General features: G+C 38.3%; 3 protein-coding genes and 1 non-coding gene across 5 annotated transcripts; 2 read left to right on the plus strand and 2 right to left on the minus strand.

Moving 5' to 3' along the window:
* The first annotated feature begins 5,124 nt into the window (after positions 1–5,124).
* LOC110885469 lies at positions 5,125–7,886 on the plus strand. Its single transcript, XM_022133173.2, has 2 exons — positions 5,125–5,354; positions 6,191–7,886. Exon 2 carries the CDS (start codon positions 6,485–6,487, stop codon positions 7,664–7,666), a length of 1,182 nt encoding a protein of 393 aa, XP_021988865.1. The 5' UTR covers positions 5,125–5,354; positions 6,191–6,484; the 3' UTR covers positions 7,667–7,886.
* A 7,546-nt stretch (positions 7,887–15,432) lies between these two features.
* LOC110885470 (cytochrome c) lies at positions 15,433–18,278 on the minus strand. The gene is made up of 3 exons (XM_022133174.2): positions 18,008–18,278; positions 15,900–16,033; positions 15,433–15,712 (listed from the first exon to the last, which is right to left on the minus strand). Exons 1-3 carry the CDS (start codon positions 18,117–18,119, stop codon positions 15,620–15,622), a joined length of 339 nt encoding a protein of 112 aa, XP_021988866.1. The 5' UTR covers positions 18,120–18,278; the 3' UTR covers positions 15,433–15,619.
* A 1,007-nt stretch (positions 18,279–19,285) lies between these two features.
* Positions 19,286–19,392, plus strand: LOC118483644. Its single transcript, XR_004870930.1, has one exon. It is a non-coding gene; the product is annotated as a U6 spliceosomal RNA (small nuclear RNA).
* Positions 19,393–26,759: 7,367 nt separating this feature from the next.
* On the minus strand, positions 26,760–31,572 carry LOC110885472. Of its 2 annotated transcripts, none has more exons than XM_035978487.1 (11): positions 31,423–31,572; positions 30,392–30,654; positions 30,110–30,199; positions 29,824–29,955; positions 29,567–29,746; positions 29,334–29,433; positions 29,216–29,269; positions 28,809–28,874; positions 27,464–27,529; positions 27,253–27,306; positions 26,760–27,154 (listed from the first exon to the last, which is right to left on the minus strand). In XM_035978487.1, exons 2-11 carry the CDS (start codon positions 30,595–30,597, stop codon positions 27,080–27,082), a joined length of 1,023 nt encoding a protein of 340 aa, XP_035834380.1. In that variant the 5' UTR covers positions 30,598–30,654; positions 31,423–31,572; the 3' UTR covers positions 26,760–27,079. The 2 variants fall into 2 exon arrangements, with proteins under 2 accessions (XP_035834380.1, XP_021988870.1); XM_022133178.2 differs by having other exon boundaries at positions 29,216–29,272.
* Between the last annotated feature and the right edge of the window lie 40,517 nt (positions 31,573–72,089).

The following is a 72,089-nucleotide window of genomic DNA, read 5'->3' on the forward strand; positions in this document are numbered from 1 at the left end:
TGACGTATAAAAAGTGAAAAATTTGCGTGTTAACTCATAGATTGTTAATATGGAAACTTTGATACACTAGGCGTGTAGGATTGATGAAATGGACATGCATGATAATGTAAAGTGTTCTATATATGTTAATTAGTTTATGATAACATGTTTAGAAGTGTTGAATGCGTAGAATTCATGTGAATTAGAATTCCATACGTTACTTGCCTAAAAGGAAAACTTTCTTGGTAATAAAGTTTAAATGTGGTTCCTATGTGCTAAGTGATGCATACTATTGTTGATTTTGACTAGTATGAGCCTGAATAAACCCTAACTCACTTAATTAGTCACCAACGGGTTGTTGGGTCAACTAGGTCTATCCGTGAGTCCTTATTTGAAAACTTGAACAATGGGATTGTTTGGAAACAACGGTTTTATGACCCAACACATGAACACACACTAATAGAAAATCACAATGCAATAGGTTACTGTTAGCGAATCGTCTATTCTATATTCTTTGGTTGGATTTTTCGTAAGCACCCTAAGGCGGGTTCACTATCTCTTTTATATACGCTTTCCTGGTAGGAAACATAAACGCAGCGCTTTCCTGGAGGGAAACACTTATACGACTCTTGAACTTTTTGTTATTCATTTATATCGCATGCTTACTGAACGTAACACATAACATGAAAGTCCTTACACACCTGAACCGTTAATATAGCCACTTAGCGAGCTAATCTTGAGTAATACTAGTAGGTTTGACAAACCCCACTTGGGTTAGTCGCGCTAGCACGTCTGGAGGTTGAAGGGGTATAATATTGACCTAACATTTGCACCGTCGTTTGATATGACGTGATGGAAGGCACAAACTCTTTCAGTCAGTTTTGGTTCAAAACGTTTTGTAACTTGTAACAGACTAGCTACCTAAGATGTAAGTGGAATTTACATTATTTGACAACGTTATTTATTTACTAATATATTCTGTGAACTCACCAACCATGTGTTGACACTTGTTAGCATACTTTCGTAGGTCGCTAGGTAAAACATGTGATTAAGGCATTTCCATGGAGTTACATCATTTCAAACATTTGAATTTATTTTCGAGTAAATTACAAAAATCGTTCTTTATGTATGTCACTTATTGCAAATTGTGTCCTATGTCTTTAATAATTACAGAAAACGTACTCGATGTTTGCAAACCCTTGCAAGTTATGTCATTTAGACCCAACTCAGTTAAATTTTTAATGTTAAATCTGACTAAATCGACCCCACGTGAGGGTATTTTGGTCATTTTACTCTCATGTGAGGTCCATTTGGTCAGATTTAACCACAAAAATACCCTCATGTGAGGTCCATTTGGTCAGATTTAACCACAAAAATGAACTGAGTTAGGGCTAAAGGACATAACTTGCAAGGGTTTGCAAACATCAAATACGTTTTCTATAATTATTGAAGACAAAAGACACAGTTTGCAATAAGTGACATACATAAATGACGATTTTTGTAATTTACTCTTTATTTTCATACATTTTTGTAGAGTTTCTTGGGTGCTTTTGTTTTGCGCATAACTATTAAACTTTTACTTTTGTTTTACGCTTTCGCACTTTATTTAAACATTCAAAACAAGTGTTTTCTCATTAAGTTGAGCAACAACGTTTTCTAAATATCATTTAGAGGTCGTTCAAAGTAACTGATGGCAATAATTCTGGTTTATCACGCACCTCACGGTAAAACCTTACATGTGAAAATTGAGGTTGTGACAAGCTCAACCTGAAAACTAAACAACTTGACTTAAACTAACCCGAGTTTTAATCACTTGAACCTGAGTTGTAGATCGGTCGATTATCAAATCATTTTTTTCTTACCAAAATTCAAATAACCCGACTCAAAAAACTCAAAACCAGAAAAAACCCTGAAAAACACTCCTATCGAAATATGCCATTTAGGACAAATTTAAAGTAAGTTATTATTAACTAAAAAAAGTAATATTAATTTCAATTTTTTGCATGTGAGTAAAATAAGAAATATCAACTATTACTACCTCCTGAAAGAATATTATAAGTCAACTAATAAAATAAAAGACATATAAACACTTACTTTTATAAAAATATTGACTAGTTTTCTTCTTCTTCGGAAAACAATTCAAAACTTTTTCTTCTTTAGAAAATAATTCAAAATTTATTGTCTCACTTTGGAAAATATTAGGCCGTGGGTATGGGGCTTAGGTTGGGGCGTGGGTTGGGGTAAAACGTCCAAGCCACCACCCCGGGTGGGCTTGGGTTGTGGCGTGGCCCCTTGGGGCTTGGCTTTCAAGCCGGGCGTGGGGCGGTATGGCCAAGCGAGGTGGCTGAATCTCATTGGCTCACCCGTCACGTCAAGCGGTTGTTTAAATTTTGAAATTTAAAATTCAAACGGTCCCCCCATCCCCCCATCTTCTCTAACCGCCACCCGGGTCCCCCAAAGGCCTATATATTGTAACCCCAACCCCAGTGGTCCCCCCATCCCACGAACCAAAACCCCACCCCACGAACCCACTGTCTTGAACCCGCTACCCCGCTGGTCCCCCCCATCTCACGAACCCAACATCACTATGGCATCCTGGACCCGTGAAGAAGAAACGACACTCGTCACTAGCGTCGTCGACGCTATGAAGGGGCGGCCACCGGGCCAAACAAAATATTGGGCGGAAGCATTCGTGGCCTACCGACATAACGTCGGTAACGACCGCCACAACCTCAACGCGTGCCAACATAAATGGCGCGAGCTACGGCCCAAGCTCGAACGTTTCAAGGCTTACTACGAAGCCGTTCCCGGTGGCGAGTTAAGCCACGAGGACCGGGTGGCGGTGGCGAACATAGAGTTTCGAGGCAAGGAAAACAAGGCGTTCGACAAGATCGACCTTTTTGAAATTTTTTAACGCTCTAGGTTTTTTTATTTCGTAATTTTTAGAAATTATGTAATTTTTAGGATTATGTAATTTTTAAAATTTTAATGAAGTTGTAGGTTTTTTTATAAATGTTGTGTGATTTTTTATAAATTTTTTGTATTTTTTTTAAACTTTTCTGCCACGCGGTGCACCCAACCCAAGCGCAACCTACGCCACACCATACCCCGCGGACACGTAACCTGGCAGTGGGCTGGCTCCCTTTACACGTGTCACCAAATGCCCAACCCAAGCCCCACCATACCCTACGGTCTTAACTCCACCTGTGGTAAATTAACCTTTTTCCTTATTTCACTTTGTTTTACTTCAAGGAAATAGTTTAATTCCATTAACCTCATCTAACCCTATCTTTTAGTGGTTTTTGGTCTAAAAATAAAAAAAATAATCAATTCAATCTCTTAACAATGGATTAACATGTTATCGCATAACCCATTTAGTGACATTTAACACAAGAAAGGAGTTGTTTGCAATGTCAGTTAACATGTCATATCACTGTTAACACTCTAAATGTTAGAGTACACCCAATAGCCTTACTTGTTACTTTACTTATTTAGTGTAGAACACTGGTTTAATTACCTATAGATCTTGTTTAAATCAACTTTTTACTACCCTTTAAAATAGTCATAATTAACAAAATACTCAAAACCATTACAAATTTTAGTAAAAAAATAAGCATTAATTTTTTTTAATGGCAAATTTCTTTTAATTTATGTCGTATATAGGACTTAAACTCAAAACTTCTCTTCTCAAACCCAGCTATTTAAAGGTTTTCCATTACCAATAGGAATAAACATTACTTAACACATCATATTTTTTTGGAATAATATATTTTAATAATCCCAACTATTGCTCGTTGGCCGGTAACGACCCCAGCTTCAAAAATTCCCAGCGGCGGTCCTAACTTTTCACATATTGGCTTTCAATGGACCCTGACTAACAAAACTCTAACACCGTTAATCTCCGGTCACCGGAAAAACGTTTTTGGCCGGAAAACTCAACTTTTTCATCTCAAACCTCTTTGTAACCTTATTACGCACCTTTAGGAACATTTTACATTAAAAGGCCCCAGTTATTAAGGTCGCCAGAAAAACTCATTTTTCACCGGAAAACTTCTTTTTGGTCGGAAAAGTCAACTTTTTAGCCGGAAAACTCAAAGTCTTCGTCCTAAACCTGTTTGTAACCATAGATTAGACCTTTAGAAACTTTTTTCCGACCAAAAAAATTTTTCGGTGACTGAAGACTAACGTTGTTAGAGTTCTGTTAGTCAGGGTCCATTAAAGGCCAATATGTGAAAATATGGGACCGCCAGTTGGAATTTTTGAAGTTGGGACCGTTGCCGACCAACGGGCAATAGTTGGGATTATTAAAATCTATTATTCCTACTTTTTTAATGTTATATCTTAAATACTTCTAGAATACACTAAATAAATCCTAAGCTACTCCTACTAAGAGGCAAGAATCTTTACCAAGTGAGCTAGCTAAATCTACCGTGTATCATATTTAGTATTTAAAATTCTTTTAATCACAAACATGTCATATAAATAAGGCTTTGGGACCAATAGGTCCTGGGTTCGATTCCCACAAAAGAATTTTTCTATATTTATTTGGTTTCCTCTTGAGTATGCCTAGTGGAGATGAATATGATCGGGTGGTTCCGCTGATGACACGATAATACTCTTGTAGTCCGTCAGTAATCCAAATTTGCCGTTAAAAAAAGAGTAAATTACAAAAATCGTCATTTATGTATGTCACTTATTGCAAACCATGTCCTTTGTCTTCAATAATTACGGAAAACGTACTCGATGTTTGCAAACCCTTGCAAGTTATGTCCTTTAGCCTTAACTCTGTTAATTTTTGTGATTAAATCTGACCAAATGGACCCCACATGAGGGTATTTTTGTGGTTAAATCTGAACAAATGGAACCCACATGAGAGTAAAATGACCAAAATACCCTCAGGTGGGGTTCATTTGGTCAAATTTAACCAAAAAAAATTAATTGAGTTATGGCTAAAGTACATAACTTGCAATGGTTTGCAAACATCAAGTACGTTTTCTGTAATTATTAAAGATAAAAGACACAGTTTGCAATAAATGATATAAATGACGATTTTTGTAATTTACACTAAAAAATAACTTCCAAAAACACAAATCCAATAATTGAAAACAATAAAAAAAGAAAAGAAAATAATAGAAATATAGTAAAATTTGATTTTGGTTGGTTGGTCTAATGCTGGCGACAGGCTGTCAGCAACAAAGTTCCACTCTCTCTCCCCCCTTACCTTCCGTTGGTTCCCCTTTTTCTCTCTCTTGTTCCTCCTCCAACTCCTCCTCCTCCTCCTCCTAGGTTTTTCAATTTCCCCTTTCCATTTTTTCAATCTGATTTCGTTTCTTCCCAACGAACGAACGAGATCCACAACTATTTCACGCCCTCCTGTAAGTCCTTCTCTTTCAATTTCCCCATTCATTTTCCTTTCTTCTTTTCCATTTATTCTCTATAATACTCTGCAAATTCATGGAAAACAGGTGTCATAGTCTCATGTACTGATTGTATTCCGTTTAATTTCTCATTTAATTTCGATTTGTTTTCATTTTGACGTTTTTTCTCATGAATTTTGACTTGTAATCATGATGGTAGTGAATTAGGGCATTGTTTTTGTGTGTTTGATCTTGCATGCACAACATAATTATGTTCAAATTTTTGTTTAATTATGTTTTGGATTTGGAGATTTGTGGTTACATTGTATAATGAAGTAATTTGATTACTGTGGATGGATCTATGGCATAGAAGTTAGAATTTCCGTATATTATGTTCTTTACTTTGTAGTGTAAGTTTTATTGGCTAGGATTACACATAGTTAGAGTTATAATTTGAAGATTCCTTGTGGTCAATGTCTTTTCACAATGTTACATTTTGCTTCAAATAGGATGAATTGCAGGATTATTATTATGCAAATGCAAGGGAATGTGAATTGCATCATTAATTGGGCTAGAATTCAAATAGAATTACTATACACACATTTTAACATGTTGCATTCGAGGCAATGTTGGCTCAGGTTTTTAAATCCTATACATGACGCAATCCGTTCTTATGAAAAAGTACACTCGGATGCAATTCCACTTTGTTTTTGGTACACTGAAAGTGATTAACGTAGGAACTCAGATCAGTCGATAGTATTAGCATCACTTTTGTACATTCTTTTCTGTATGAAACATGTTTTCGGGGATAATGGTTGCATGTTTATGTACCTGATGTGTTTTTTTTAATGTAGGTGGTTTAGTTGGCTAGCAACTTGGACTTTGGAGACGTAATAACCTAGTCCTTTGCATTGGTATGTGGTAATTTCGCACAAGAATTCATTTACACGCAGAGTCCTTGATTGGTTTACGATGGGCCATTGCAGTTTCACCAATTGCTAGGTGTTTGCTCTTTTTTTCCGGAAAGGGTTATCTTTGAAACTGATTCCAGATTTCGTTATAAATGTGACTGGAAGTATAAGTTAGCAGGGGCTTTGGTGTAACATCCATGCTGGCAGAGAGCATGCGTGGAATCTATTTTTTGGGTAATGCCCCTGACAAGTGTACTTGCTGATGCACTCGGTGTGGTTACAATTTGTCTCGTTGCTGTTTTAGGTCTCATTGGTTTGCTTTGCATCTTGTACTCGTTCTATTTCCGAGACCACATTCGTAGTCAAAGTCAAACCCAACTCAGATACTTCAGTGGCCCGTGGGTTGTTAGAATAATCTTCATCTTATTCGCAATCTGGTGGGGTTTTGGAGAGATTTTACGACTAGAATTTCTGAGGCGTGACGGTCGGGTGTTAAATACTCTTGATTTAAAATGGCAGGAAACCGTTTGCAAATGCTACATCGTCTCAAACCTAGGATTTTCAGAACCGTGTCTATTCCTAACCCTCATTTTTCTTCTTCGTGCTTCGTTACAGAAAACAGAGTCTGGCCCGTTAAGCCTGAAATGGAACTTCAGAACAGTGATGTACATTCTTCTATGTGCGTTACCGCTCTTTGCTCTTCAAATGACAGTTGTCTTAGTCGGACCGAACTTCGAGACGGATTTACACATGAACAAAAAAGGCTACTTTTTCAAGACCACAGAGGACTTAAATAATGTCGCTCGATGCTACTACCCTTTATTAAGCACCATGTTTCTTGGTCTTTTTGCTACCATCCTGACACTTTATTTGTTCTGGCTCGGTAGTCGAATACTATTTCTGGTCATCAATAAGGGTTTGAAAAAGAGGGTGTACACATTGATATTTTTTGTTTCTGGTTTTTATCCGTTACGGGTCTTGTTACTCGGTTTATCCGTTCTATTCACTCCGGGAGATGCTGTGTTTGAAGTTGTTGCATTCTTGGCTTTTCTTTCTCTTTTATGTTGTGTTGGGGTCGGGATTTGCGTACTTGTTTACTTCCCGATTGCAGACTCTTTAGCTTTGAAGAATCTGCAAGATATGGAGGCAACAAGAAGGATTATCGGGGAACATAATGACACTTTGTCACTAATCGCTAACCATGTCCCGCTTGATGATTTTACCGCGAGCAGTGGGAGAAACTCGTCGACAAAATGTGGGTCAATTTCTTTTCGAGCAATGGAACCAGACGAGCAACACGTGGACCAACATCGGTTTGTCGAGTTGAGTCTTTTTTCTCCTAGTCAACACTCGACCCCAGCTGGTTCGCCTCAGCTTCATGGGTGGCCTACTACAGTCCCTTCGAGGTCAGAGCAATGAAGCATATGATGGTGAATCAACAACACATGTCAACTCATTTTTGTGGTAAACATCAGTTTGTAAAGGTCTTAGGTTTAATAAGAATTGTTGCTATTTTTGGTTTTGTATTTTTTAATGTTTATTTTTGGTAGAACTGATCTGTATCTCATCATGTTATACTTTTATAACCTGTACAATTTCGTTTGCTTCACGTACTTGATTGAATGGTTGTTTTTAAACATCACTCAATGAATCATTCTTTGGATCTGGTAAACACCATAAAGTTGCTATTTAAACCATTAATAATAATTGATATCAAAATATGTCACTATTGTAGGTGAGGCAAGTAGTAATTTTAGTGGTGTATATATTATTATTTTCTTTATTTAGGGTCTTGGTTATAAAAGGTGTGCCTAGACATGAGAAGCCAGAAAAATGCCTTCTATGTGGGTCAAACATAGGGCTTGTAGAGACTAGGGGTGTTCACGATCCGATCCGATCGAGGGTCTGCTCATGCTCGGATTGAATTACAACCGATCCGATCCGAGCGGATCAAATTTGTAAAACCGATCGCAAAAGTGATGCTCATGCTCGGATTGAATTATAACCGATCCGATCCGAGCGGATCAAATTTGTAAAACCGATCGTAAAGTGATGCTTATGCTCTGATTAGGGAGAATAGAGAGCGGCGATTGAATATACGACTGATTAGGTAATTATCTTTTAGGAATAGATTTAGGGTTAGATACTAGATTTATATATTAAATATTAAGTTGGGTTGGGTTAAATGTTATTTGGGCTTTTAGTTTTTTTGGGCTATTTATTTTTTTTGGGTGTTTAATCTATAAAATCTATAATATAAAAATATATATTAATTACTAATAAAAATAATTCGAGCGAAACCGAGCGATCGACGAGCGAGCGGAGGTATGCTCATGCTCGGCTTGAATTTGAATCGAACCGATCCGATCGGCTCATTTACAAACTGAGCGGGAATCGAACGAGCATTTTTCGAGCATTTTTCGAGCGATCGTCGAGCGATCTTCGATCGTCGAGCAGTTTGGACAGCCCTAGTAGAGACCCATATGTAAAAATGGTTTACTCCTATACCTACAGTTTTACAGGATTTGAACCCTTTACCTCTTAGACAGAGTAGCCATCACCACATGTCCCTTTAGGACAAAGGCGCAACTTTTAATTAAAACACCATGTGTAGAGGTGGAAATCGTGACCTTTCAAAGAATGGGTTGATTTAGTAACTTTCTTTGCGTTCATCTTGTTCAACTCGAGTCATATAACATGTCAGTCTGGATCCATTGAGATGTGTTAAACTATTTTTATAATATTTATGTTTACTACCCAAAATGGGTCCAATAGAGTTAGTACCACCTATGACCATTGTTTACTTGAGAACCTACCCATCTAATTACACTTCACCATTTAATCTAGCATTTGAAGAAGGCACCAGATCTCCATCATGTGCACTGACCCCATCCATGTATACTTAGTGCATGTTTGGCTTAGCTTATTTTCAACTTATTGAAAAGGACTTTTGGGAAAAAAAAGTCAGGATTTCCTGACTTTTGGAAACTTCAAAGGACTTTTGCCTTTAAAAGGCCTTCAAAAGGAAAGCCAAATACTTTGGAAAAGTCCTTTTTCCTTTCAAAAGTCCTTTTTTTCTCAAAAAAAGGAACCCCAAACATGCCCTTAGAGGATAATAACATCTAATATCACTAAATACTCCACAACCCCTTTCCAAATTCAGTGATATAAATAATATAGCAGTTAGTGTTGATTATTAACCGCTGATTTGACGGGTGCACCAAGTGGGAGCTGAACCTGCATCTCTCAAGAGAAATGCAAGCCTTTCACCACTTGATCTAGAGATCATTGGCACCCATCCAACTATTAATAGGAGAAATTGGACTATTGCTGTTTGACACGAACCCAGTTGACTCCATTCTGTTTTGATCCGTTATACAACTTGACTTGACTTGACCCATCCTTTTTGCAAGCTTACTCGCGTACATTAAGCTTGCGCCTCCTCAACTTTCGACACCGCGCCATGTAAGGGAATTTTTTAGGGTTAACTACTAAGATGAGTTTTGTCATTACAAATAAATTATTAAGTAGACAAAAAGAAGTTGTTTATTATATCTATCTACAATAAATAAAAGTCTTAGTTTTACAACTATTATTGCATAGAATAATTTGTAAAGCTGTATGTATAGACATGATGATTGAAATCCTAACGTATATGAGTTGGAGCGCAAGCTGTTCTTAGGAAAGAAAAGCTCAAATCCAATCACTAGAGCCGACATACAAGATTCCACAATATATAAACGACCAATTCATTCAACTTAAATTATATTTATATTTTGATCGTATCAAATTGTAATAAGCACAACTATATAATGCTGGGAAACACATTTTTTTAGATGCTAAAAATTTTACTAATTTACATAAGCCTATTTCTTTATATAATTATATTAAGTTAATAAAAAGTCAAAACTGTTATGTTCAAGTTTCCTTTTTTTCTTTCCACATATATCTTATTATTAATTGTGGTGGTCGGTATAAAAAGAATCACTATCCACAACGAGTCTTGGTCTTTGAGAATGGCAAAAAATTTCGCTGGAAAAATAAATTTTCACCTCCTAGGAGATTCCTCGGCCCGTGAAAAGTTTCCAACTTAAACTTGTTTTTAAAATTAACAATGGGCTTTTATTTAAATTAGTTTATATAATATTTTAAAAACCTTCGGCCCCTAGGAGTGTAGGTCTTGGGCAGTCACCCACCCCGCTCCTTCTTGGGGTCAGCGCTATTAGTACCCATAATTTCTTACAACATGTCGTTTTTTGATTGGTTATGCATACAAAGATTTCCAACAAACAATTTGTGTACATATATGTTTGAATATTAAGGAATACACCTTGCTAGGTGCTTGGAATGTGCCCCTCCAGCCAGGCGGCGTAGGTTCGAATCTCAGCATCCCATGTTGGTTTATTGGATATTTATGTTTTTTTTTCCTTTTCTTATTCAACTCAATTCTTAGGCACCCCATGCTGGTTTATTGGATATTTATGTTTTTTCTTTTCTTATTTAACTCAATTTTAATATATAAAATTTATTAATATTAATGGGATTTATTGGATTTTATGATTTTCTCTTTTATTATCTAAACTAATGTGCTTCTATTATGTAACTTATATTTTTCAGTTTCCTATTTTAATTTTCCTTTTTTTATTATTTAACTGATTAATTTATTAACTGTAACAATTTAATTAAAATTAAAAAATAAAATATAAAATATAAAAGAAATTAAAATAAAAGTGAAACCTAGAATTACTTTAGTTTAGAAAATTTATTTACATGTCTAAAATTACGATGTAACTAGTTCGTGATTTCTGAATATATTATCAGATATGTATTTTTTTTATATTTTTGTTTCAAAATCCCTCAGCGAAGCTTGAGGTAATCCCACTAGTTTATTCTAATATTGATTGCGATTTCTTCTTCAAATCAATAATCACAAGAAAATTAGATCCATACATATACACATGCTCATATACCATCTCCATAATCCGTCCTTGCTGATTCGACATCGAAGAAAATAAGTTATTTGCAACGTTTACAGGTCAATTGCTAGCTCGTAATGACACCGTCGTCAAGATCACTTAACCAAGGAGAGCATTCATTCAAGCACTTGTTGACATCTATCTAATGTGTAAAGTAGAAGCTTACATTATTTTTAACATCAATATAATCTACTTCTAATTTTAAACCATCGTCCACCACTAAAAGCAGGGGCGGACATATAGGTAAGGGGTGGCGTCCGCTACCCCTTGGTCGGAAAAAATTTGGAAAAATTAGTGTAAATTTTGGAAAAATTTGACGTTTTTTCGATTTCGTTACCGCTTATTTATAAAACGTTACCGCTTTGTCGGAATCCTAGACCCGCCACTGACTAAAAGGTAAGATGAAATGATATGAAACCCTAGAGAAAAGGAGTGACTCATTGTTCAGTTGCGTACTTGCGCGTTAAAAATATTTATCTAATCCCGAGTTGGCGAGTTCCAAAAATCCCGTTATTCTCAGTTCACAAAAAATGGTACATTACACTTCACTTGGTCAAAAAATTATATATATGGTCATTTAAAAAAAAAAAAAAAGTGCAGTGCTCCCCACGTGGGGAGTATTCCCCACTTAGCCACAACCAATCAGGTTATTCCATGTCAACTCCGCACTTAAGTCCCCATTTTGCACTCAAACGTTGGCATCACTCCACTCACACAATTATTTTTTTATAAAAAAAGAAGAAAAAAATATGATTGCTGGAAAAAAGGGTGGACCCACATTAACAACCAATCACCCTCTCTCTCTCTCCTCTCTCTCAATCGGTGAGCACACACCGAGCTAAACACACCCCGCGCGGTAAAATTTTGTTGGTGGCGGTGTACCCGCACAGCAAAGGAACTCCCCGCATGGGGTCACCGAAGGTGCCCCGTGCACCCTTAAATTGGACGGTGAGCTGGGACTTCACTAGGCCACTTGGGCCGGCTGATTTTGTTTAGCATTGAGAATTTCAGAAAACTTAATGCACATGGACTACTTTAAATACGCCACTGTCTTTTAGGGATGACCTTTGGCAAATAGAAGAAGCATACATAACTTCTTGGGCCCAACTAACGGTCCGCTCCAAACAATCATAATTCAGAAAGCATACAGTAGGGTAGTAGGGCGCTAGGGGGGGCCTGACCGATTAACATTTTAGCCAAAGTTATAGGGCCTTAAAAATAGGGCCCCTAATTTATTTCCACATATTACATCTGTAGGGGAAGGTTCAAATGAAAACCACTAGTTATTGTGAAAACTTGAAAACTAATTAAAAAAAGCCAAAAAAACATACAAAAAAATTTTTTTTTAATTTTTTTTTTTTGCAATCAAAATTTCGCAGGTTTTTTAATATAAAAAAAAATTTCAAAAAAAAAAAAAAAATTTTTTTGTGTAGTGCACATGTGTAATACTGCACATATGTATGTGTACTACACATGTGTATTATTACACATGTGCACTACACAATTTTTTTTTTTTTTGAAAAAAAGTTTTTTTTTATATATAAAAACTAGCGATTTTTATAAAAAAAAATTGAAAAAAAAAAATTTTGTGTGTTTTTTAGGCTTTTTTTAGTTAGTTTTCGAGTTTTCACAATAAAAGTGGTTTTCATTTGAACCATCCCCTATACATCTGTATTTAGATCAAATGAATAAACACATAGGTAAAGATATAATAATTAGGGTTGTAAACGAACCGAACGAACACAAATAAGGCCTTGTTTGTGTTCGTTCGTTAAGTACATAAATATGTTCACGAACGGTTCATGAAAATTTACCGAACGAGATATTATGTTCGTGTTCGTTCGTTAAGGAAATGAACGTGTTCACGAACGGTTCACGAACATACACACACACAAATAAATTTGGCGAACACGGTGAAGCCTAAACGTGGATGGAGGAGACAACAACACTAGAACTTGAAGCCCTAACATTATTTTTTTTGATGTGAATGATACAAAAAGAAAGAGGAACGGTGCATAAACAAGATGGAAATAAAGTTTCATACTTTAATTGCTAAGGTAATAAAATAAATCAAAATTAAAGAATATAAAAAATTAGATAAAAATTTATAAAAGTACAAAAATCTTTAATTAACAACACAAACAAACGAACATGAACAAACATAAATGAAGAAATGTTCACGAACACGTTCTCGAACACAATTGAACAAACGAGACCTCTGTTCATGTTCGTTCATTTAACTAACCGAATGAAATTTCTTGTTCATGTTCGTTCGTTTATTAAATGAACGAACGTAAACAAACTTCCCGCCAAACGGTTCACGAACTATTCGCTGAACGTTCGGTTCGTTTACAGCCCTAACCAAACAAGTAACATGTCTACACTCAAAACTTGAAAAGATTATTGGTCAAATCTCTCTTTTCTTGAATCCATAAAGTTACCAGGTCCCTTTTTTCTTGAACACAGTTATGCACCCTCCGCTACGATCCTGATTACTTGCGACCTCGCAACCGACGTGAGTTGCGATTGAGGAAGAAATTAGGGGTAATCGATTGCCACCGATGGTGCGATTTGCGATTAAGTAACCATAAAAAAAAACAATTTTGCGATTTAACATGCGCGATTTCACGCCTTTATTTTGCAATTTGTTATTGTCAGTTGATATGTTGTTAGGTTCAAGTCTCACAAGGGCCCTAACTTTGTAGTTCGCTTAGGTTTTCCAAAAACGTTAGGCCGGCCCTGAGTCCCTATATTATTCTTCATCAACTTTTAGTCACGTTTTACCATTTTAGATAAGGGGGACGGGGCACTCCTCACGTAGAAGCCAGCGTGTTCAAACCCGAGCCAGCACACCGCCGTCACCCCGCGGGATCGGCTGGCCGCTTGAGAATTGTTTGCTTCGAGATGTTTTGACCGTTGGACCCTTTTGACCGTTTGTAACTTTAAGAAAAAATCAAATTCAAATACTTTTACCATTTTCTATTTAACTAACCCATTCTATCTACCACATCCACAAAACTTTCTCAATTTTATTTTCTTATACCAAAGCTTATTCCCTCTACCCATCCACAAAACTCTCAGTATTCAAATATCTCATCTTCAAATATGAGATTAATCCCGTGAACCGAAGAGGAACACATCGCGTTAGCGTTCTCTTATGTCGCAATCCATCACAAACGTTCATCCCCTAGTGGAAGGGATAAGTTTTGGAACCCCGGTTGTTCCACCAATTTTGTATCCACGTTGGTGAGACAATCCGAACCCCACGCAAGTTTCGCGTTCGTCTACGACGCGCATTGCGGCGGTACCAGTACAATAAGAATACACGATGTAGTTGTCAAAAGAGATAAAAAAGCAACTTTATTGAAGTTTAGAGACTTTAAGATAACTTGAGTATTTTACCACACGTGTTGTGACGATATCAGTAGTACTTACTAAAGTACTAAGTACTACTGGCAGAAAGTACTACTGGCATGCGGTGTAGTCATAAAAAAAGGAAAAAGTAATTTTATTGAAGTTAGGAAATGTATGAGAGCATTCACATCCACTCCACCATATTTTCACCCTAAATTACACTAAAAAACACTATATTTTCTCTCCTTTTCAATTAAATAATATTTTTTATACCTTTATCATTACATTTTCTCTCTCCTTCACTCACAACCACTTTCAAAATATATTTAAAAATTATAGAGGGTGAACAGTGTCCCCCCAAATATACAGATGAACAGTAACATTTTCTCTCTCCTCCACTCACAACCACTTTTTATACTTTTTATATTTTAAAAACACCACACACAATTTGATTATTTGGATGTGAATGCTCTAATAGCTTTATTAGAATGCAGGGGATATAAACGAAAAAAACATTATAAAATACAAATTACTTTAAAAGAAAAAAGAACCCACTAAATGACAACACCATAACACCAATACCGTAGTAAAATGGTGTTGTCATTTGATATATATAATAAAAGTTTAGGTTTAGGTGTCAAGCAATATTACTCTTAAGCACAAAATAAGCTTTATATGTAACCAAAGGTTGTATCTACATCATCTCTTCTGCATACCAACATAAGATAAGTAAATCATTCATAATCTCTTTGTCCTTTTAACCATATCTATATGTCACCGATCGTGGGCACCCTTTTAAAAGCAAGTAAAAAGACTTTCATGATCCCTTGCTAAATGTCCAAACCAACATGAATATCAACAGAAAAACAAATTGAAAGGCAACACTTTATTCAATCATCTCCTAGAAAGAGCAGTCCTCAAGATGAGAGTTATGTCGAGCGTAACAAATTGTTCAGGTTCAAAACAATATGGTCATATAAATGTAAAGAAACATCGCTGTTTTTAGTAAACGATGCAAATAAACTCGTTACCGCCTTTGGAATCAAGCGGTTGATTGCTTCAGGTAAGCAATGAGATCAGCTCGGTCCTTTGGTTTTTTCAGTCCAGGAAACACCATCTTCGTTCCAGGAATGTACTGCACCATTCACCCAAAAAATTCAAAATATATTCAGAACGACAAATTGAGCCGACAAAACGGGTGGGTCAGGTAACGGGTCAAAACAGTGTTTTAAACAGTATCAGTTTGGTTCGGGCCATTTAAAAATTATAGCATATAATGTAACTAATTAATACCTTCTTAGGGTTAAGCAAGTAATTAATACCTTCTTAGGGTTAAGCAAGTAGTCATAGAGTGTCTTCTCTTCCCAGATCACAGCCATGTTCTTATTGGCAGCAGAATATGAATACCCTGCAGTTGTACCAGACTGTCTTCCAAAAAGCCCGTTCAAATTCGGCCCTGAAATTTACATATTCATATCCATATCAGAATGATCATAATCTTGGAATAACAAGAAACAAACACGAGCAGAAAGACATCGTATATATATATACAAACATCCTCAGAAATAACTGATCATGAATTGATTATAAGAATATAAAATAACCGTTGAAATTATGAAAAACATGTTCCAAATATCAGGATTCAGAAATAAGTCATCTCAGATAGCCAGACTGACCCTAATTGTATAAGAAGGTTCACCCATATTTTCTCGAAATCAAAAGGGGTTGAACAACATTTAACTATCTTTATATATGCATAGTCTTTCTCAAAATCAAAAAGCAAGATAAGAGCGGCTCGACTGGAAAAATATATAAGCTGAAGCTCGGGCCCCATGTTCAAGGGCCCAACTTTTTTAGGGCTCGACTACATTCTTGCATTTGATTCTTTTCCGATCACAACTCCCCGAGATCTGAGTCTCTAGAATTTTCTGGTGGAGTTGTGATTTTAAGCCTTTTAGAAACCGTATACAAAAAAAGTGTCATTGTCAAGGTTTAAAAAAACAGAAACGAGTTTCGAGGTGTTTTCCTTTCGCCTCACGAGGCGTAAGCCCAATGCGGAATTAAAAAATAAATATAAAAATATATATCTTTTAAAAAATAAAATAAAATACTAAACGTAAAACATATAACTTTCCTAATGTAAATAAACTTGTGAGATTTGTTTTGGGTTAAATATGATAAAAGTTTAATGTTTAAGGGTCCTAACGTAAGTTTTTGTAAATGGAATGAAAAAAAGAGCTGTCCTTTTTTCAGTAACCCAAGAGTTAGGCCTCCGTCATTTTCTCCATTCCTGAAACCCTAATTTTTTTTGGTCACTCATCGCTACAAGCCAGGTACGTCTCCATCTTTAATCTACCTCTGTATTTCGTCCAGCCTCTTTCAGAATCGACCCTATTTTCTTTAGTAACCCTATAAAACCCTAATTTCTATCGCCTAAAAAGTCATGTACGCCTCTTAATTTCCGTTCCGTCTCGACAAGAAACGTTTGAGGCGTACGTATTAAAACAAGCACGTATTAAAACAAGCAGTGAGGCACCGCCTCAGATTCGATTTCTTGACGTTTCGCCTCGAGGCGTGCCTCAAAACGGACGCGTCGAGCGTTTTTTTAAACCATGGTCATTGTGTGTACACATTTTAGGATTCTAAGGTAGTGTTCGTTTCATGGATTGTAATGGAATTGGAATGAGAGTTCACGCAAAAATTGAAATCTGATTTGTAATTTAGGTGTGTTTGTTTTGCGAAATGGAATGAAATTTGGATGATATTAGAATGTAGATTCCATTTCTTATGTTGTTCAATTCCAATTCATTTTCTTGTGGAAACCAACAAAATTAGTAGTGAAATCAGCATTCCAATTCCCTCAAGATTCCATTCCATTATGTGAAACGAACACTACCTAAGATTCTCATTTTATTACGAAAATTCGCTTTATGCCGCCCAAATGATTGAGCCGGCCAGGACAAAGACTTAATTGTTTTTGTTGTAAACCAATCGAACAAAATAAACCTACACATACAACGTCTCCACATTTTTTAAACGTAAGGCTACACGCGTGATTGCCCTCCACCTCAGCAACTTTTCTATCCATAGCGCCCCCACACCATATTATGGGTGCTATTGAGTGGTCGCCAACACAATAACGAGGGATAGCGGACTTAACGTGGGGCCAAATCAATTTTTAATTAATAAAAGGGGTGCTATTGGTGGACGGGGGGTTTATCCCATTTCTTGTTAGCTATTAGGGGCGCTATGGGTTGATGTTGGATGAGGTGGCGCATTCGTGATACCTAGTTGACACAATGAAGCCCCTAGGGCTCGAATCCATACCCTGTAGCCTAAATAAAGTCTCTAGATTGATCTAGCAACACAAACTTCTCAAAACAATATTAACAAGATAAAGTAATTGTTTAAAGAAAAAGAAAAAGAAAACCTTGTTTGTGGCCAGCGCCTTTATCGACGGTATGACACTGAGCGCACTTGGTTCTGAAAATCTTTTCTCCGGCTTTAGCATCGCCGGCCGGTGCCTGTTCGAATGACGCCATTTTCCGATTACAAGATAGAGATTGTTTCAAGTTTATACGGAAATCTTGTTGCTTCTAGAGTGTGGTAGCTTGTGACAGCTGGCATACTTCATATATGGAATCGTGGCTTTATATACATGGCACACGCCGCCATTACTTCCTTCCACCGCCTCTAACCCCCAAGTTGCGGTTTGTAAATTTGAAAATTAAATTGATATTTTAAAAGGTTTGAAAAAAGAATATACCTACACAATTCTATTCTATTCTATTCTAACTACTACAAAAACCAATTGGGGGAATAGTGCCAGGCAGCTGCCTGGCACTCCCCCATTGGACCAACCCATTTTTAATTTAGTTTTATTCTCGCCTTAAAATTACGGTTTCGTCCTTTGTTTAAAATTACCGTTATGCCCCTAGCTCAAAATAAATTTATAATCTTGCCCCTAACTCAAAATTACACTTTTGCCCTCGGGCCAAAACCTAACTTTTCCTTTTGTTCCCAGTTTAAAGTTACGGTTTCGCCATCTGTTTAAAATTACGTCTTCCCCCAGCTAAAAATAAAATGTTGTTTTCCCTCTGGCTCAAAACTACGATTCTGCCCTTAACTCAAAATTACGCTTTTGCCCACCGTTCAAAATGAAAATATGTTTTCCCCCTAGCTAAAAATTATGATTTTGCTATCAGTTTAAAATTATGATTTCGCCTCCGGTTCAAAATATATTTATGATTTTGCCCTATGTACAGCGATACAGAGAGAGGCCCAAAATTACAGTCATATCATTGTTTTTTTTCCCCATAGCAAAATTATAGTAGTCTTTTAGTAATTGGTTGAGAATTATTCGGCCATTACCCCGCCCAATCGCCCCGCAACGCGGGCGGGGCATCTACTAGTTCTTTAGTAAACGTCCCTTCGGGAAATAATATACCTACACAATTCTTTAGTAAACGTCCCTTCGGATACATTCGATTAAATTGGAACGATACATTCCCATGACATTATAGCCTAGTGACATCTTGGGGTGAAATAAGACTTATGACCATTAGGTCATGGGTTCGAGTCTTACAAGGGGGTTTCCCAGATTTCTTGGGTTTTCTCTTGAATTGGTGTTTAGGCATTATAGCCTAGTGGAGATGGATATGATCGGGTGGTTCCACTGGTGGCACGATGATACTCTAGTGGTCCGTCAGTGATCCAAATTTGCCGTTAAAAAAAAAATTGAAACGATACATAGAAGATTAGCATGGCTCCTAAGCAAGGATGACGTGCATAAATCGAGAAACAATAAAAGATAAGTAAACATCGTGGCTGGAAAGTCGGGTACTTAAAATTGGCTCGGTTTGTAAACAGCTTGAGTTAAGGCCAACTCATTTATTTATTCACTAAAATTAACTTTTTAATTTTTTAGTATTTTATGAACAAAGTAAAATACATTTCCATCTTTTAAACGTAATTATGTGCGAGTGAGAAATTTGGAAAGATGATCACAATCTTCTTAGTGCGATGTTGTATTGGTGATCTCTTCCAATTTGTAAGAATAGTTAAGTGATCTCTATCTTATTAGAGAGATGTTATAGCGATTACTATAAAAATTGATGAGACGTGAAGAGGAAATATCTGGTGCTTTAATAAGACATTGCAACAGTGATTTCTATGGGCTTGGGAAGATTTTTAATAATGGCAAAGTTTTGGTTGAAGTCAAAGAGTGAACATATGATGGATTTGTTAACATCTGTCGAAACAACTATACATTTACATGTTATGTTTTCTCTTATCTTTTACTATACTTGCAAATTACTTAAATTTTTTAATAACAAATGAAAGTTGTTTATTTTAACAAAAATGATATTAAAAATAAACCATTTGCCCCTGTAGGTTTTAACACGTTTGTTTTACAAAAAACTTCATTTAAATGGTAATGTTGTGAAACGACGACCTACTAGCCTAATAGTAAACAATAAGAGAAAGAGAAGTAGGGAGAAAAAGATTGCTCTTTCATTAATATGTATATTTACAATGAGATACAATAGTGGTATATATAGGTATACAAAACTTGGAGAGAAAGCTAATCTATTTTTGGTGTTGCTAACCACATTAATAATAAATATATTCATAACACTCCCCCTTGGTTATCAACATAATACGTTTGATGCTGCCTCGTTAAAAACCTTGCTAGGAAAACCCGGTGGGACAAAACCATAGCTAAGGGAAAAAGAGTGCAGCGTGTAATGCGCATTAGTTCCCCCTAATACTTCTAGATCAGGTATGTTGCCTCATTAAAAACCTTACTAAGAAAATCCAATGGGACAAAACTTAGTCAAGGGAAAAAGAGTGCAACTTAAATAAGTCTCCTCCTCATTTTAACATGTATCCTTTAATTGACGTGTGTCCATCTTCCTTGAAAGTTGATCAAAGTTTTTGTAATCAATATTTGTCGCTTGATCCCTTTATGTGCAATCCTTTATGTTGAGAAATGTTGTATAATCTTCTAACTAGACTTTAGGTGCCTCCTTCCAAAAAATACCATATGTCCACGACTGTGTTTAGTTACATTCCTGCATCTACAAGACTAACCAAACTTGTTTTGATGAGTTAGTAGAATATAATCAAATATTGTTTATACCTGAAATATTTCATTGAACTCATTCCAATGTCTCTTCGTTTAACAAATGTTATATCATGACAATACGCTCAAGTGAAAGATATTATAACCATACATAGCTAGCAAAACATTTTAGTGCACACATGCATTTAATGATGGTACTTATAGAATGAGAATCTCTACTTTGGTAGGAGATGATAATAGGCATTTCTTATAACAAATGACTTAACAACCTTTAACGTACTTTTAAGGTTCAACTATGTCCATACTAAAATATCCCAACATCATCTTCGAGATGTACTTTAGGGATTGATAAAATATAATTACATATATACTCGAACTGCAGTTCGAGTAATAATTAGATTGTGCCAAGGTCATTAAAAAAATCTCCCTCTAAAAGCTCAACAGTTTCTCTCGACGATGTGTAAACATCATCACTGTAAACTGCGATTATAGTGAACTTTTAAAAGTAAAATTTTGATAAAACATGGCTGATTTAATCAAACTTATATCCCTCTTTATGCGAATATCTCGAGTTGTACAACACTCGACTCAACTATTTTAGCCATATGTATTTTGCCATCTTCATATAGTACATTCTTGAGGTTTTTATATCAATGCTTCTGGCATTATTAATCCATGAGGGAATTCTGCCCATCTTATCCAACAATGCATGTGCATTCACTCTTCATGAGTTTTGCTACACAAACTTACCCATATAACACATAGTTATCTATATCATATGCAAAATTTCATGAACAGTTACTTTTATCTCCAAAATCCATATTATACCATGCGTGTACACTATTTATTAAGACATCACAATCACTGAATACAAGTTTTCTATGTATGTTTATTGGTGCACAAGAATTACATCCATAAGATGTTTCAGTTAACCTTCTAAGCACTCAATTTGCTTTAGGATACTCATGAGGAGTTTCAATTATATCCAACATGTAAAAAATCATAATCTATTCAAATCCGAATATGTATACAATGATCACATTGTTCTCGAGAACTTACTTTACATGACTTACATAATTTAAACCTTCAAGACTTTCATGTAAATTTTCAGTATCAAGTGATACATAACATTCATGATACGCATATCAATTCTCTCTTTATGTTACCAGACTAATAAGATATTGGAAAGTTAATGCATCTACAACTGGAGAATACTTCTCCTTATAATTAATCATAGGTCTTTGCGAAAATTCTTGTGCCACCAATTTTGCCTTATATTACTTGATTTGATTTTCAATTCATAATTCGCATAAAAGACCTCTTTGTTTCCAACATGATTTACAACTTTAGTTGCATGGATTGTTGGTTCGAAAACTTTCCATTTCATTAGAGAATTCAACTCTGCCTTATTCACGTTTTTTCGCTTTTGGCCAATCATTTCTCATAGGCAGATCTTAAATTTTGATCCTCATCATTTTATCATTTCAAGCGCTATTTTATATACAAAAGTATAACGACGTCAATTTTTATTTCGATTCCATACATATCTTAGACATGATACAACTTATCGAGATCTCTTTATTTTCAGGTACCTGAGGTTCTTCTTGAACCATCATGTCTAATGTCTCTTCAGGAGACCCTATTAATATAACCCCGACTTGACCATCTTAATTACCTGCTCCAACTTTCGAGGAATTTTATTATTGGAATCGATTAGTCTACCACGCATTAGACGTGCAATAGACCCATCACAAATATGTGGTTGTCCTTAGGGCTGCAAACGAACCGAACGAACACGAACAGGACCTTGTTCATGTTCGTTTGTTAAGAAATATACGTGTTCGTGAACCGTTCACGAACACCTATCGAACGAGATTTTATGTTTGTGTTCGTTTGTTAAGGAAATTAACTTGTTCGTGTTCGTTTGTGTTTGTTTGTTAATTTTAGGCAACGAACAAAAACAAACATTGACGAACACAAGTGAGCACAAACTAATGTTCATGAACACAAACGGAAACAAACGAACACAAACAGTTTTTCATGAACAAAATATATAATACACCGACACTTATTAGATATTTAAATTGTCGGATTTTTGAAGTATTTAAATACATATAAAAACTAAAAACACTGATTAACTGTCGAACACGTTACCGGACGTTCACGAACATAAACGAACGAACACGACCTTTGTTCATGTTTGTTCATTTAACTAAACGAACGAAATTTCTTGTTCGTGTTCGTTTGTTTAATAAACGAACGAACACAAACGAACTTCCCGCCGAACGGTTCACGAACTGTTCGCCGAACGTTTGGTTCGTTTACAACCCTAGTTGTCCTACTGGGACACTCATCTTAATTGGAGCATTAGCAGTTGGTATATGTGACACAGTCACCTTTTTAAGGTCAGTGAATGCGTCTGGTAATAGATTCGCTAATCTCTGTAAATGAGTTATTCTTTGAACTTCTGGTTCACACCTTTAGTTTTGAGGATCAATGATGATTTATACCAACTCATTTCTTTTCCAACTGCTTTTTATCTCCCCCTGATATTGGGAATGTTAATCCATTGAGATGGATATCGATTAATTGAGTCGTAAATAAATATCTCGTGAAAGACTTTATTCGTTATCATATATTCCCAACCATCTTTTAAGGTCCCATCTTTGTGCATAGTGGTGGATCATTTTCAACATATACCGTACAACCAAAATCTTAGAAGGGACATCTTTGGTTCCTGACCAAAAACCAACTATATGGGGAGAACCTATTACAACATGTTGGCTTGATGTGAGTTAATGTTATTGCATGTAAAATTACATGTACTAAAATAGAAACATGAACTTTTGCTCTTGTGATCATTGACTTTGCAATAAGTTGTAGACGTTTAGTGATCGTCTTCAATAAAACATGTATTCCAATGATGATCAATAACTTGGGAATCCAATTCACTATTGCAACCGAAATAAATTTTTCAATCTGGAATAATATGCTTGTGATCACATTAACTAAGCCACAATCACACAAACTTCAGGTTGTGGATTTGATAACCATTTAGACGATGCATCGATTTAAAACACTAAATGGTATCATGTTGGGATATGCATATTCTTTAATCACTTCCAGAATATCTAGGGATACACACCCTCCCTTATTTGGCAAATATAAAATTTCCCTTGAGAGCAAACATTACATGCTAATTATAAGCTTGAAGAATCTTTTAGCTCTTCATTATGTTTCACATCATCATTGACTCGGTGTGGTCTAACCGGTCATGCCAACTAATTAAATAATTATGATCCATAAACTTCTAGTTTATGATCGTATGCGTATTACTTTCTCGTATGTAATACAAAAACGTATGATAGGAGAGAATATATTATAACTTCAAACTTCAAACCATCACGTTATGCAATCACTCATTAGTTTGCCACTTTTGTGGCCCATCTCATTATTAACATGATCAAATGGTCGATCTCATTATTAATATGACCATCATTACAATTTCCTCAATGATGTCCATGATCACAATGATCAACGTATTTTCAGTTCATGGATCAGAGTAAAATAACACAAGTTTCATGAGTTTCATTATTTTCGGACATACGAACATAAAGTTACTTCAAACCTTTCATACCATTTTAATGATATTGTTGCTTTAGGTTTGACAAACAAAATTTGTTTTATCCGATTTTGTCCTTGTAAACCAACTTCTCTTTGTATAACACTAGTTAAAAAATAATTAAATGTCACAGACATATAAGTTTAGTGGTCTAATATCTTATGACCTTTCATAACATGTTAATGAGATTCAAGGGGTATGACACTTTAGGTGTCATATCTAAACATATTTATACGCGTTTATGATAGCGTATAAACACAACTTTGGCTTTATTTTCAATATCATATAGAATACTATGTATACCACAAAGCCACACTACTCAAATAAAACATGATAAAATGTCACCATGCAAAACAAGTTATAATAAAACTCAATGAAATAAGATGTTTCTTTCATCATTACAAGCCAATACATTGAATTTATGTATTAGTCTATCACATGTATATCATATATATAGATATGTAGCATTATGTTTTGAAACATAAACAAATATTTCTATCAAGTTCTCATTCTCTTAGCAAGATTTGATCATTTATTACTCGTTGAGTTAATTTAAATATATATACCCCACAAACATTAAACATGTTCACATGGTATACAACCTATAAACTTTTTATTAACCACTATATCTAAATAAGAATCATGCATACCATTATATCTATACGTATCATGTAAATTACAAAATATGATAAAATAAATAAAGTTAGTGATCATACATACAAATTCAAATTTAATGAATATTTGTATCTAAATATAGATAATCTAATTAAATCTTTCAAATCAAGTACAAAATATCCTTTAATTTATACGTATGATCTTAACAGTAAGTTACCTAATATATTTATTATACCCATATCTTATACGTATAAACACATATCCATAAGTATCGTGGAAAAAGAAACGATATTAAGATTGATTAAGTTGGAGATAAAAACGTACAATAAGATATTTTTTTTTCGAGCCTTGCAAATAAATTTCTTCCGATTCTTATAAACAAAAAAATTAATAACTCAATCCCTTCATATATATTGACTTTTGTTGTTTATTAAAAGCAAACCTTGATCACTTTATTAAACGTATAAAAACCACTATTTTTAAATTATTTAAATACTTTAATTAGTTACCATCCCATCTTAATTTTTCGTAATTCTTTACAATTCCGTACGGCAGTTTCTTTACAAAAGCAATCGGCTAAATATGAAAGATTTAGAATCCCATTAAACAATTATCCCAAAATATGACACAAATCTAAACATAAAGCAAACTCAAAATCTTGCCTAAGGTATCCAAGCTTATGCATCAAGATACATATGGTGAGGTTATTATAGAATAATACAATGAATAAATTAGCAAATACCAATATGATGTATTAGGTAATTGAATATAATTAGACTTGTTTAATTAATCTAAATGCTAATCGAAAGAAAGAAACATATAGATGGTATACCCTCTAAACTAACATAAAATTTTAGGAACTCAATAAAAGAAACTAAAGCAAATTGAAAATTTTAAGATAACGACCGAAATTAAAAATTAACACAGATCGAGTAATTTATATCTCTTTGGCAATTAAGAATGCAGATCAGTCTAATGGATTTTAATCATCAACCTTTCACTTTTTAGATAATTACATCTATATGATTTATGATATGAAAATAAATATAGAGGCATATAATGATTATTTAAATAGCATGAAGAATGTAAAGAACATACCATTCACGAGACTGATGAAAACACTCGTCTTTCCTCGTGAAGCAACAACACTCATGATAGTACGATCCAACTCTAGAAAGCAAGTCGTGCTGATAACGTGTTGTGAAACAACGACCTACTAGCCTAATAGTAAACAATAAGAGAAAGAGATGTAGGGAGAAAAAGATTGCTCTTTCATTAATATGTATATTTACAATGAGATACAATAGTGGTATATATAGGTATACAAAACTTGGAGAGAAAGCTAATCTATTTTTGGTGTTGATAACCACATTAATAATAAATATATTCATAACAGGTAAGACTTTGTTTTAAAAGCATAATATTTTAATTATAAAACATTGTTTACTATTATACAACTCTCTCATGATCTTCCACCTTATTTCGTTTGGCACTTGTTGGTCTTGCACTTTGTCATTTGATATTTTATTTTTCTTATTTCGGCTTTGTCGATCTTGATTGCGTGTATCTTGGTTCGATCCATTGGTGAGTAAAAAATCCAATGGCTGGATGATCGGACCATGATATCGACCATGGAACTACTGATGTCTTGAGTTCCCGGATGCTGGTCCTGATTTTTGTTTATATTTCTAAGTCTTATTTAAACCCTTGCTAATATTTTAACATAAATAAGATCTTATTGATGAAAATTTTCTATCTCGGATGAAAAATTGAAATAAAAGATGTTTGTGCACCAAAAGATTAAATCGTAGCATCTTAACAAAAAATCAAGAAAACACATGTCATGATAAAAATATAAACTTTATGCAACAAACACTCAAATGTAGTATTAAGAAGTCCAACTAAAGTTGAAGTTATTGTAGTAGTTGCAACTCATTTTAGAATCATGCTTAATGATGGCAGTCACGGCAACAGAGCTGATACGTTCACGCTCTAATATTTACTCGGTATCACACAAATTATTTGCAAAGCAGGTTATTTTAGACAGTCTATATCCTTAAAAAGCCAATACCATATTTCTTACAACATACCTGCATATGAAAAGATTTCTTCATCTTTATATGCATTTGGTTCATTGGAAGGTTCCAAAGTCCAAATGTAGGACTTTAGGAATCAATTGTTTAACTAGTAGCTGGAAATGTGCTTGAAACAGGTATCAAACATAGCCCTCGACTTCTTAGGTCTTGATTTGGATCCTGCACAAATATATATATTTTTATTTGTAATTTATGTATTTAAATTTAAGAAATTGGGAAAGATGTAAATTCAAGATATTTGAATTTTGAAGTTCTACCTGCTGTTGTGGCTCGGATGGAGTTCCTTGTTCTATGCATGGAATCATAAGAGCCTGATTATAAAATAAAGACATATGGTTATGTAAGTTCCATGAAACGACATATCCACCCTCACGGTAACAGATAATTTGACATGAGACCACATGCAAAGAAATTTTAGAATAATGTGTTATATTACTTGATGCTTTGTTGGTGATATGATATACTCACTTCGACTTGCCTATGTAGGAATCCGATGTAACCACAAGTTTCTAACAGAACTATTGCTGCATCATTCTGTAACAAAAAAAAAAAACATATTATTCTAATATTGTCAGCATTAAGTGTCTTCCATTTTGTAAATATAAATCTGCTTGTTTCTTATAGTAATTAACATGGAAAACAATAAAAGAGAGCACAAAGTGATACGAATTACTTAAACAGTGAGCATATATACATTTAATAAATTTGAATTTGAGCTTGTGTTCAGTGAGATTCTTTAAAGATGAACATGGTTTATACCAAAAGCGTTAAAATTAAAAAATACACGAAATATATGTCGATGAAATTTCTTGCTTTAATGATTAGCAGCTTTGTTACAGGCACAAGTTAGGTAAAGAGAGCATTAGCGATATCCATATTTTGGCATTAGCTATTATTATTTGGCTGAAAACGCAATTTCGGAACAAGTAGATTTCAAATTAACATTAAGGTAAAAAAGAACATTCTGGTATTTTAAATAGCTGTAGTGGGTTAAGTAGATTCCAAACCAAGTTGTGACAAATTAAATGAACATGAGAGATTTAGATTCTGTTACCTTTATATATTAGAAGTTAGTGAAAAACAAATATATGAGAGAACTGAACATGAGAAATTTAGTCCAGTCGAATCATGTATATCAAATTTTGATATCCATCAATAAATATATTATTTTTTGTTATTTAAATTCAGACAGCTATACATTAGATATGGGCATCAGTGCATAGGGGTGTTCAAAAACCGTTGAAACCATCCAAACCGACAACGCTGAGTCAAATCGGCCGGTTCAGTTTAATAATAACACGATTCAGTTTGCGGTTTAAAGTTTGGAAAATCGGCTTGGGTGGTTCGGTTGACGGTCAATGTTTTGGAACCGACTGTATAAACTGAAGCGGCCATAGGTTTTAGGTAAGCTTTTTTTTCAAATAATTGTGGTCTAGAACTCTATATGAGGCAGTTAGGAATGCCCTTTTACCCCTTATACGTTTCTAGGTCCCATGCTCGATTACCCAATCTTTCTTTTCTGTTATATAACTGATAAAACATTTTAACTTTATCTTGTGACTTTTCAGCTTTCAATTTTTCATGGTCGATATGCTTTATAATTTTTTTTTTGGTCTAAAACCGTCAAAACCGAACTGTCAAACTGTAAAAACTGACTGGTTCGGTTTTTTTTTTCTTTTTCCAAAACCGTAGTTAGTGGTTCGGCCCAAAATTTTCGTTAAAATTGGCCGCACCGGACCGTGAACACCCCTGTCAGTGAGCATAACCTCTTTGTTCCTTGTCAAAACTTTCTCTTTCGAAAAACTAATCATACCTTTCCAAAAGGTGAAACTAACTCGTGCAGCTCAGTAATTTTGTCGTCCAATTCCTTGTCACCTTCCTGAAAAGTCAAAACACAGAAAAAATGTCCCGAAATTCAGATAAGGGAGTGCTACAACTAATACTGCGCACGATTTTAAAAGAAATTATTGCATCAAATAATCAACACAGGTGGATAAATAATTAGCAGATGGTAAAGGGCAGTAAACATAGCAGCATTAAGATGTGCAGAACAGAATTTTAACAGTATGTTAATCGTTAATATAACTAGCGCAGTATGTCACAGTTCTTTTCTGTGCGAGTACTGTCACGTTCAGTTAAGTGTAAGAATAGGAGTTTCCGTTCTATGTGTTACTGAATTGTGAAACCGTGAAAACACAAAGGACATGTTTTGCGGCATACCTTTGATGATGAGAGGTTCCAGCTGCCATTTTCCGCTACTTCTGATATTATCATCTGCTATTTATGTAACACAGAGTTAGAAGGAAAATGAAGGAAAAAGAAGAACATGAAACAGTACATCTGGTTCATAAGATGAAGCTAACTGAAGTTTTAAAAATGGAGACCGAATGTCCTCCATTTGTCGCTTCCACTTTTCGATGCTAGCACTGCCACTCATTCTGCATAAAAATAGCATCGATAGTGTTTACTTAGATTCGTGTACTACAACATTTTTCTGTAGAAAGGATATTGTACACACACACACACACACACACACACATATATATATATGTATATGTTACGGTGACTTACTTCTTTGTACAGTTTAGTCCAGAAGGATTATCAATGACTGTAGTTGAGGAATCACTGTTTCTTAGGATACTTAATGCGGATTCACTCTCATTTACTGAAAGCCTGAGACAAGTATGTATTCCTTTGTAAGTCTCGTCATCAGATCTTTGAGCTAGTTTCTTTGCATCGCAAATGTTGCATCTGTTATATCCTTTGCCGGTTAATCATCTATATGAGTTCAATCTTCAGAAGTCACACCAATTCATTGTTATTCATACCTAAGGTAATCGGCATCAATAACAGACATCTCGCGAAATTTCTGACAAATATAGCCCTCATCAAGTGCTTTTTCAACCTCTTTATCATTAATCACGTTCACTTGGCGTTTCAAAGGGATGACTTTAACATGGCTGCATTTTAAGAAAAAAAATCACTATATCAGACACATACGTGTATTACCTTGTCTTGATTTCTATACATTATATGCAATGTTTAAGTACTATTCTGTACATCTAAGAAGCCTATATAAAGACACATTTAAGACTTTCATTATGGAGATACTACCTCACATCATCAGAGGATGCTTGATATCCTATTTCCAGTTCCCCTTTCACTTGGTGGATCCACTTAGCGACGTCAGCGGTCCTACTCTTTCTGCACAAAGTATCAAGGATATACACAGACTATTTTGCATCTTTTTTTTCGTGTTTTTAAATATCAGTAACTTTCTATCTACTAATTAGCTTAACCATGACTAAGCGAATACCCACAAACAGACACATATAAATCAGTAGCGATTTTTCTTTACGAGGGATATCATCGACACACATACTTATAATGACTTACTTCTTCGTAGAGGCAAAAGCACAGTTTGTATCTTTATTATCTGGTTTGCCACTCAATGGAGATGGTGGCTCCCACATCCTAAAAGCAGTTCCAGCATAATGTGACTGCGTGTCATTATCACAATTGAGGATCTTTTGAGTTGACATTTCCAGGGCTTCATTAGACAAGTCTACGTTGTGAATGTTTTGAAACTGATCAAGCAACATGTTCCCTGTCTTCCTAGGTATCCTTTGAGGAGTCTTGATTTACTTGCAAAGAACTAACTGTGGATTGACACAAAAAGCAAAAATACTGAACACTTGAGATCATAGTTGTCAATAGCGGCTATAACGCGCTACATAGTGTATATATCATATGTTGCTATATAGTATATAGCGATATATAGAGACGTTTCTATTTATTTATTTTCATTTTTTTTTCTCATCTCCACTGCTCGATGCCTCAGGTTTGGTCTTATAACATGTATTATCCTCATCTCCACTGCTTGATAACATGTATTTTTCTGTTTCTCTACTTTATCGCTAAACATGAAAAGCGGACTAGTGCATAACAAATACACCATCAGGTCTCTAATTTGATCCATACCATTTTCTTCCTAAATTTCTTAAAATATCCACCAAATAATCATTGGATTCTTTCAATTCAGCAATCTCAGTCCATATATTCGTCCACCAATAAATACTACTAGTGTACATGTTGAAAGATCAGACAACACCTAACACTTGATGCTGTTAATTTCTAGAAATATAGCATATTAAACGAAAATGTTCTAAACCCCAACCCTAACTAATGATTTGATTACATGGATGGTTATCTATCTACCTCTGTTACACATTGAATCAGACTTAAATTCCACGCAGGAACTAATTTAGCCGCTATTAAACCACAAATACTTAGAATCGTGACGAAGAGTATACACTTGATATTTTACGGATCCGATGAGATTTGGAAATATACAGCAAGCAAGGTGATAGATGATCTAAACGTTGATTTTGAGAAGCATAACCATTAGAAAAGAGAAGAGAACATACTTTAGTTTCTGAATTGAGTGAGATCTTCAGTCCAGTTGAACTGAACGGGAGTTTAAAATCAAGCATTGTAAACGAAAGCTGCTTACCCAACTTTCGAGCCTTCACTATGTCCTTTTCATTCAACATCCAGTTGCATTTGTTTTTATGAAATAAAAATAACCAACTTTTTTAACGCATTCACACTTCGGTTTAAAATCAAGAGCAGCAGTTTTAGCCAGGTGTTAGATGCGATTGACAACCTTACAGCCTAAAACAAAAATCTTGCTGTCTTACCCCTCAACTATCGAAAAACGCTACAATATTACCCCCGGTGTTAAAATCTGTTTAAAGTCAACGTCACTTATTAACGGTCAAAGGGTAATATAGTTTTTTCCACTTGTGTTTGATTGTTTCCTCAACACAACACCCTATATTATAAACTTCACTTCGACCTTACCCCCCAAGTATTCCCCCAATCTCTTTTCTTCTCTCCGTCGAACACACCACCGGCGACATCTCAGGCGACTAGCAGCTCATAGAAATACCGATTGGGACGACGATCAGAGAAATTTTGAGCCACATGTCAGGTATGATTCACACTGTGAACTAGATCGATAGATGTTGAAGCTCTGTTTGAGGTAAACGTCTGGTGAATCAGGGTAACACATTATTAGTATGTTTATGTGGTTTATGATTATGTGAATGTGCTTATAATCGAACAAGGGTTTACTCTTCATTTTGATTTTGATATGAATGATTGAAACATGGGTTAATTGAATGTGCTTGTGGATTCTTGATTGTTCTCTGCATATCACTGTGCATTCTTGTTGTTTGGGGAATCACAGTGGATTATTGTTGTTCGATGAATCACATTGGATTGTTGTTGTTCGATGTATCATAGTGGCTTATTGTTGTTTGATGATTACAGTGGATTCTTCTTGTTTGGGGAATCACAGTGGATTATTGTTGTTCGATGAATCACAGTGGTTGTTGTTGTTCGATGAATCACATTGGATTCTTGTTGTTTGATGATTACAGTGGATTCTAGTCATTTGATTAGAATCACATTAGCTTATCACAGTTGTATTTTTTTAATCTGTGTTTGCAGTTGACATGAGGATGCAGGTCACGGTAAGAACGATTGTGTTCCACATCGTAGTCAAAATGTATGGCCTCCCTTTCCTGCACTTCTGAAGAAACACTGGTTCAAATGACCGGAATCAATCGGACCAGGGGTTTAGTTCTGCATAAAAAGGTGAGTCCTCTCGTTTGATTCGGGGCTTGGTTGAGCTTCTTCTCAAACGATATCTGCAAAATAAACAACCGTCAGTCTCGCCACGGGGAGAATGGGGGTTCTCTCCGTGACCACCCTCCGGCGTGAGAATAAGTACAGATCTCAATGAAGAAGAAGAAATAGTAGTGAAAGTGAAGTGAATGTAACTTGAGAGATTGTACCTGAGTTGTCCTTATTTATAACCGAGTTTGGGCGGGAAAGTTTGTTGACGGGAGAGATAACGGAAAGCATTTTTCGTAACCGGTTATTTCTCCTGCCGTTAATCCTCACCTTGATGTTTATGCACACGGATCGTGGGCGAGATCAACGGCTGGGGAGATGCCACGTGAAAAGTGGATGTGTGCAGATCTTTCTTCAATTTAGTGCCATCATCGTGACCTTGAGGGGTACTTAGGATGATGCCACGTGGCCATTCGGTTACCACTGAATGGTTGTGCACAATAGGGCCTTCTAGAAGGTTTACAGCTGTAATCCTGTGTGGTCCTACCTTATGCAAATTCTGTTATAACAAAAGGTTACCTTCTGTTCAAGTCTGAGTGATATTTGCGCGGAGGTGTTTTGTTTCCATCGTAACTGTTCCGTTGCATGAGTCTGCGCAAGGATATGTTATTGGTTTTCTCAGCGCGCGGGTGTTGAAAACTGCTCTTTTTAAGTTATCTTCTTTAGAACCGGTGCGCAGCCGCACAAGATTCTCTTTAAAGAAGGTTTATTGGTGAAGTTGTGGTATGGTCCAATGCACCTGCGCAAGGTTTTTGGGACCTTACCTCTTCAAGTCCCCCCAGTCCAGTATTGCTCTTATGCAAGTAAGTGGAGTACTGGACTATATAAGAGAAGAGGGATTTGTGCTTTGTAAAGTTTTGGCGCGAAATGTTGGAAATCTTCTTGAAGAAGATACTCTTCTTTTAAGTTGAATTACTCATGATTTCAAATTTTGAAAAATGTGATCGTTGGCAGGTGAAAAGTACTATGCTGACTGGTGACGTGCGACGTTTTGACGACAGGCTGTCAAATGTCAGATGTGCGTTGTCAACCGTGGCCTACACGTGCGCGTGAGGGTACTTATTGCTGCTTACTCGCCCCTGATGCTTCGATAACCGTGTTTTTCCGGAAAAGGGGCATTTCGGTTTTCTAAGGCATTTATGGCGGTTAGTATATAAACCTCTTTTAGTGCCCCATTTTTTATTATTTGCTCTTGATTCTTCTTTGTCTTCCCCATTACTTTCTTGAAGAAATCTGCAAATTTCTCCTTTATGTCTACCGGAGAACGTCGTGAAGATTCTTCTGAAGAGATGTTTGTCAATCTTCCACCCCTGAAGTGGTCTAGAGAAACGTTTGACAGTATGGTTCAAAAGTTTAAGTTTCCTGATAGTTGGGGTGTTCAATATCCCGATGAGGGTCAGACGACGGCAAATGCTCCGGCCGGGTACATTACGTTGTTCTGGGACTATTTTGCTGAAGGCAAATTTCGATTGCCGGTGACAAAGTTTTTCCTTGAAATTCTCTCTTACTATAAATTTCATATTTCCCAAACGCACCCCATCGGAATGGTCCGAATACGTCATTTTGAATTCCTTTGTCTGTCGATGCACATCGAGCCAACGGTTAATCGTTTCCGAGTGTTTTATCAAATGCACTGTTCTCAGGTTTTTTACTCTTTTGCCCAACGTGCTTCTGCAAAGAAGATTTTGTCGAATCCTCCAAAGTCGTTTCATGATTGGAAGCCAAAATTTTTCTTTATCAAAGCCGGAGTGATTCCGATGAAGATGTTGTGCCAGAGATAATACAGGCCCCTTTCTTAGAGACTTGGTACCAAGATTTGAAGGATGTCCTGTCTCACCCCAACCGATGGCGGAATCATCGGGACGCGACACTAGGCGAATCAGATTGCTCAGGAGAATCCATAACAACTATTTTGCGACAATAATCAATGCGTTCATTATCCCATACTAATAAACAATTACAATCACATAAGTCGTCATATATTTCATATTCTCTCGAACAATACAAATCCGACAACCTAGATTTTAGTTGGGTTTCTAGACTCCCTAGCTTGATTCGAGATGGCCTGCGATTAAACCTGCAACATACGTTAAAATAACGTCAATACAAAAGTATTGGCGAGTATACAGGTTTGATAGATAGTAGCGTAATAGATAAAAAGTGCTGCGACTTCCTACATACATAAACGGAATACATGACATATATACTCACAAAACCGATACTACCAGCTAAGTCATAGATGCTCGATTCGCAATGGCTAATTAGACCCCGTCGGGCGCAATAGTACTATACTAGTCAAAGTGGGACGTCGCGAGTATAAGTCCTAGCACATATGTAACTAGCATTCACGTATAACTATGCACATTGGTCATTCGCAAGTGATAAATAGTTTAAGCATTAGATGTGTTTTGATTGATAGCAATGTATGTTACACCCAAAAGTGCATAAGCAAAAAGGGTTCAAGTATACTCACAGTGTGTGTTTAAGTAAATAAACACAATCTGGATTGGATTGAATGAGAGCGCGATGTAATAGCCTGTGAACAGTAGCCTAAGTCGTTGAGTTGCGTGTAATAGCGTGTCGGTGAGATACTAGTTCGAAGAGTAGTTCAATCGAATGACCCTTCGTTCGGATGGTCATTCGATCGGATGACCATTCGGTCGGATGGGCATTCGATTGGAATTGTGTTTGAAGTATTGAGAGACAAGTCACTCTAACGGATAGTCATTCGATCGGATGGTCATCCGGTCGGATGGCCATTTGAGCGACTGTCCTGTTGTTTGAAAACTTTTGAAGTTTTTGTTGTAGTATAAGTTAAGTCCTTCGATCGGATGGCCATCCGGACGGATTGCCATTCGATCGGAGGGTCATTCGAATGAGGGTCACAAGATTACAACTCCTGGCCAAATTGTCATTTGATCGGATGGTCATTCACTGGGACTGGTTATCTTGGAATTTGGTTAAGTGTTGAATGTTCACAAAGCAAGCCACCTGATCGAATGGTCGTTCGATCGGATGGCAATCCGATCGGACGGCTATTCGCTCGGTAACCTGTTTTTACTGAAAACTTGTAAACATTTGCTCCGAAAGTTTGCGATTTGAATAAGACGGCATGACAACGTGTTAAACAACGGAAATCACATCGAGCCTATCTCATCCGATCGGACGGGAATCACCCCAGTTCGATCAGACTTGCTGGTTATTGACGGAGTTTCGTATTCAACCAGTGAATCGGTCGTCCCTTTGATAGAAATCTATTCTCAGACCGGTTTCCCACCATAGAATGAGTAGGGAGCCTGAACGAGCTTAGATTCCATCGGTTTTGCATGGAAGAGTGTGAAAGAGTTGAAAGAAAGTTTGAATTAGTTGAAAAGTGTTTAGATCTAGCTTAGTTTTGTATAAAATCGTGTGGAAATCCTTTAGATTTGGACCAACTTGATGGGATGACATCACCAAGTGAACACCATCTTCAAACAGGCCCGAATCGGGTGATTTCGGTCGGAAAAGTGGTGATTTTGGTGGAGAAGATAATGTAGAAGTGATTAGTGATGATGATTGTATAAGATTTAGGGAGAAAACTTACAAGAATCGCGAGAAATCAAGAGAAAATAGCTTGGAAGTGCTCTGGTCGGAAGGGGGCTGTCACATCAGTGAAGAACTGATGTGACAAGTGTTATTTATAGGCAAAGAGGAGATGAGATGGTGCAAAGTGACGGATAGGATGGCCTTTCGATCGGATGGTCATCCGAACGGATGACCATTCGATCGAATGGTCATTCGATCGAAGGGCTTTTGCGTTTTGGTTTCCGCCTTTCCGTTTTGTGCGTTGAGCGTTGCGATAGTTTTGTTCACACATATACATATATATTTATTATAATTAATCATCGAAGGTCGTATGTACGTATTCATATTTCCTAGTTTGCGTTGCGTTGTGCCACGATGATCGACGGGGTACTACTCGCTCGTATTGCCATCATCGTCATGATGACCGATGGGGTAGTACTCACGTGTAATGTAATCGTTAGTGTTAATGTTTGCGTTGTGATGTGATATGCGAAAATATGCGAAGTAGCGTAGTATGCGATATAGTTACATTATGATCCGAATCTCGGGTGCTAGGCATAACGAGAGCGATTAACGGGTTGTTACAGTCTACCCTGCTTTAGGAAATTTCATCCTGAAATTAATCCAACAGGAAGACTTGTGGGAGTTGACCCGTAGTAGTAGCGATACAGTGAGTTAATCGACTGAGAGTTGACAAGAGTGAGCGTCTCGAGAGAAAGATCGATTGCGATAGCGAAAAAGCGACGTTTTGACGAAAGTAGTATCCCATGAATTGGCGTTTCAAAAGCATTTTGAGTCTCGAAGAGTTTGTTAAGTCATTGCAAATAGATTTTATGAATAATTGAGAAATTTTCTTATAACGTAGGGTTAAGCTAAGTCGATGTTAACCAACGTCGTAAGAAGATTTGGTTTAGACATTTAAAAGAATTTGGAAGGAAAACTAGGTTTTTAGAAAACTTTCTCATGACGTAGGATTAAGCTGAATTCGATGTTAATCCAGTGTCTTAAGAAAAGTTTCGTATCAATATTGCAAAAGGTTTTAAGGAAAACTGGATTTATGAATACTTCCCTTGGGAATGGAGTTAAGCTGAGTCGATGTTATCTCCACGTTGTGAGGAAATTTTCACTTGTCCAACGGTTTTAATTAAAAATTCTCATTTATTTTCAAAACAATAATGAATAAGTTTTAACAAAAAGGTAATTATCATCGAACCCCACTTGGCACTTTCCCACGAAAGTTTGTTAATATGGTTAAAACACTTATATATAGGAAGTACCAACGGCGTATCCACCATGTTTTGCACATATTACTTCCGTTTCGTGAGGTGTGTCATGTGTGCCGATAGGACACAGATAGAATTTCGTTCCCTCGGTCCAAGCGATAGGAGGTTGGACCGAGTCAATGATAGAATCGAATAGATTAAGTGGTGAGATTGATTGCGAACATAGCGATGACAGCGCGTGCGAGTAGCTTGAGGACACGAAACATCGAAGTAGCGTGTCTTGATAGGCGACGAGCGAATAGTGCGATTTGATTAGATTCCACATTAAATTCCACATGGCATGTTTCCACGAGAGTTTGCTAAAATGGCGAAAACACTTATATATAGGAAGTACCAGCGGCGTATCCACCATGTTTTGACCATATTAGTTTTGTCCCGTGAGGCGATGTCATGTATAGTAATACAACACAAATTGCGAGAAGCGATGAGCGATAAGCGATAAGCGAGAAGCGGTAAGCGATAAGCGAGTAAGCGAGTAAACGATAGGTGAGTAAGCGATTTCGATTAGTCCCAATAGTTTCACAAATTCAACCAACATTTAGCCCCACATGGCTTCTTTCCACAAAATTTTGCTAATATGGTTAAAACACTTATATATAGGAAGTACCAGCGGTGTATCCACCATGTTTTGTCCATATCAGTTTGGTTTCGTGAATCGAGGTCATGTGTGCCAATAATACATAAATAGGCGATAAGCGAGTATCGAAGCGATGAGATAGATGCGTTAAGTGTTGAAGCGTTTTAGCGTTGCGAGAGCGATGTGCGTTAGATTCCAGCGAGATTGCGATTGAGTTGCGATATAGACTTACGACCAGTCTTGCGTCGATGCAATTGCCCTGCGAGGGTAGACTTACCAAAGTCCATCGATGAGGCGATTGCATTGCGTTTGCAGACTTACGAAAAGTCTCGCAATGATGCAATTTAATTGTTACGCCTTGCGAATGTGTTTAGCGTGTCGAAAATAATCACAATAATATAGGTCTAAATAACGTTCAACTCCACGTGGCACTTTCTTCACGAAACCTCGGTAGTATGATAAAGCACACCTTTCTTAACCCCTACTACTTACATCCCGTGAATTGATGTCACCCTTTGTCGACATGGTCAAGACGCTTATATATAGGAAGTACCAGCGGCGTATCCATCACGCTCGACCATGTTCTTAACGTTATGGCACCATTAGAATTCACTACGATCTCCGTGCACTGACCAAAAAAATCCCGTGTACACCCGTGATTAGTCATTCCTTGCACGTTTATCGTACCTTATTCTAAGAGTGTAATGAGGGTAAAACACGTTATATTAAGATAGAGTATATAGCATGTGTGTGATTCTAGACTAAGTGCGAATTCGAGAGAGAAAGCGAAGACGGGAGTCGACGTTGCGCGTAGTGGCAACATCGATTAATAGTAAAAGTTCAACACATGAAATTTACGTCGAAAATTGTTTCATTACAACATTATTCTACGTCTGCCTAGTGTTGACGTTGAAGACTTCTGCTGGACATGCGGTTGTTGTACTCAAGTTCTTGGTCCGGTGCGGCAGTTGTGGGTGAAGTAACCGTAACAGTTGCAGTTGTGGAAATAGCGACAGTCGACTCCAGCTTGGTGGTGACAGGTACACGTGTAACACTGATGGTGAGTTCCAGTGTAGGCACGTTTCGGGCAAACTGGAACTGCTTGGAGAGGTTCTGGTTGAGGCAGTTCAGTTGTTGAGGAGTTTGAGCTCGAGATCCTTCGTTTGCGGCTGGGTTTTTCGGTACCCTGCAATGATGTGTCGTCGTTGTCAGATGCATCGGTGGCATCGTCAGATGAGTCGGTGTCTTCCTCAGATGACTCAGTGGTATCATCCGATGACACTGCGATAACTTAATAAACCTTCCTGGTAGGATTCTTGGAGAAAAACCCCTCCAGTACTCGTTTGTCGTTGATTTCAGAGGCCAGGCGATAAGTTTCCTCGATGGTAGCATGTCTCGCAGCTTCGACAAAATTGCCCACACACTCCGGCAAGGCACGAATGTACTTCTTGATTGCCTTTTCTGGAGTGTCGACTTGACGTGGGCAAATGATGCTAAGCTGTTTGAACCTTGCTGTGAGGCTAGCATTATCACCTTCGTCTTGCTTAATTTCCCAAAATTCGTTTTCTAGCTTCTGGAGTTCGTGGGGAGGGCAGTACTCTTACTTTATGAGTTCTTTCAGCTCATTCCAGGAGAGAGCATAAGCTGCATGGATACCACGTTTGTTACACTCGGCTATCCACCAGTCGAGTGCTCGCGATTGAAATACTCCGGTAGCGCAAGTAGTACGAAAATGCTCGGGGCACCCACTCTGACGAAGGGTAACCTCGACAGAATCGAACCACTGGAGTAGTTGAGATACACCTCCTTCACCTGTGAAGACCATCGGGTCACAGGCCTTGAAGTGTTTGTAGAGGAAATTAGGTTGCGGCGCTTCTGTCTTAGAGTCTTCCGCGGTTCGAGAGTTGCTGAGAGTTTGAAACTGTCACGGCTCCCCGACCCACCCTGGACGGAGTCGGGGGACCGCGAGGCAGTTCCCGTGGTATTTAATTTATGCGGCAGTGGAAGTCTTTTTATAACAGGATCTTTTATCCGTAAAATATGCTCGTTTAATATATTACACGTAGTTTAAGGGATAAATCCCATAATTTACAATAAGCTGATTTCACACAGAAATCTTTATTTTTCAAAACACGTTTTATTGGTTTATTTACACTGAGCCACTTCTCTGAGCTTGATAGTGCTTTACTGCACTTTTTTCTGGATCACACAGATCACCTGAAACATGTTTGAAAAAGGTTTTGTCAGCGGGGAAATACTGAGTGAATCATTCTGTTTTCTAAAACGACCCATTAGTTATAATTTACAGTATTAAGAGCGATTATAATGTTTCTATCAACCAATTATCAAGAATGGGTATTTGTCACTCGATTCATTTCTGTGACTGTGGTCATACCACTATTGGGTCCCGTTGCCCAAATAGTGACGGTGTACTCACACAGAGTAATAATAACTCACATAGAGTAATATTCACTCACATAGAGTGATAATGACAGTAATGTGCACAATACCCCACATACCAGCTGTAATTTGGTGATTACAAAGACTTAATCCCTGTAATTATAACCTTGAAAATAATTTGAGGTATTGTAATACTTACTCACAAACTGTGAGAAAACAGTTTAAAAAGAAGAATGACTCACATTGCAGATTAACGAGCAATAGATATAAGCCTACTGATTAGCCTTGCTTAAACCTAATTTAACACAATGCACACACACAGGTTAGTAACTAATACAGCAGTTACGTCAATTCACGAGATTAAACCTTCACAACGATTAATCAGTGCAATACTCGATAATTCAATCGGATTCACAACGAATAACAGAGCATAGTCCGAATTCGAACAGCACTCTAATATTCAAGTCGAAATCACGACGAATAATCAAAGTACAAGCTCAATTGAGCAGCACCCCGACTATCGTTGGATAGTTATAATCGATCGGACGTTGAATCGTAATAGCGATCGAGTTATTACCCTGATTGCGGCAGCGTTTCGATAATTGTGTGTGTTGGACTGTTTTACTTATAACTCGACGTATATTATGAATTTTAACGTCGTTCAAGTGCCAAATTTCAAGTCCCAACCCCTGCTATTTATACTGAAAATTTGACACCGTCGCGTAGCGCGAGGGGGTACCCCTTTAGGCGTCGCGCTACGCGAGTGGTCACCCTACTTTCATAGACTAGGTTTTTGCGTGTGTAGGCTTGCTGAGTTGATAGAATTTTAAAATTCTATTTCGACAGAGAGTTATGATGATAAGCGTAACTAGGGTTTTGCCCCCCCTGAGTTTTAGGGGCCCTGATCCTGATTCTGATTGTTCTGGAAATTTTAGGGTTAGTGCAGGATTACTTGGGTTTCTCAATTAGGGTTTTCTTAATAGCTAATTACCATCCTAATTATGGATTTTAGTGGCAGTTGTTACATCCTCCTCACCTTAAGAAAAATCTCGTCCTCGAGATTTACTGGAATAGATGAGGGTACTTTCGCTTCATTTCCGATTCCAGTTCCCAAGTGTATTCTGGTCCTCTCTTGGATTCCCATTTGACTTTTACTAGCACTAGTCGTTTGTGCTTGAGAAACTTGACTTTTCTATCTTCGATCTGTAGTGGTTTCTCTATAAACTTCAACTTTTCGTTCACCTCTACATCTTGAAGAGGTACTACCAGGGATTCGTCTGCTAAACATTTCTTAAGATTGGATACATGAAATACATCATGTACTCCAGTCAATTCTTCTGGTAGTTGTAAACGATAAGCAACTGGTCCTATTCGTTGACTCACGGGGAATGGTCCAACGTATCTTGGACTTAGCTTTCCTTTCTTACCGAATCGTACTATTCCTTTCCAAGGAGAAACTTTTAAAAGTACCTTATCTCCGATTTGAAATTCTAAAGGCTTGCGACGATTGTCTGCATAGCTCTTTTGACGATCTCGAGCTGTTTTCAGTCTTTCCTTGATCTGAGTTATCTTGTCAGTAGTTTCTTGTACTATTTCAGGACCTGATAATTGACTTTCTCCGATTTCTGCCCAACATACTGGAGTTCTGCACTTACGTCCGTATAGTGCTTCAAATGGTGCAGCTTCGATGCTTGAATGATAACTATTGTTATAGGAGAATTCAATTAATGGCAAATGGCTATCCCAATTACCACCAAAGTCAATTACACATGCTCGGAGCATGTCCTTTAGAGTTTGTATTGTCCTTTCACTCTGTCCGTCTGTTTGTGGATGATAAGCAGTACTTAGATTTAGTCGAGTTCCCATTGCTTTCTGAAAACTTTTCCAGAAATGAGAAGTAAAACGACTATCTCTATCCGATACAATGGAGAGCGGGACTCCATGTAGGGATACTACCTCGTCCACGTAGAGTTGTGCTAACCTTTCCATACTAAAGGTTTCTTTCATTGGTAAGAAATGAGCTGACTTGGTTAATCGGTCTACGATTACCCAAATCGCATCATTACCTCTTTTGGTTTTGGGTAACTTTGTAACAAAATCCATTGTTATAAGTTCCCATTTCCATACAGGCATTTCTAACTGTTGTAGTAGTCCTGAAGGTTTCTGGTGTTCCGCTTTAACTTGTGAACAAGTTAAACACTTGGATATATATTCGGCTATATCCTTTTTCATTCCTATCCACCAGAAATTATTCCTTAAATCTTGGTACATCTTATTATTTCCTGGGTGCATGGTATACCTAGATTTATGAGCTTCTTCTAAAACATTATTCCTTAATTCTCCTTGCTTAGGTACCCAAATTCGTTTCTTATGGAATTTCCAAATTCCATCATTTCCTTGTTCTAGTTCTTTTAAGTAACCTTTCATTCCTTCAGCATCATCTTGGATTGCTGTTTTCTGGACTTCTTTAATTTGTGCCATTAAATCTACTTGTAGATTTAACCTCAGAGCACGGACTCGTTTCTGTTTCTCATGGTACTTACGACTTAAGGCGTCTGCAACTACATTTGCCTTTCCTTCGTGATATTGGATATCACAGTCGTAATCGCTTAGCATCTCCATCCATCTTCTTTGCCTCATGTTTAATTCTTTTTGCCCAAATATATATCTTAGACTCTTATGATCGGTATAGACAGTAAACTTACTTCCATACAGATAATGTCTCCATATCTTAAGGGCAAAAATTATAGCTCCTAGCTCTAGATCATGAGTCGTATAATTTTCTTCGTGCTTTTTCAATTGTCTAGAATTTCGGTAGGTGCTAATCTATATGGTGCTTTAGCTATTGGTGCAGTACCTGGAATTAAATGGATTCTAAACTTTACTTCCCTATCAGGTGGTAATCCAGGTAATTCTTCTGGAAAAACGTCTGGGTATTCTGAGACTACGGGGATGTCCTGAAGTTCTTTATCTTTAGTGTTAATGATTACGGAAATCATATACACCATTTCCTGTTTCCTTGAATAACTAGCCAATTTCATTACCGAGATAAATTTCAGTGGCTTTCAAGGTCTATCTCCAGTAATCAAAATTACTTCTCCTGTAGGGGTTTGAATTTCTACTGCATTTTTGTCACATAGGATTCGAGCATGGTTGGCTATTAACCAATCCATTCCTAATACCACATTGAATCCTGCTAAATTTATTGGTAACAAATTTGCAGAAAACTTATGGCCTAATAGTTCTATTTTTCCTCCTTGCCAGATTTTATCTATTTTTACAGAATTTCCTTCTGCGGTTTCTACTGTGAAGATTTGCCTAAGAGTGGTTAAAGGTAACTTAAGATCTTGGCAAAATAAAGTATTTATAAAACTTTGGTTCGCACCAGAGTCAAATAATACTTTTGCAAATACGTTGTGAACTAAGAATGTACCAGCTATCACATCTGGAATGAGTTCGGCCTCTTGAGTGGTCAGCTGGAATGCGCGTGCATTTCTCTTGGTTGTTCCTTCAGCTGGTTTGGTTTGGTTAACTATAGGTTTAGCTAACTTAGGACATTCAGATTGAAAGTGTCCCCTCTCTCTGCAATTGTAACAAACTTTTGTTTTCTTCCTGCAGTCTTCTTCCCGATGTCCTTTCATTTTGCAAAAATTGCAAACCATGTTGCATTGTCCATAATGCTTCTTTTTGCAAATTTTGCAGAAAGGAGATGATGAGGATTGTCCGGTTCCTCTTTTCTTGGCATTACCCACACGAAATCCTTGGGTAATCTTGTGAGCTAATTCCTTCTTGCGATCTTCCTCTCTTGTGCGTACCAATTCATCGGTTAGGGTATTAGCTAATTCTACAGCATCGTCAATAGTACGAGGTCTCGCAGCTTTAACGATGTTTCGGATTTCACTAATTAACCCCCAGATGTAACGAGAGATAAGTACCGGTTCTGGCGAAGCCAGTGATGGCACTACCCTTGCGTATTCAAAGAATGTCGAAGTATATCCCCGACAATCTACTCCTAGCATACGATGACTTAGGAACTTGTTTGCCATTTGTTCCTTCTCGTATTCGGGACATAATTTTCTTTCTACAAGACTCTTAAATTCTTCCCAACTCATTGCATAAGCTATCCTTCTTCCTTTTGTCTGGAGGACCGTGTTCCACCATTCGAGTGCTCCTTCTTTGAACAGATTTGATGCATACATCACCTGGTCTCCATCGGCACATTTGCTTATTGCAATTACTGCTTCGGTTTTCTCTAACCAACGCAGTGTTGCAGTTGCCCCTTCGTTACCTGCAAATTCAGCGGGTTTGCAAGCAAGAAATTCTTTATAAGTGCAACCAGGCGTTGCAGCTTTCATTCTTTTAGGGAGTGGGGCCTGCTGCGGATCATGATCGTCATGATTACCACCTCCATTTATGCTGTTACTGCCGTTATCTTCTGGAACACGTTTACTAGGAATTAATTGTGGTTCGGCAGGTTTTCGAACAGCAGCTACTATTTCTGGAATAGCATGAGCTATCCCTTGGGCGATAAAATGCTCGATATCTTGTCGAGTTATATATTGATCTTCCTGTTCTTGCTCAGATTGATTTACTTCATTAATTGGTTCATTGTTAGCGTTTTCCATCTGCTAATTGGTAAAATTATTAGTGTCTAACCTATCGATGACAAAATTCACATAGATACACATAGATTATCACAATATACAAGTATCACCAAAATTGTCGATTTCTCGACTTTTACTTTGTTAGTATATTGTATATGCATCCATACACACCGTATTTTACAGAGTTTTATTGCCCATTTTACAGAATTTTAAGTTACTATCATACAACACGGCTTTCTGTGGTTTAACTGACGGTTCTAGTAACGATGCTCCCTCTCATCGTACTTCCAAGTTAGATGCTCTCCCATTTCCCTGATCCTATTACCTGTACCTATCAGTTCTTCACCGAACTGACGGACTTCAGCTAGGTTTTCATTACTCATGGGAGGATTTGGGAGTGGTTCTGGGTCAAATTGTGGAAGGAAGCTATAAGGACTGTTAACTATATTTTGGAATTGCCAGTCATTAGTCCACCATTCCTCCATTTGGCCTAATGGTCTGGTATGAACTAGTGGGTCTGGAATAGCTGGTCCTAGGTTTAGTGGGAATTGAACTGTAGCCGGGTAAGAGAAGAGATTATCGTTGATAGGCTCTAAAATATCACAATTCTCCAGTAGGCGATCTATTTCGTCTTGGAACGTGATTTCCTCAGACTGTTTAGAGCTTTCGCCAATCTCTATTCCCTTTTGTTTCAGATCTATTCCTATTTCCTTTTCGGGTGATTTCGAACCTCCTCCAGTTTCTATTTCCTTTCCCTTGCCCATACTCACAGGATTTTCTATTTTAGGGAGTTTCCTAGTGGTAGGTTTCCTACGGCGCACTTTTCTCCACCCTACATATCTTCTCTTCTTTTTAGGTTTGGCTTTTTCCAGCGGTGGGGCTTGGAATTCCACAGGTTCTTCTATGTCAGCAATGTAACCAGTAAAGTCGTGAGAGACTTCGATAGGCACTGGATATAAGTTGAGATTCTGGAATGTTTCCGACATCTCATTCATGCTGGATAGCATATATGCAAAATGTAATGTTAAAACTTTGGAACAAAGTTTAACAAACAAACACTGAAGTTTTATTGCATATTACTTTTTGTACAGAAATAACGGAAATAAACACACTAGAATTTTATTTATTTACGGGATTGTGATTTTTTCTTACTAGACCCAACTTATCAGATATTTAGAGATTAGCATTTTCTGCTACAGTAGCTAGCATATAGAGATTTGCCCATTTCCCGTCTATTTTATCTTCCCAAGGTGTACTATTACCCAACTCTTGGACTTCTGGGTTAAACCTAACTCTCTTGGTTCGGGGTTTCTTTGTCTCCTGACTCTTTTTAAGTATCGAATCCCTTTTCTCTGGGGAAAGTGGATTCTCATAGTTTGCCTTGCGGACAAAGATTCCTTCTTCTAGGTTTACTGGGTTTCTAGAAGAAGATGCCACATCTAGTTTGTGGTAGATAGCAGACAGCTTTTGCTTACCCATACTGTAACTAAAAATAGCTAATTAATAAAACATATAATCACCGAATAATAATTAGTAAAATTAAGCATTGTCCAAATACTTAATTTAGGCTTAATCAGTGGCTCGATCAGTGGCTCAATTTAATTATTAGCTCTGATACCACCTTCGCTGTCACGGCTCCCCGACCCACCCTGGACGGAGTCGGGGGACCGCGAGGCAGTTCCCGTGGTATTTAATTTATGCGGCAGCGGAAGTCTTTTTATAACAGGATCTTTTATCCGTAAAATATGCTCGTTTAATATATTACACGTAGTTTAAGGGATAAATCCCATAATTTACAATAAGCTGATTTCACACAGAAATCTTTATTTTTCAAAACACGTTTTATTGGTTTATTTACACTGAGCCACTTCTCTGAGCTTGATAGTGCTTTACTGCACTTTTTTCTGGATCACACAGATCACCTGAAACATGTTTGAAAAAGGTTTTGTCAGCGGGGAAATACTGAGTGAATCATTCTGTTTTCTAAAACGACCCATTAGTTATAATTTACAGTATTAAGAGCGATTACAATGTTTCTATCAACCAATTATCAAGAATGGGTATTTGTCACTCGATTCATTTCTGTGACTGTGGTCATACCACTATTGGGTCCCGTTGCCCAAATAGTGACGGTGTACTCACACAGAGTAATAATAACTCACATAGAGTAATATTCACTCACATAGAGTGATAATGACAGTAATGTGCACAATACCCCACATACCAGCTGTAATTTGGTGATTACAAAGACTTAATCCCTGTAATTATAACCTTGAAAATAATTTGAGGTATTGTAATACTTACTCACAAACTGTGAGAAAACAGTTTAAAAAGAAGAATGACTCACATTGCAGATTAACGAGCAATAGATATAAGCCTACTGATTAGCCTTGCTTAAACCTAATTTAACACAATGCACACACACAGGTTAGTAACTAATACAGCAGTTACGTCAATTCACGAGATTAAACCTTCACAACGATTAATCAGTGCAATACTCGATAATTCAATCGGATTCACAACGAATAACAGAGCATAGTCCGAATTCGAACAGCACTCTAATATTCAAGTCGAAATCACGACGAATAATCAAAGTACAAGCTCAATTGAGCAGCACCCGGACTATCGTTGGATAGTTATAATCGATCGGACGTTGAATCGTAATAGCGATCGAGTTATTACCCTGATTGCGGCAGCGTTTCGATAATTGTGTGTGTGTTGGACTGTTTTACTTATAACTCGACGTATATTATGAATTTTAACGTCGTTCAAGTGCCAAATTTCAAGTCCCAACCCCTGCTATTTATACTGAAAATTTGACACCGTCGCGTAGCGCGAGGGGGTACCCCTTTAGGCGTCGCGCTACGCGAGTGGTCACCCTACTTTCATAGACTAGGTTTTTGCGTGTGTAGGCTTGCTGAGTTGATAGAATTTTAAAATTCTATTTCGACAGAGAGTTATGATGATAATCGTAACTAGGGTTTTGCCCCCCCTGAGTTTTAGGGGCCCTGATCCTGATTCTGATTGTTCTGGAAATTTTAGGGTTAGTGCAGGATTACTTGGGTTTCTCAATTAGGGTTTTCTTAATAGCTAATTACCATCCTAATTATGGATTTTAGTGGCAGTTGTTACAGAAACTAAGCGACAATATGAGGAATCACTTTGGCCATTTCCTTGGCCACTAGCGAGGCAATCCTCTGATCGGTGCTGCATCTGGCTCTTCTCCTGGCTGCTTGTCGTGGCGCGGAATCGTTTGAAGACATCTAGACAAAGAGAGATTTGGAGTGAGATTCGATCATAATGATTTTGAGTTTTGCGATGCGATTTGAGCACGTTCAAAACTTGTTGGAGGTAGTATAGTAATACGTATTCACATAGGAGTCACATAGGAAACACGAAATTCCTAAGTTCTCACATATAAGCGATTTCATTTGTATATAGATATATAGTTGTGACATTTACTCAGATGTTTGTATAGATAGTGCGAGGGCGCGATGAAAAGAGAGAGCGAGTTGTTAGACTTTAGTTTTGTTGCGAGCATTCGGTTTTCGTTTTAGATTGCGATAGCTGTGCGAGTTGTGCGTTCGTAAAGCGGGGAGCGAAATATCGATAAATCGAGAAATCGTTAAAGCGTAAAATTTAAATCGTAAACACGTAAGCGTAAATAAGTTTAACAAGCGTAAGACCGGCGAATCGTAAGATAGAAAAAAATTAGATAGAATGCCCTGGGTGTTTAGGCGTCGACTACTCAAAGTAATCCAGCTATGTTAAGCGAGTTCGTGCACGCGCGTAGACCTAGTAGACTATGCTTCCACTGGGATGCAGCTCATGGCATTCATCCTCCTATTCATCACGCGGCTCGAGTCCTTGATATAGCCGAGTCCTTGGTGAGAGCTTTTCGAAAACCATTTAAGGAGTGGAACGAGTAATTAAGGTATGGGTTTCACCCCTGACTTAACAACTTCGCTCCTAGCTGTGGTTGTGCTCACCGAAACAAGTCCGGGAGTTCCACTAGATAGAAATGGAGAATTCCGTCGAGATATGGATGTCACTCCTGACTCAACGAATGGTTCTCGTGCTAGAATAATGCACTGAATGAGCGACCTATAGAGAGTTCCTGGTTTTCACACCTCATCTCGACGCGATCACTCGTTGATGTTATGCGAGTATCGTAAAACGTGTGTATTGTGTCAGCCTTAGGAAAGGCTATGTAGTATTAAGCTTTCCTCGTGCGAAGCTGTAGTATGCGGTGTTCGCACAAGGATGTAGTTTTAGCGAGTTCGAATGAGAGAATCAAGTAGGCCCATACAAACCTCACTGGGTTCGTATGAAGTCTGGCATGTTGATACTTAGACTATAGACTAGGTCGAATTCCTAAGACTTCAACCCGGACTAGGCCGAACGTCTTACCTAATTCCCTATAGTTATGGCTCTGATACCAATCTGTCACACCCCAACTGATGGCGGAATCATCGGGGCCCGACACTAGGCGAATCAGATTGCTCAGGAGAATCCATAACAACTATTTTGCGACAATAATTAATGCGTTCATTATCCCATACTAATAAACAATTACAATCACATAAGTCGTCACAGATTTCATATTCTCTCGAACAATACAAATCCGACAACCTAGATTTTAGTTGGGTTTCTAGACTCCCTAGCTTGATTCAAGATGGCCTGCGATTAAACCTGCAACATACGTTCAAATAACATCAATACAAAAGTATTGGTGAGTATACAGGTTTGATAGATAGTAGCGTAATAGATAAAAAGTGCTGCGAATTCCTACATACATAAACGGAATACACGACATATATACTCACAAAACAGATACTACCAGCTAAGTCCTCGATGCTCGATTCGCGATGGCTAACTAGACCCCCTCGGGCGCAATAGTACTATACTAGTCAAGGTGGGACGTCGCGAGTATAAGTCTTAGCACATATGTAACTAGCATTCACGTATAACTATGCACGTTGGTCATTCGCAAGTGATAAATAGTTTAAGCATTAGATGTGTTTTGATTGATAGCAACGTATGCTACACCCAAAAGTGCATAAGTAAAAAGGGTTCAAGTATACTCACAGTGTGTGTTTAAGTAAATAAACACAATCTGGATTGGATTGTGATGTGGAGTAAAATACACATATTTGTCCCGTGTAAAGTGTGTAATTATTGTATAGGTTTTATTTGTTTTTATTTAGTTTTAGTATTATATCATATCATTTTGTGTTTTGGCAGGTCCTGGTGCAAATGGAGCAAAAACGAGTAATATGGAAATAACCAGCCAGTTGGGCAGAGTGAGATGTCAGTGACCGAAGTAAAATTGCCACTATTTTCTGTGAGTGGGCCGATGCCACTTTTATAAGTTATAGGGCTGCTACAAAATATATATATTTGAATCGAGAGAAAGGGCTAGGCCAAAATCAATATATAATTTTATAATTTGAGTTCATTTAATTTATTGGTGCTGGACCGCATGAAATTTGGGTTGCTAAAATACCCGTCAGGACGAAAGAAGCTGCTATTATTACTATTATTATTATATATTAAATGAAACATAATTCAATACTTGGACATGAATTTCTAAGAATTCACTGTGGAACATTATTGTTGGACGAAAATAATTGTTCATATCTCAAATCCTATTGGACCGTATATCAAGACACATTAGCCCAGTGAATTCCATAATCCATTCTAGGAGGAATCAATCTTGAGACGCATGATTATTAATTTGGATGAAAGTCGGTGGGCCTTTAATGCACTTACATAGGGATTATTAAACCCTAAGAACACCTGTAGTGGTTTAGAAAAATAATGTCCTCACCATGGGGCATTATCCGACACGTGTCATCTCAGTCAGCATGGGGCGTTATTGCAAAAGTGGCGTAGTGGGAATAATGCCTGATAATGCCCTTCCAATCATTAAAAAAAAAGCAAACTATTTTCTCATTGGTGGGTCAAACCTAGTCAAACCTTCCTTCTTCCAATTTAGGCGTTTTAATTATAACGCCCAAGCAATTCTTTTTCAAAAATAATGCCCCATAATGCCCTATGTAATGGGGGAGTGGGCGTTTTTTTTTTGAAAATAATGCCCCCATAATGCCCCATAATGTCCCACTACATATGGTCTAAGTAACATGAGGTAATATAAAAGGCAGTTTGGACGTGAATATACAGCAACCTCAGCCGATCATATATTTAAAAAAAACATATAGAAGAGGCGGCCACTTTCTGGGAGGAAAGAACCCCACTGGAACGAACTCGGGACGGCGGGGACGCACGAATCAGGGAGCAAGGACGAATTTTAAAGGACTTTTGGCAAGTTTGTTTTGCGGGAATCACCGGGATCGAGTGGGAGATTTGGAGAACAAGAGATTACCGGGTTTTGTTATCTGACTCTTTTAGTTTTCTTATTTTCTTTGTTTTGTCGATGAATTCTTGTTTTGAACCTTGTTTATTATTTTCATTCTTGACTATGATTCTTGGCTAAATATCATAAACTACCTAGGCTAATGACAACTGTTTGACAAAATTTGGATTTTTATTCGTTAATAACATTGGTTATGGGCTTTCTTGAATAGTAAAGAACATTGGAACCTTTAATTTGGTGTGTATGCATGCTTGATATTGTTTGAATATTGATTATTGCTTCGTATGATTCTTGGTGACGGTCTTAATCACATAATAGAGTCATGCTAGGGTTCTAGATTTAGGTGAGTGTCTATATCACATAATAAATCTTTAACTCTTTAAGGTGAAATTACGTAACTAACCTTAGAAGTAATATTCGGTAATCTTATAAAATCAAGTGTTCTACTACTCTTGTCGTTGTAAGGCTCGGGATTATTAATAGGTCTCGGTTTGGTATATAGCTAGGATTAGGTTTTGTAAGAAATCGGTCTTAGTTCCCTAATCATTCTCTTGTCTATTAAACCAAGTTAGAAACCATACTTGCCTTAGACTCTCACGCTGTAAGGTAGATTGCCATATTAAGGCACTTTTCAAGAAGTTAGAAGACTGTAAGGAAATCTAACAACCGGTAGTCGTAACGGCCTAGGTAGTGCCATAAGTTTCACCTCGAGAAGGGTTGAGGGGCTTAGTTGGTGTCTTAATAGGTTTAGTATCAAAAGATCCCGGTTCCATCGAATAGAAAGCCACTCCAAGTTAAACTTGCGTCTAGCCTAGGCAGTCTTTATCGCCACTGAGTTAAGTCTTCGTCCAAATTCGCGTCTAGTTAATTTAGTTTAATTTTAATTGCAAATTTAGGACTTTTAGAAACCCCCCTCAAATATAAAAACAATTAGAGTCTGTGTCAGTGTCAGTCTAGATAGAGTCGTTAACGTAGTTAAATAGAGTCTCGTGGGTTCGATACTCGGACTTACTCAGGCCATAGTACATTGACCGGTACACTTGCCGGTTGTGTGGTCTAGGTTTAGAGAGTCTTAGTTATAAATTTAAAACTTAGAGAGTCTAGTTTAGGGTTTAATTTAGTTAATTTATTTAGACCACTTTTAGCACATCAGACTGAATGAGAGCACGATGTAATAGCCTATGAACAGTAGCATAAGTCGTTGAGTTGCGTGTAATAGCGTGTCGGTGAGATGTTCGTTCGAAGAGTAGTTCGATCGAATGACCCTTCGTTCGGATGGTCATCCGATTGGATGACCATTCGGTCGGATGGTCATTCGATTGGAATTGTGTTTGAAGTGTTGAGAGACAAGTCACTCTAACGGATAGTCATTCGATCGGATGGTCATCCGGTCGGATGGCCATTCGAGTGATTGTCCTGTTGTTTGAAAAGTTTTGAAGTTTTTGTTGTAGTATAAGTTAAGTCCTTCGATCGGATGGCCATCCGGACGGATTGCCATTCGATCAGAGGGTCATTCGAATAAGGGTCACAAGATTACAACTCCTGGCCAAATTGTCATCTGATCGGATGGTCATTCGCTGGGACTGGTCATCTTAGAATTTGGTTAAGTGTTGAATGTTCACAAAGCAAATTGGAATTGTGTTTGAAGTGTTGAGAGACAAGTCACTCTAACGGATAGTCATTCGATCGGATGGTCATCCGGTCGGATGGCCATTCGAGTGATTGTCCTATTGTTTGAAAAGTTTTGAAGTTTTTGTTGTAGTATAAGTTAAGTCCTTCGATCGGATGGCCATCCGGACGGATTGCATTCGATCAGAGGGTCATTCGAATAAGGGTCACAAGATTACAACTCCTGGCCAAATTGTCATCTGATCGGATGATCATTCGCTGGGACTAGTCATCTTAGAATTTGGTTAAGTGTTGAATGTTCACAAAGCAAGCCACCTGATCGAATGGTCGTTCGATCGGATGGCAATCCGATCGGACGGCTATTCGCTCGGTAACCTGTTTTACTGAAAACTTGTAAACTTTCGCTCAGAAAGTTTGCGGTTTGACTAAGACGACATGACAACGTGTTAAACAACGGAAATCACATCGAGCCCATCTCATCCGATTGGACGGGAATCACCCCAGTTCGATCAGACTTGCTGGTTCTTGACGGAGTTTCGTATTCAACCCGTGAATCGGTCGACCCTTTGATAGAAATCCATTCTCAGACTGGTTTCCCACTATAGAATGAGTAGGGAACATGAACGAGCTTAGATTCCATCGATTTTGCATGGAAGAGTGTGAAAGAATTGAAAGAAAGTTTGAATTAGTTTAAAAGTGTTTAGATCTAGCTTAGTTTTGTATAAAATCATGTGGAAATCCTTTAGATTTGGACCAACTTGATGGGATGACGTCACCAAGTGAACACCATCTTCAAATAGGCCCGAATCGGGTGATTTCGGTGGGAAAAGTGGTGATTTTGGTGGAGAAGATGATGTAGAAGTGATTATGATGATGATTGTACAAGATTTAGGGAGAAAACTTACAAGAATCGCGAGAAATCAAGAGAATATAGCTTGGAAGTGCTCTGGTCGGAAGGGGGCTGTCACATCAGTGAAGAACTGATGTGACAGGTGCTATTTATAGGCAAAAAGGAGATGAGACGGTGCAAAGTGACGGATAGGATGGCCTTTCGATCGGATGGCCGTCCGATCGGATGGTCATCTGAACGGATGACCATTCGATCGAAGGGCTTTTGCGTTTTGGTTTCCGCCTTTCCGTTTCGTGCTTTGAGCTTTGCGATAGTTTTTTTTCACACATATACATATATATTTATTATAATTAATTATCGAAGGTCGTATGTATGTATTCATATTTCCCAGTTTGCGTTGCGTTGTGCCACGATAATCGACGGGGTACTACTCGCTCATATTGCCATCATCGTCACGTTGATGATGGGGTAGTACTCACGCGTAATGTCATCGTTAGCGTTAGTGTTAGTGTTTGCGTTGTGATGTGATGTGATATGCGAAAATATGCGAAATGGTGTAGTATGCGATATAGTTACATTATGATCCGAATCTCAGGTGCTAGGCATAACGAGAGCGATTAGCGGGTTGTTACATGTCCTATCGATTGAACTTCCGGAGCGAGCCTTAGTTGCTGCTGGCATGAGTCTCTTCTGGCGGATGGAACGGGAAGACAAGCCGGTATACATGGAGGGTGATAACAGTAAGAGAGAAGGTGGAAAGATGGCTACTATTCCAAAAAAGGCTGATGAGGAACTTTGGTACCTTCGGATAGTCAAGAATTTTGCTTTGCCGCGGGATGAAGATCTTTTCGCGCAACCCCCAATTGGTGTTGGTAAGTTTACTTTGAGTTTTGGTTAATATTGCAATATTACTTTTTGCTGTCTTTGCGCGTGGGGTAATATTGCAACATTTTTCTTTTTTAAGTAGGTGAGCTGACTGACCTGGGCATAGGCCCTGAGAAGAAGAAGCGCGCGACTGTCGCTAATATTGCGCTAAAAAAGAATCAGTGAAAACCCAACAATCAAAATCTAAAAATGTCAAAGGAGAGAAGAAAGGTACGCGCCATTCCTCTGACTCCTGGTGTGACTATGTAGTGGTGTCTGATTCGTTGGAAGGTCTTGCGCCTGTAGTTGTGAAGAGACCAAAGGCGGAACCTCGGAATACCGTTGACATCCTTGCCTCAAATCCTGATGACCCAATTTACTTGGAGTCAAGTCCAGAACCTTTGGTGAAAACGAAGGCGGGGAAAAGAAAACAGGTTGAAGTTGAGGCTGAGGCACAACCTGCCAAGTAGGTTCAGAGAAGAAAGATTAACAGAAGAGGCAAACTTGATGCCTTTATTGCGAAACCTCCTCCGGGTGAGTACCTTCTTTGTTTGCTTTTTATGCTTGCTATATGTTTGTAATGTGGATTTTTGTTTTTGCAGAAAAACCAGTTTCTCCTGTTCATGCGGAGCCATCATCCGCAATTAATGATGACCTTCTGCCTTCACCCCGTCGTACATCGATCAGCGAACAGCTAGAAAGCACTAAAGCCGTTGAGAATGAGGCGGAGAATCCTGAAGTAGAGAAACCTGTTGAGGTGGAATCGAAGAAAGTTGTGGATCCAGAGACTGCAGATGTTGATGCCGCTAATCCCAAGTCTCCTAAGGCTGTGGCGCTTAGCCCAGAGAAAGGAAAGTCTGCTCAAGAAGATCCGGTGATAACTATCCCTGCCCATTCCACAACTTTCGCGCCGGTACATGCTGAAAGAAACCCGGCTGGTGACCAGGGCTCTTTTGCTCAAATTGATGAAAATTCTCCTATCCGTGTAACACCCCGTGTTTCGAAGGTCAATGTCAAAGTCAAGATTGAAGTCAAAGGGAGATAAGATTGCTAATTGCGATCTGTCACTCCTTGCTCAATTCCTGTTTGACTTCTTTGACTTGTAGATAGTCTTTTTATGCTTGTACGTTAGTTGTAATATGTGGAGTACCTATTACTAATCGAGGTTTTATCGCTATTTGTCGCATGTTTTATCGCTTTATCTCTTATCGCAATCGCAACTCGAATTACACGTTCAGGATATTGTTTTACATGTGTGTGTGCGCCTTATGTGTTACTTGTGCATGATTATTTATGTAGTTGTGGTGATTAATCGAAACGCAATCGCAAACTCAATCGCAATCGAATCGCAAACGCTAAATGCAAGTGAAACTAGGATGATTGTATGTTGATATAGTAGTTGGGATTAAAAGTAATTTGAATAGGAAACTCTATCGCATCGCAACGCTCACAATCGCAATCGAAACAACAAAACTCATCGCGCCGCGCACTTGAATCGAGTGGCCAGCCGACCGCGCTGCCACCCGATCGAGGTGCCGCTTGATCGAGCTGCCACCCGACCAAGGATGCCACTCGATCGACCAACCCTCTCATCTCCTTTGCATTTATGGAAACCCTATAAATACCCCTGTCAACATCACAAACTTACCTTTTCTGCACCTCTCGTCCGACCAGTGCTTCTTGCCCACTTTTCTTCAGATTTCTCGCGATTCTTGTAAGTATTCAACCTAAATCTTGTACTTTTTCGATCTACACACACTCCTACACCTTTCTATCTTTTGAATCTTAACTTTTAACCGTGAAATCACTAGATTTGAGGTGTTCTAGGATGATGTCATCATGGTGTTCTTATGAACTTCATGTTTTGGCTTCAATCCACCAAGAACAACTTAGATCTGAACGATTTCCACATGAATAAACAAAGATCTTTCATAGATCTGAACATATTCATGGTGAAAAGGATTGAAAGATGGTTTTCCAACTTTCTTTCAACTCTTTTACACTCAATGCACTCAAAACCGATAGAATCGGAGCTTGTTCTAATCTTCTACTCCTTCTTGTTGATGTGTTGGTTCAAGATCTGGATTCTATCCACGAGATCACCGATTTTAGGTTAAACATGGAACACCGTATCGAACAGTTGACCGATCAGACTAGGGTGATTCCTGTCCGATCAGGTTACTAAGTCTTGACGAGGTTTCTGTTGTTTAGCACGTCATCAAATCATCTCGGGAAAATGACAAAACTATCAAAACAACCAAGGAAGAAGACGATCAGCTCGACCAGGACAGAGTGCCGCCCGATCGGACTGCTGTCCGATCGGATTGTCACCTGATCGGGTTGCCACCCGAACGGCTTGCACCCTGGGTCCCACACTCAACTGATCGAATGGTCACCCGATCGGACTGCCATCTGATCGGATTGCTGTTCGACCCTTGTCACTTGTTCCGTTTTACGCGCCGCTTATCTTTTATGCTATCATTCGGATCAGGCTAACCCCGCTCTAAGCGCTCCCTTCAATCCATCAATCGCTGTAAGTATACTCGATCCCTTTTTGCTTTACGCACTTTTGGGTGTTACATACGTTACTTGTTCTAAATCACATCGAACACACTACGCAATACTTTAACGCTAACCGTTACCGCATGTTATACGTGACTTAATGAATGCTTGTTTGTTATGTTTACACATGGAATGTTGTCTACCTGCCTTAGTAACGATAGTACTATTTGTTTGGACTCATCACCTGTTCACTCAGGGGTTGTTAAGGACAATTTGTTACATGGCTCACAATGGTGAGTGTGTATTACGAACTGCCTCGGGCAGTCAACCAGTAGTCATTGGTATCGATAGGTTCATGTCGATAACTAACATGCCTCATTTTACACTGCGTACGTGCCGGTTATGCGTAACGATTTCGAACTCTATTATATCTATTAAATTTGTATGCTCACCTTTACACTATGTGTATTGACTTCTACTTTAACGTATGTGACAGGTGCTTAGGATGTTTATATGCTTGGCTTGCTGTGAAATCGAGGCTAGGAAAGGTCTAGAAACAAATAAACAATTGTCTGTATTTGAAATCTGAGTTGTCGGAACAGAACAATTTGACTAGATCTTGTCTGTAATAATTATGTTATCTTTTATGACATGGTATGGGACATGTTGCTTTAAATAATTGGTAATTGTAGTTGTTTTGGAAACTTCTGGACAATCTGTTTCGCTCAGTGCCACGCCCCGATTTTTCCGCCATCGGTTGGGGGGTGACAGATTGGTATTAGAGCCATAACTATTGGGAATTAGGCGAGACTCGACCTAGTCCAGGTCGATGTCTTAGAAACGACCTAGTCTATAGTTAAGTACCAACGGACCGACTTATGCATACCCTTAGGGGTACTGTACGAGCTTACTTGCTATTTCTTGCGATTCTCACGCACGCTACACTATCACTGCACTCTAAATTTCGAAAATGAACTGGTGATTAGGTCGAGATTAGGTGTGAAAACCGCAAACTCTTGATTAAATTGCTTGTTCGACCCACATTTTTACCTATAAACACAAGAATTTGCGTTGAGTCAGGAGTGAAATCCGTACTTTAACGCAAGTTTTTGTCTCTATTTTTATCAAACAGGAACAAAGTTGTTAAGTCAGGGGTGAAATCCGAATCTTGATGACTTGTTCCAGACTCTATTTTGGTTTTACAAGACTCTCACCAAAGTCTCGACGGACTCCAACGACTTGAAGTCACGATATGACTGGAAGGATGCGTGCCGATCGCCCAGATTCGAGGCGAGAGCATAGTCCCGAAGGCCAAAGTGTGAACTAAAGTCCTTGTGAATAGTCAAACCACTTTGGTTAGTCGACGTCTAATAGCCGCAGACAATCTATCTCTCGATTTTTATGTGTTTTGATTCTGAGCTCGCTACTGCCGACTCTGATAATTGTCGATTTTATGTGGACTTTATGTGGTTTATGTGTTACTATTTTTGGTTATTTATTCGCTTTTTGCTTTCGCTTTGATCAACACACACGACTCGCACTGCACATCTACCTCAATACGCCAACAAATCGCTATTTGTGGATGATCGCATGCTATGTTGCACGCTTATACTATACTACTCGCTATGTTATTTGCGATCGCTAATCTCGAACGCTCGCGGACTTTGAATGATAGGTTTCCATATTCTGACTGCCTCTATGTGCTTCTAGGTGAATTACGTGCTTATACGCTTCTATGCCTTACGTGCTTACATGCTTCTGTGCTTATGTGAATCTGTGATTATGTGCCTATGTGTTACGTGATTATACGTGTTCCTGAGGTTTAGTAGTATTAGGCGTGTGAGGTGAGATTCGATTATATTGTGTTTGAGTCCTATGGCGATGTCTGTTGCAGACATTGTCGTCATCTGGAGCCCGTCACACCCGCACTGCTCGCCAAAACCAGAAAGACAAACGCCTTGCTGCTCTCGTTGCCAAGCAAGTAGCAAAGGTCGTTCCTCAGATCGTGAGTGAACTGTACGAACACGTGAGCAAATCATCTGAAGAGTCCAGGACTGAAACCCCCAAAGCTGCTTTCAGCTTCAAGCGGTTCAAGGCATGCGGACCGAAAGAGTTCACTGGCGTAGAAGGCCCTACAGCTTTGTTTCAATGGTTTGACTCGATCGAGGTCACCCTGCGTCAGAGTGGATGTCCTGACAATCTCCGCACTCTGAATGCTAGCGGCGTCTTCCAGTCCCGCGCTTTAGATTGGTGGACGGCCGAGAGAAACAAACGCTGAAACGACACAGCTTATGGTCTGTCGTGGGATGAGTTGATGAACGTTATGCTTGATGAGTTCTACCTTCCCCATGAGCGCCAAAAGCTGGAGGATGAATTCTGGCACATCAAACAGAAAGATGTCACACCCCCAAAATCCACCATGCGGAGTATCACCGCTTGGAGGTGTGACATGACCAGGATCGAGCCACCAATCGTATTGAACAACATAATTAAGTAAATAAAACCAACCACAATACAATTAATGACCAACATAAAGTAACCAACTTTAAGTTATCAGCGGAAGCATAAAACATAAAACCAAAACATAAGTTCCATAGTTCATAAGTTTAAAGTCCAAAACGTAGGTTTAATAAGTTCATAAGGATTAAATGTTTAGCACGGAACATAACAATCCATATTCCACAACAACCTCCTCCTCGTGCAAGCTCCATAAGCATCTAGCGACCTGTAAGGCATGTAATAACGAGTCAACAACAAAGTTGAGTGAGTTCACGGTTGGTTGTTTAGTTTTAAGTCGTTTTCGAAAACATGGTTTGTCTTTCGTTGGCTTAATTGCCATGGGGGTTACCCCATAGTTGAAAGTATGATTAACTAGTTCCTTCTTTATTACCCAAACCATATCCATGATCAGTGGGGGCTTCCCCATGTGAACCACTAGACCGTACCATATCGACTACTAACGAAAATAAGTTGTGCCCTACATCAGTGTCTATCATCACTGACAGTTTGCCATAGTCCATTAGTACACGCCCGTCCGACTGGCACGATGTGAGGTTTGTTAAACCTAATAGCGCTATTAACTAATGACCCGCTCGCCATTGGCCTCGGCGATTAAGTCGATATAAAATGAGGGACTTAATGATAGAGTTTTGTCTAGTAGGTTTTAAGGTTGTTGTCCTACCCAAGGAGGACGAACGAACGTACGTATTCTATCCAAGGAGAATATGCAGGATTAATATTGGCATCCTACCTATGGAGGATGGCCGTACATATCCTACCCAAGGAGGACATGTAGATTTTGTTTTAATTCTTTAACCCATTCCCAAACCACCGGGAATCCCATGCCTTGTAGAAAGTGTGAACTCACCTTTGGTTGCTCGGTTTAACTCTCAAATATAGCTAACAGTCAAGGTCGGTCAATCATGTCCTAATATGATTACCAGTTAGTCATTTAGTGGTTTCAAATAGAGCACAAAGTTCCTACACGTATCTACTACATAACATGCATTCACTTCAATAGTTCATGCTCATATAAACATTCCACCTACAGCTACTCAAGAACAAGCATACGATATTGCACAATAATACTTTTATTGACATATAACATGTTAGGTCATCCTCAGATAACATACTTGACATTTAGACACGCAATTTACTACTTATGTCATTTCAGCTTTAATATCCAAAACTGGGCTGTTTTCGGACATTTTAATAAAATAGTTATCTTAATCTAAAAATCCCCAACATTTTATAGAATGTGCTAAACGATCCAAATATTATTGTGTAAAAATCTCGGGATCCAATTCATTACCAATATTTTATCAAAAAATCATTTACCGGACTGCAATCAGATTCATCACTTTCTGACTGCAGTCAACGGAATAATTTATTTAAAATTCCTGGTAAGTCTGATTTATGAAATTCCAGTGGGAGAATTACGAAGACATCAGTATCCATCTACATCACAAATTTCATGACCTAATTCTACACAGATTTCAGGTTATGACGAAAAAAATAATACATATTTTCTGCAGTAAAAACGCAGCTTGAGCTGCTGTCCAAAAACAGACCTTTAAAAATAGTAAACAAAGTCCAAAAATTATGATTCCAGTGCCATTATAACCGTATTTTGAAATAGCACGTAATAGACTCAAGAAAATCAGTTTTTCGTTAAGTATTGACCTGTTTACAGCCAACTGAAGTTGGCTGTAAATGCTTGGACAGAAGCTGTTTTCAGCTTATAGTGTTCTAACGCAAGTTCTATTTGTTCCGTTAACATGTTTAGTGATCAACAACGACATTTACCATCAATATTAACAAGCAAATCATCAGGTGGTCAATCAAAATCAAAACAACTTCATACTAACATCACTTCATCACATTTCAACAATATTTCATCATTAAGTTAGCTCTATGCTCAAGACTCTTGCACATGATCTTTTAGTGTTCTTGAGATATCAACTTAATATAACTATTAACCACCATAAACATGGAATAAACAAGGATTCAAGAGACTTACTACTAGCTTTTATGCTAGGGAAGATCAAGAGTAGAAATGAGGTGGTTAATTGCAAACGAAGAAGGTCCTTGATGATCCGAAAGCTCCAAGCTTCACTATTCACCTTCTAGCATCTTTTTATATGTGTGAAATGTATGGAACCTGATTGAAAATGGTGGTTGTATGGTGGTGATGTTTCAGCCGAGAATGAAGGGAGAAGGAGAGAAGAAGTTCTAGTGTTTGTGAGGAATGAGTATGATGAGTTATGGCACTTATGGTCATATATATTGTCCACCAACATTCATTTATCCATAGGTTAATATGTTTAGTAGTAGGAGACAAGATCCTATTTGATATTGAAATAAAATCTTATTAAATAGGCCATGTGTTGGCCATAGACTTGGTCCTAACCATTAGTTAGTTAATCTAGTTCAAATTTAAGTATTAGTTACTTACATTAGTTAGTAGATAAATTTTAGTGGGTGTTATGATGTTTAGAGATCATAACTAGCTTGGAAATGATAAAACAATGCTTCTAGCATTATTTTGGTGTTTCGGGTAGTTTCCGGTTGTTCGGTTTGATACCGGTTCGTTAAAGTGCTAAGTTATTCCGTATAGTGTCTTTTATGTATCTTTTTGTAACATTTTTAATTCCCAACACTTGGGAAAGAATACAGGATTATTTAGTCAATTTTCTGCACAAGACTAGTATGTTAACAAACACATGTAAGTATGACACAGAAATCAGAACGCAGTTAAGTAATTCAGCACAGTCATCAAGCACTTTAATTAACATAAATAAATCGTATGGTTACATGAATTTTGAGGGTTGTCACATTCTCCCCCTGTTAAGACAATTTCGTCCCGAAATTTAGCACGTGGTTACTGAGGAAGCTAGTTAAGTTGCGTGGTTTTCCTGGTTTTCCTGGGGTGTCACAAAAGATGGTGACAACGCTGCCATCACTGCTCGCTTCAAGCAGCTCAGTATCATCTGTCCCGATCAAGTGAAGACTGCTGACATGACAATCAAGAAGTACATCCACGCTCTGCCGGATTGTGTTGCAGATTTTGTGCATGCTTCAAAACTAGCAACAATCGAAGAAACTTACCAGCTTGCCGCTGAAATCAATGACAAGCGAGTAAAAGCTGGTTTTTGGGATAAAGCTTCAAAGAACCTGCATCAAGCTACCACCGCCGCACCGACCGCTGACACCGCCGCCGCCTCTCAATCGTCAAAGTCCTCTCATCGCAAGAGGAAGAACAACAACAGCAGCTCCAGCAACAAGAATTGTGCTGTCACTACCGCTGCTCCACTTCAAGCGGTACCAGCTCGGCAACAACAACAACATCGATCAGCTCCAGCACCAGTCACCTATGCACCGCCTGCAAAGCGTGCATGCACTGGTCCCCACCCTGCTTGCCCGACATGTACTTATCATCATCCGGTGGGTATCGCCTGCCGATTCTGCGTGCATTGCAACATGTACGGCCACTTCACCACCAACTGCCGTACAGGTTCTCGACCAGCAACAGCTCTAGCTACTGCTCATCAAGCTCTGCTCTCAGCCCCGCAAGGCCAACAAGCGGCTCAGGCACCCGCGGTCAACGCCAGAGTCTGCTTCACGTGTGGTGATCACAACCATTTCGCGAACATGTACCCGAACAGGGGTGTGAAACAAGAGCCCCAACAGCAGCAACCTCAGCAACAGCAACAGCAGTAGCAACAGCCTCAACAGCAACAGCAACAAGCCGCCCGCTCCAGAAATTTCAACATCAATGTGCGCCAAGCCTAAGCCGACAACAATGTGGTGAATGGTACGTTTCTCGTAAATGGTATATATGCTTCGTGTTTGTTTGATACTGGAGCCGATAACTGTTTTGTATCATTCGAGTTCGAAAAGCTCCTTAATTGTAAGCGCTCCCATCTCCCCTCGACGTTCGATTTTGAAGTCGCCACTGGAAGAACCGTTGCCGTTAATTCTGTTCTTCGTGATTGTACTCTTGAGCTCAACAATCACATCTTCCCCATTGATCTTATTCCGATGCAACTCGGAAGTTTTGACATCATAGTAGGCATGGACTTTCTTCGTGAAAACTATGCTGAAGTTGTGTGCTTCGATAAGATGATTCGATTCTCGCTCGCAAAGGGTGACCAACTGTGTGTTTATGGTGAAACTCCTTCGAAAGGTCTCAAGCTCATGTCGTGTGTATAGGCTAGCAAGTATCTCCACAAGGAATACAGAGATTTCTTGGCTAACATTGTAGTAGCGGGGAAGGAAAAGAAAGTGAAAACAGAAGTGAAAGACGTCCCCGTTGTTTGTGAATTTCTTCCTGGTCTGCCACCAAGTCGTGATATCGACTTTCGTATCGACCTCATTCCTGGAGCCAATACTGTCGCTAAAGCTCCTTATTGACTCGCTCCGTCAGAAATGCGTGAACTCTCGAGTCAGCTCCATGAATTGCTTGATAAAGGCTTCATTCGCCCGAGCACCTCTCCTTAGGGCGCGCTAGTCCTTTTTGTCAAAAAGAAGGATGGGTCGTTCCGGATGTGCATCGACTATCGTGAGTTGAATAAGCTAACCATCAAAAATCGCTATCTCCTGCCTCGAATTGATGACTTGTTTGATTAGCTACAAGGTGCTACATGTTTCTCGAAGATCGATTTACGTTCAGGCTACCACCAATTACGCATTCAAGAGGAGGATGTACCCAAAACCGCTTTTCGCACTCGATACGACCACTATGAGTTCGTTGTTATGCCTTTTGGGTTAACCAACGCACTCGCGGTTTTCATGGATCTGATGAATCGCGTGTGTAAACCATTTCTGGACCGCTTCGTCATCGTGTTCATCGATGATATCCTGATCTATTCCAAGTCGAAAGCCGAACACGTGCAACATCTACGTTCGGTTCTCGAGCTACTCCATGGTAATCGACTCTATGCCAAGTTCTCCACGTGTGAATTTTGGCTAGAGGAGGTTCAATTCCTTGGTCACATTGTTAATAGTCAAGGTATTCATATCGATCCCGCGAAGATTGAAGCTGTTAAGAGTTGGGTTACACCGAAGAACCCGTCTGAAGTCCGTTCTTTTATCGGACTAGCGGGCTATTATCGTCGATTTATCGAAGGATTCGCTAAAATCGCTGTGCCGCTTACTGCTCTCACGCATAAAGACAGATCCTTTGTTTGGGGAACTGAACAAGAGTTTGCCTTCCAAACACTCAAGCACATGCTTTGCAATGCTCCCGTCCTTGCCTTACCCGACGGAAACGATGACTTCATAGTCTATTGCGATGCCTCGAACCTTGGTCTTGGTTGTGTTCTCATGCAACAGGAAAAGGTTATCGCTTACGCATCTCGTCAGCTCAAGATCCACGAGAAGAACTATACAACCCATGACCTCGAGCTAGGCGCAATTGTTTTTGTGTTGAAGATTTGGCGACACTACCTTTATGGTACAAAGTGTACGGTCTTCACCGACCATAGGAGCCTACAACACATATTCAACCAGAAAGAACTTAATATGCGTCAACGCCGATGGGTAGAACTTCTCAACGATTACGACTGTGAGATTCATTATCACCCAGGCAAAGCAAATGTCGTTGCCGACGCTCTCAGCAGACGAAGCTATCTGCATAGCATCCCTAATATCCCAGCCCAGCATCATCTCGAAACTCTCATTCGCGAAACCCAACATGCTTGTTTCACCGAACGCACTTTGAAGAAGGAAAGGATTCACCATGATGGAGCCCAGCTTGTGAATAAGTCGAATGGGGTATTCCATTATCTGGACCGAATTTGGATCCCTAAGCGGACCGATTTACAACAGATTTTGATGGACGAAGCCCACAAATCTCGATATTCTATTCATCCCGGTGCCGACAAAATGTAACAGGACCTTCGCTACAAGTACTGGTGGCCGGGCATGAAGAGGGATATCGCTCTCTATGTTGGGAAGTGCCTGACTTGCTCGAAAGTGAAGGCTGAGCATCAAAGACCCTCTGGCTTGCTTGAACAACCCTCGATCCCTATGTGGAAGTGGGAAAGCATAGATATGGACTTCATAACGAAACTCCCATGCACGTCATTAGGTCACAACAACATCTGGGTTGTTGTTGATCGTTTAACTAAGTCTGCATAACGAACAACCCCCGAATCTACACTGACGAGATCATTTGTCGACATGTGACGCCTCGCGACATCATTTCTGACCATGATGCTCGGTTTACCTCGCGTCTATGGGAAACATTTCAAAAGGCTCTCGGTACTACGCTTAATCTAAGTACCGCTTTTCATCCTTAAACCGACGGTTAGACTGAAAGAACGATTCGGACCCTTGAAGACATGATCCCTTCGTGTGTCATAGATTTCGGTGGTAATTGGGACGCTTACCTGCCGTTAGTCGAATTCTCTTATAATAATAGTTATCATTCCAGCATTCAAATGGCACCATTTGAGGCTTTATACGGAAGAAAATGTCGATCACCTATTGTATGGCACGAGATCGGGCACTCGTAATTAACCGGTCCTGAGCTACTGCAAGAAATGACTGACAAAATCCTCCAAATTCGAGACAATCTGCTGAAAGCTCGAAGTCATCAGAAAAGTTACACCGATAGATGACGCAAGCCCCTTGAATTTGACGTTGGCGACCATGTACTCCTAAAAGTATCACATTGGAAGGGTGTGGTCAGATTCGACAAGAGAGGAAAGCTCGCGCCTCGATATGTTGTGTCACGACCCCCGACCCCATCCTGGCCGGAATCGGTGCCGTGAGCAGTCCAGTGGTACCGGTGATTATTTTGAAAAACATTGCAGCGGAAATTTCATCAGGACCGTGAGTTAGGAAAAATATCAGAGTTTAGAAACACCGGATTTTTATTTAAATAGATGGAATAAATTCCATGTTTTACAAAGGTAGCTTTTAATAAAAACAATATTTCTTAATTTGATTTAATTTAATAAAATAAGCCACTTCTTGAAGTCCTTCAGTGCTGGATCTAATCCTTACTCCAATCTACTGTAATTACCTGAAACGCGTTTTAAAAAGGTTTTGTCAGCGGGAAATACTGAGTGAGTTCATTCAGTTTTACTAAAATGACTCGTTTGTTATAATTTACAGTATTAAGAGTTTTTACATATGTTTCTGATATCTACCAACTACCCACAGTATTTGTCACTCGACCGGATCTGTGACTGTGGTCATATCACCATTGGCTGCCCCAATGAATGACGTATATCACTTAATTTTAGGTTCGCCCACCTAATGTGATTAAAACAGTAGTAATGTGCACAATACCCCACATACTGGCTGTAATTTGGTGATTACATAAACTTAATCACTGTAAGTTATAATTCCGAAAATAATTTGGAGTATTGTAAAACAGTTGATAAAAAGAGAATGACTCACTTTATAAGCATGCAAGATTGAGTTAACAAACTTCTTGATTCTACTTCTTCCGATAATTAAGCATGCACTTTATTATTCTGGATCTTCTGATGATTTAATAGTTTGTTTGATTGCGAGTGTGTAGTGGGGAGTATTTTCGGTAGTTAAACATATAGTTTAACAGAATGGAATACGTATTTGTGTATAACCCAAATCAAACCTTAACGGTAGTCACGAGATTCGAACCTTAACGAAATTCACAAAGTATAGTCTTGTTTAGACATCATTTTGGCATCCGTTTTAACGAACTCACAAAATACAATACTTTGGCATCCGTTAGTTGGTTCATGAATCGATCGGACAGAACATCGCATCGGTGATTATTGGTTAGAACACCAACGTATAGAGAGAAGAAGAAAGAAATGAGCAAAGAAAAATGAATCCTAAGCTTCCTATTTATAGGTAGGAAATAGGAAATTTCTAGGAAGTTTCCCTTGTATTTCTAGGAAGTTTCCTATAGCTTTTCTAGGAAGTTACTTATATATCTTCTAGGAAGCTTCCTATGCACAGATATCTATCCTCTTACACCTTCCTAGCACCCTCCTTCGGCATTATCTATTATATATTTATATATATTTCTATTTAGGTGATTAGTAGATCTTACTTAGCTTAATTAATCTTGCTTAACTCAATTAATCGTACTTAGCTTAATTAATCTAGTTTAGCTTAATTAATCCCATTTAATTAATACTAAACTTAATTAATAGATTAATTAACCTACTCAGTTAACCTAGCTGCTAAGTTTATTTAACTATTAAGTTTACTTAGCTACTAAGTACTCTAGCAGTTCCTTGCTTACGAGTTCTAATTTCTAGACATAATGGAACGCGTATTAGTGTACTAACTCAATTCAACTTTAACGACAATCACGAGATAAAACCCTCACAACGATTTACAAGTGCAATACTTAACAATTCAGTGGATTCACAACGAATGACAGAGTATAGCCCGAGTTCGGACAGCACTCAAACATTCAAGTCGAAATCACTATGAATAACAAAGTGTAACTCAATTCGAGCAGCACTCAGACAATCGTTGGATAGTTATAATCGATCGGATAAAGTATCGTACCAGTGTTTAGAGTTATTACTCTAATAACGGGCAGAGTTTAGGGATTTAGAGGGCAAAATCCCGAGCTATTATTTACAAAAATAAAAACTGACGGAAAGAAAAGACTTGAACAGCGATCGAGTTAATACCCGACATCGTAGCAGTACCCCGCTACCCTAATTAGTGATTTGTGTGTGTTTAATTGTACTACTACTGCTCTAATTCGACGTACACGGTGAGAATTGACGTCGTTTCAATCACAGAAAGCAAGTGCCAATGTCTGCTATTTATACACGAAATTTGGCAGGCTTACGGACCGTAAGCCATATCCCTTACGGTCCGTAAGGGAAGCAATCTAATTTATAGGCTACCTAGGTTCGGGACTAGCTTTGCTGAGTTGACACTTTTCTCAAACGAATTTTAGACAGCGAGAATTGTTGATAATCGTCACTAGGGTTTACCCCCTTGAGTTTTAGGGGCCCTGATCCTGATTCCGATTGTTCTGAAAATTTTAGGGATTGTGTGGAATCACTTGGGTGTCTTAATTAGGGTTTCCATAATAGATAATTATCATCCTAATTATTGATTTTTAGTGAGAGTTGTTAAATGTTGGACCTTTTAAGATTCTGGAAAGGATTGGAAAAGTGGCCTATAGACTCGAACTACCGGAGGAACTTAGCAACGTCCACCCGACTTTCCACGTTTCAAACCTCAGAAAGTGCCTGGCTAAGAATGATCTGTATGTGCCTCTCGATGATCTTCAAGTAAACGAAACACTACACTTCGTGGAGAAGTCTGTCGAGATCATGGATTGCCAAACCAAGCAGCTCAGACGCTCGCACATTCCCATTGTGAAGGTTCGATGGGAAGGTAAACGAGGCGCAGAGTTTACTTTGGAACTCGAAAGCGACATGAAGGCGAAGTACCCGCAGTTGTTTATTATGGCTGAAGCCTAATTTCGAGACGAAATTCCCTTAAGTGGGGGAGGCTGTAACACCCCGTGTTTCGAAGGTCAAAGTCAAAGTCAAGATTAAAGTCAAAGGAAGATAAGATTGCAAATTGCAATATGTTACTCCTTGCTCAATTCCTGTTTGACTTCTTTGACTTGTAGATAGTCTCTTTATGCTTGTACGTTAGTTGTATTATGTGGAGTACCTATTACTAATCGAGGTTTTATCACTATTTGTCGCATGTTTTATCGCTTTATCGCTCATCGCAATCGCACTCGCAACTCGAATTACGCGTTCAGGATATTGTTTTGCGTGTGTATGTGTACCTTATGTGTTACTTGTGCATGATTATTTATGTAATGGTGATTAATCGAAACGCAATCGCAAACTCAATCGCAATCGAATCGCAAACGCTAAACGCAAGTGAAACTAGGATGATTGTATGTTGATATAGTAGTTGGGATTAAAAGTAATTTGAATAGGAAACTCTATCGCATCGCAACGCTCGCAATCGCAATCGAAACAAATAACCTCATCGCGCCGCGCACTCGAATCTAGTGGCCAACCGACCGAGCTGCCACCCGATCGAGGTGCCGCTCGATCGAGCTGCCACCCGACCAAGGATGCCACTCGATCGACCAGCCCTCTCCTCTCCTTTCCATTTATGGAAACCCTATAAATACCCCTGTCAATATCACAAACTTACCTTTTCTGTTAGTGCATATGTCTGTCGACTTTGTCTTGTATCGAGTCTTGTAATAGTTTAGATTGATCAGGGCACGAAAAACGAGAAATGTATAGGAAGGGCCATTTCGCACGAAATGGAAAGATCATTTCGCACGAAATGGACTAGTGACCATTTCGTACGAAATGCATCTCACCATTTTGCACGAACCATTTTGTGCGGAATATCTTGCCTATAAATAGTTGCCTTGACCATCTCATTTGTAACTTTGTGATTTCGGTGCCGAGGTGCTGCCGAAGTGTCTCAAGGCTGTAAAACGCTTTCATATCAATAAACAAGACATTTAGAGTATATATCAAGCCGTTTCTACTCTGATACGTCTGTTTCCGCCTTTCGTATTAGACGAGATCTCTTCTGAACGACTCGTTTGGTCGTGCGAACGATCCTACCTATGGTATCAGAGCTCAGGAGGAAGATTTCTTTCTGAATTCAGCTTGATTTCATCAAAATTCTGATTTCTATACCTTCTTTCACACATCTTTCAAAATTAAACAAGATTTCACGGTTAAAATGGCTTAAATTTTTCATATAACGTACGAAACATTGTTTTAACAAAGCCTTGAAAGAATCAGACCTAAAATCAACCTAAAACTTGATCAATTTGACAAAAATATGGCCGAGTTGATGACGTCAGCAGCATTTCGCACGAATTGAGCATTTCATTTTGCATGAAATGATTTTTTAGTCTTCCATTTCGCACGAAAAGGTCCCCCAATTCGCTTGAAAGCTCATTTCGCACCAAATAGGAGTTCATTTCGCACAAAAAGGATATTATAGCCTCCATTTCGCACTAGATTGTCATTTCATTTGAAATAGTGCATCATTTCGTACGAAATTGTTCATTTCGCACGAAATCATCCATTTCGTATCAAATTGGTCATTTCGTTTGAAGAAGTTCATTTCGTTTGAAAGGCTGATTTTGTGAAATATTTTACCAAATCATGGAAGAAGAATTTTACAACGCGTTTGCTACTTCTCCGAGTACTCCTGTTACAATTGCTCAGAGTGTGAACATGGAAAATGAAACAGGAACGTTACAGAAACCTCCAAAGTTGATGGACATTGAAGAATACTATGGTTAGAAAGACCAGTTTGAAAATTGGGTTCAAGCAAATCATTTGAGGTCTTGGGAGTGTATCGAGAAAAAGTATGTTAAACCTCGAACAGATTTGGGAGTTGACAAAACTATTTCTGAATTGTCGGATAAAGAGCGAGATATGTATAAAGCAAAAAAAATGATGATTAGTCTACTTCAGCAAGCTGTGAAAGAAGACATCTTTATATTACTTCAACATGATAATACTTCACGCTCGATTTGGGAAGCACTTCGAATTAAGTTTGAGGGAAGTGCAGATATGATCATGAGTAAAAAATCATTGTTAAAGAAAGAATTTGACTTGTTTACAAGTTTGCAGGGTGAATCTACAAAGATGTTGATAGAGAGATATTGTCATTTAGTACGTACAATGTCACTGTTAGATATAAAAAAGGATCGAGAAGAATGGGTTGACAAACTAGCTGATGCTTTACCGCAGAAAGAATGGGGTACATATCTGATGATCTTAAAGAACACTGGAGAATACGATAAGTTGACAATTTCTCAGTTCATTGAAAAATTTGAAGGACAAGATCTCGAACAACAAAAGATTGCGAGAATGAACAATCCAAGTGGTTAACAAGACATCAAAATGTATTACAAAAGGAATGTTCAGAATCTTGAAGCAAGTCCGAAGGTCCAAACTGCTTTCAGCGCAGAAAACTCATCAGGATCAGTTAATCAAAGTCCAAACAACAACAGTGGTTTTTCTCCATACTCAAATGTTAATCCAAATGTTTCAGCCTCAAGTTATCAGTCTCCAAGCTCAAACAACGGAAGTGGTTATGTGATACAATGCAACATCGCGTTGCAACTTCAGAACGGTCAAAATTTCTCTGAAGAAATCGCTAAAAGTCATATGGCATTACTAGCTACAGTGTTAGAATCATATGAAGGTTTGGTTGCAGGTAGAATCGGAAATCCTATGCTCACAAAAGAGGACTACGATCAGATTG

Source organism: Helianthus annuus, chromosome 10 (assembly GCF_002127325.2).
Source record: "Helianthus annuus cultivar XRQ/B chromosome 10, HanXRQr2.0-SUNRISE, whole genome shotgun sequence".
In the NCBI taxonomy this organism is placed as follows: Eukaryota; Viridiplantae; Streptophyta; class Magnoliopsida; order Asterales; family Asteraceae; genus Helianthus; species Helianthus annuus.

Bases quoted from the DNA above. Each gene is read 5' to 3' on its own strand.
- LOC110885469 (XM_022133173.2), top strand. From the start codon at position 6,485: ATGCCCCTGACAAGTGTACTTGCTGATGCACTCGGTGTGGTTACAATT.
- LOC110885470 (XM_022133174.2), bottom strand. From the start codon at position 18,119: ATGGCGTCATTCGAACAGGCACCGGCCGGCGATGCTAAAGCCGGAGAA. The intron at 16,034-18,007 runs GTTTTCTTTTTC...TGTAAATTTCAG, and splicing joins AGGCGCTGGCCACAAACAAG to GGCCGAATTTGAACGGGCTT. The intron at 15,713-15,899 runs GTATTAATTACT...TGAATGGTGCAG, and splicing joins ACTTGCTTAACCCTAAGAAG to TACATTCCTGGAACGAAGAT.
- LOC110885472 (XM_022133178.2), bottom strand. From the start codon at position 30,597: ATGTTGCTTGATCAGTTTCAAAACATTCACAACGTAGACTTGTCTAAT. The intron at 29,956-30,109 runs GTAGTATCTCCA...CTTAAAATGCAG, and splicing joins GCATCCTCTGATGATGTGAG to CCATGTTAAAGTCATCCCTT. The intron at 29,434-29,566 runs GTAAGTCACCGT...ATTTTTATGCAG, and splicing joins GGACTAAACTGTACAAAGAA to AATGAGTGGCAGTGCTAGCA.